The 64049-nt window shown below is 45.5% G+C and overlaps 3 protein-coding genes and 1 non-coding gene across 7 annotated transcripts; 2 read left to right on the forward strand and 2 right to left on the reverse strand.

Moving 5' to 3' along the window:
* Positions 1–20988: 20988 nt before the first annotated feature.
* On the reverse strand, positions 20989–22889 carry LOC123050041 (germin-like protein 4-1). Its single transcript, XM_044472886.1, has 2 exons — positions 22675–22889; positions 20989–21883 (listed from the first exon to the last, which is right to left on the reverse strand). Exons 1-2 carry the CDS (start codon positions 22805–22807, stop codon positions 21225–21227), a joined length of 792 nt encoding a protein of 263 aa, XP_044328821.1. The 5' UTR covers positions 22808–22889; the 3' UTR covers positions 20989–21224.
* Positions 22890–28205: 5316 nt separating this feature from the next.
* LOC123054574 (GPI mannosyltransferase 2) lies at positions 28206–33587 on the forward strand. Of its 3 annotated transcripts, none has more exons than XM_044478378.1 (10): positions 28206–28491; positions 28891–28952; positions 29497–29903; positions 30005–30110; positions 30670–30762; positions 30854–31049; positions 31701–31867; positions 32427–32680; positions 32883–33070; positions 33143–33587. In XM_044478378.1, exons 3-10 carry the CDS (start codon positions 29585–29587, stop codon positions 33314–33316), a joined length of 1497 nt encoding a protein of 498 aa, XP_044334313.1. In that variant the 5' UTR covers positions 28206–28491; positions 28891–28952; positions 29497–29584; the 3' UTR covers positions 33317–33587. The 3 variants fall into 3 exon arrangements, with proteins under 3 accessions (XP_044334313.1, XP_044334311.1, XP_044334312.1); XM_044478376.1 differs by having other exon boundaries at positions 28208–28491; positions 31689–31867; XM_044478377.1 differs by having other exon boundaries at positions 28208–28952; positions 31689–31867.
* A 1132-nt stretch (positions 33588–34719) lies between these two features.
* TRNAR-CCG (transfer RNA arginine (anticodon CCG)) lies at positions 34720–34792 on the reverse strand. The gene has a single exon. It is a non-coding gene; the product is annotated as a tRNA-Arg (tRNA).
* A 116-nt stretch (positions 34793–34908) lies between these two features.
* Positions 34909–37049, forward strand: LOC123050042 (pentatricopeptide repeat-containing protein At3g14580, mitochondrial). Of its 2 annotated transcripts, none has more exons than XM_044472888.1 (2): positions 34909–36626; positions 36708–37049. In XM_044472888.1, the coding sequence occupies exon 1, from the start codon at positions 35085–35087 to the stop codon at positions 36177–36179; it is 1095 nt and encodes a 364-aa protein (XP_044328823.1). In that variant the 5' UTR covers positions 34909–35084; the 3' UTR covers positions 36180–36626; positions 36708–37049. The 2 variants fall into 2 exon arrangements, with proteins under 2 accessions (XP_044328823.1, XP_044328822.1); XM_044472887.1 differs by having other exon boundaries at positions 36712–37049.
* Positions 37050–64049: the final 27000 nt, after the last annotated feature.

Below are 64049 nucleotides of genomic sequence, written 5' to 3' on the forward strand. Positions count from 1 at the left end.
TCAAAAAAACATTGTTCTATTCATGCCTCGCAGAGAACGTGACACGTGCAGCGAAACACCCGAAGCAAAAGATGAAACACAGGAGCAAAAGAAGAAGGAAGTTATCACCCCAAATGATCTAATTCGCCGCGGAGTCGTAACTGCTTCTTCATCGCCTCCATGACCTCCATCTCCTTGCGCGTCTCCTCCGCCATCTTCTTCATTCTGTCCATGACGCGGGATTTCTCGACGCGAGCCTTCATCATCTGTTCCACGGCCACATTACGTACCTTGACAGCAGTCGGGTGCTCGATGCGGAGCTTCGCCAACTCCTCCTTCTGTTCCATAACGAGGGCCCACAGCATCTTCATCGAGGAACTACTATTCTCATGCAGCTTGTTCCAGCCGGCGTTCTTCTCCTTCAACAGGTCGATCTCGTGGCAGAGCTTCGCCTTGTCCTCCTGAAGTCGCAGGATTTCGCCGGTCGCCTTCTTCTCCGAGGCAATGCTCTTCTTCAGCAGCATCACCAAGCCGGCGGTCAACTCCCCCTGCTGATTGAGCTCAGCGAGCATGTCGTCGAGGCTCTCCTTCAGCAACTCCATCAAGCCTTGGATGAACTCCTTCTGCTTATTGAGCTGATCGGGCATGTCGTCGAGGGATAACGACTCTAGCTCCGCCGGCTTGGCATGTTCGCCTCCGCGGCTAGGGCGCTCCTGGGAGCCATCGCCTGCCCGTGAGAGATCTTTCGAGGTCTCTGCGTGGCGGCGAGCCCTCTCTTTTTTTCTGCAGCCTTGGTTGCCGCTCCCTTGTTACGAGTAGTTCTCGACCTAGAGCTCTGCTCACCGGCCATGGCAACGACGGACAAAGAAGAAGCACTTATGAGGAGGAAAGGTAGAGTAATTTTCGGTTAGGTAGTTCCCCTTTTTATAACCTAAGTACTAGCACTAGTACTAATAGCTGCATAGTGGGAACACGTTCAGGTTTGGTACGTACTAGTAGGTGTGAGCAGGCTTTCGAATGTGATGGGAACAAGGTAAAGATTAATAGATGGTTTTGGTTTCGAGGCCCGAAATGGCTCCCAATGAGTTTAGCGGAACATAAATTTCAAGTACTACACTGCTCAAATGCGTAAATATTATGTTACTGTCAAAAATTGGCACAAAATACGAAGGAGACCAATGGAAGTACTACTAGCAACCCACGATTTAACTACTCGCATGTGCGCAGTGGAGCAATAATGTCTTTCTTCCGCCCTCACGTCCACTCAATTTGCATGCGCTGTATTAATTGACCATCAATGAAGTGAACGACTTTACACGCGTCAAATTATCACATGGGGTGGATCTTGGTACAAAATTGCGTCCGCCCGTGTACCCGTGTGTGCGTGCAAGGGAATGAGTGTGTGCATGGCGTGCGTGCACATCTTCGCTTCGTGCATGTACCGCCAGTATGGCTCAGGGAGGACGAGTACATTCTTCTGGAACCAGCAGCACGTCACTATGATCAATCCACGCAAGGAGGTCGCGACAACGCCTCCACATGTGCCACGTGGCTTCATGAACTGTAAGAGAGACACTGTGTAGCGTCCCATTGGTATTCTAATTTACGTGTTTTGCACATACTCGAAGTACTAGTAAGGTACACGTGCATTGCACGCATCAGATTTTGCAACCAAATTATGAATAAATACCACACTATAGCATGTAAGCTCTGAGTCATATATGCCTGATGTAGCCCTTCGTTTAATTCTTATAGTTCATCTCATTCAAAATCAATTAGTTTTTTTTAAAGCTAAGAACGCGGGAATAGGAAAAACATGGGATTATAGTGGAATGTCGTCTTGAATCCTACAGGATTGTACGAGTGTTTGATTGTGCATAGAAAAAACGCAGAATTCTTTCAAAGAGGTTTGAGTGGATGGGATGTTTCCTATGAAATCTAGTGCAAATGAATCATATGGAAAAATTCCTATGGTTTACAATCCTACGAATCAAACAACCAAGATAGGAAAAATTCCTAATGATTAGAATCCTCCAATATTCCTTTGAGAATCCTTTGAATCAAAGAAGCCCTTAATCTATTTTATGATTCATGGAATTGTGCGTTGTAAAGCATAAAGTAAAAACAAATAATGGCAATTCAACTAGAAAAAAAGTTTGGGCAGTTATGATACGGAAGATTCTAGAACAAAAGAGAACCACTGTTGTTTTGAGGTTTGTGCATTATGCTTAAGTTCAACCATGGAGTCTGCTAGATTGTACATGTGGCAAAATCCGGTGGGGGCTAGAAGATGGTGCGAGGGGCCGAGTGGAGGGAGACTATGAAGGAATGCACAAGTGCGAGATCGATATTTAGAGAGAGGGGGCGAACACGTGCGCTGTTGCGCGCAGTGGCGGAGCCATGAAAAATAAATGAGCTAGGGGGCAAGCATTGTAATCCTTTACGAGGAGGGTCAATTCATGAACTTAAACCATTTTTAGCAGCAATTGTCTAATGATCACATTCATATTAGCCTCGATATATAGTGATGTTAGGGGGGAGGGGGGCAGGGCCCTTACTGCCCCTATCTTCACCATTGTGCACGCGTCTGAGAGATGAAGTGGAAGGCATGGATGATGAGAGGGGGACGTTGGATATATAATTAATGTGGGTGTATTAGCTATATATGTTAATCCTATATAGAGAGGTATAGATTGATCGATGTGGACGTGGGAAAGAGGGTGAGACCTCACTGGATATATCGATTGATCGGTTTGTGTGGAAAACTATGAAAGACCTAGCTATATACACACATACATAGAGGAACATCGATCGTTGCGCATGCACGCGTGAGAGATAAAGAATGTCCGATATGATGGAGAGGGGGATGTGTGTGGGTGTGTGCCTTCATGGGAGACCGACCTGAAGAAAAAGATTGTATGCGTGCGATGGATAATGCCGACTGGTAGTGCGTGTGCATGCATGCACGAGAGAAAGTTAGTGGTACAATTATAAAGAGAAGACTACTGTGTGGGTGTAAAAGAATAGGTGAGGTCATAATCAATGTAAAGTTGAATTCAAATATTTGAATAAGAGATCTTGATGTTTGAAACCCATGCATGCATGAATATAATGGAGATCTGCGCGGTGTGGTTTGGAAACGAGCATGTTGTAATGTATACACATTGAACAAGGTCAGACTGATTTGAATTTGATATATCGATGGCAGATATCATTTGGCCACGTCGCATCCGTGCATGGACACACTATTCCAATTGGAGATGATGGGCGGCTTTCGCATCACATATCTATATCTATACCCCTATATATATATTTTATATTTTATATTTTTTTATTGTGTGCGGGTAACTTTAACTTTGAAAGATGGTCGTTGGATGAGGCGAATCCGATGGTCCAAAGATGGCAAATTTGAGCACTACTGGCCGTTGGATATCATCTAGATTCCACCAGATTTCGCCACATGTATAATCTAGAAGACTCCATGGTTGAACTTAAGCATAATGCACAAACATCAAAACACAAGCACTTCTTACTTGTTCTAGAATCTTCCGTATCAGAATTGCCCAAATGTTTTTCTACATGATTTGCCATTATTTGTTTTTACTTTATGTCTTACGACGCACAATTCCATGAATCTTAAAATAGATTAGCTTTCTTATAAAAACTAGATGATTTTGAATGAAATGAACTATAAGAATTAAACGAACATCTACATCATGCATATATGACTCAAAGCTTGCATGCTATAATGTGGTATTTATTCATAATTTGGTTGCCAAATCTCATGCGTGCAATGCACGTGTACCTTACTCTAGTCTAAATGGTGTTTGTGTGTGTGTTGTGCGTGTTGAGGTGCAAATTGTCTTTTTTTGGGTACACGTTAAGCTTGTTCTTCCGAAATTTCAAGCCGCGCCTTGTTATGCCGAAAATTCAAGCTAGCGTCTCTGTCTATCGTGCTGCGAAACTCCCGCCTCTTCAACCCGCGCCTTGTTAGCCCGAAATATTTAAGATATATCTTTGTCTCGTTATGCTCCGACAACTCCCTCCATCTCAACCCGCGCCTTGCTATTCCCAAATTACAACGCGCGCGAAAACTCCCACCTCCTGTGAAATCCTGACACGCGAAATGCCCGTGGTACCCCTGAACCGAAAGAACCGCCTCAAATCGGTGGGGGTACTTCCGTAACTTACCCCACATTTCAGACAAACGTGTCTCTAAGCCATGGTTCCCCACTGCCATCCCATCCGCCCACCCATTCTTACACCGAGGCCGCGAAAACCCGCGACGAAACCCCACACCCTGCTCCGTTCGCCACCCAGCCGGAGCCTCTTCCCTGACGACGTCGTCCACAGCAACACCTCGACGCCCCTCATCCGTTGTCGATCTCATCATCCCGCCGGTTCAGCCACCCCGTCCTCCACCTCCAAGGAGCTGCCCCGATGTTTCCGTCGTCTTTCGCACCACCTCCATTCCCACACCGACGTCTTCACCTGCACCACCGGAAGAGCATCATCATCACCATTTCCTCAGATGAAGCTGCGGCCTAATCGGTGCCACCAAAGAGGTTGTACACTAATCGCCGCATTTTCTTCTTGATTCTATCTCACGGTGCTGCCAGCGCTCGGTCCCGAGCCGACACGGCGCGGCTCCATCCACGACGGCGTCGCCGGCCACTTCCTCCACGGCGGCGACGTCCACATCAGTAGGAGCTGCTGCTGCTTTAGCTCTCGCTCGCGCTGCTGCTCTGCTCTTGCTCTCGGTCCCCTGCCTGGTCAGCTCTTGCTATTGCTCTTGCTCGCGCTGCTGCTCTCGCTCTTGCTTTTGCTTGCGATGCTGCTCCGATTTAGCTACACTTCAGTCGACTGAATCGACTTTTGGGTCAGTCGATTTTCAGGGGGTGGGGGGCTCGCCGGGGTGAAGGAAGAACCAGCCGCGGCGGGGAGGGGGGCTCGCCGAAGAGGTACCCCACTATCTATCTTAGGGTTCAGGATGGGGGCGGTGGTCGCCGGCGGTGGCGGGCGTTGGCGGGACGGTGGCGTGGGGATCGCCGGAGAAAAAGCTCGGCACGGGGCGGGGGGCTAGAGGGATGGCCGGGGCGGCGGCGGACCGGCGGTGGGGAGTGTTTTCGGGGCGGGCGGGGCGGCGCACCGCCGGCCGCGGGCGGCGGGGGGCTGCTGTTTGGCCGGTGGTGGCTGGCGGCTCAGGGGGGTGGAGGTTGAAGATGAACCGCAGGCCCTTGATTTTGTATCCAACGGCTGCAAAATCGACTGACCAGAGATGAAAAAGTCAGTCGACCGACGTGTAGCCTCACCTTGCTAGTGCATTCAGTTTCGATAGCAAAATTCAGTTTCGACAGTTAAGTTCAGTTTCGACAGTTAAGTTCAGTTTCGACAGTTAAATTCAGTTTCGACAGTTAAGTTCAGAGATGAACGGCTGATGTATTTTACATCTAGCACTTTGTGGTTATGTATTTTACATCATGTATTGGAAATGCTATTAGAATTCCACTCAGGTTAACGTTGTTCGTTGTCTCTCTTGTCCTGCTTTAGCCTCGGCGTCGTACAACTCACCGGAGCTGCTCCAACGACGAAACCCTCCATCACAGTGGAGCAGTACCTCGGGCTCCATCTCCAGACGCCTAAGATCTTCTTCCCCTCCTCCGACAGCCAAGTCAGCCAGAGCATCCTCACCGGCCAACCCAATCATGCTGAGATCGACATGGCTTCGCCAAAGAGGTTGTACACTTGTTGCATCTCTTTTTTACTCTACATGTTATATATATTGTCCACTGAGCACTCGTAGTAACGGGAAATACGATTATTTTATCCTACTATATGACAAGCAGTGAGGTACCAGGCAACTTAGCTATCCGTGATGGACTCTCTTGAACGCCATCATTATTTATCTCTGCGCGTTTGAGCTGTGCATTTGTCGATGGGCCTGGGAGTTGAGCTAGTATGGCAGTGGCCTGGGTCCAAAGTAATAGAAGTAGCACAAAAACATTTTTTAGTGTAGGATTTTCCTTGCTCAAGCCTGCCTACTAGAATCGCCAGTGCTTGAAAGGAAAAGTGAATGAAAAACATCGGAATTGGAAAGTTTCCTATGGTACTACTTTTCATGAATTTGGTGCAAAGGAATGGAGCAAAGGAAAACTGTAGGATTTGTTCCTTTAGTGTCTCCTTGAAAGAAAAACCGTAGGAATTCTAATTTCCACTTCTCCTCCTTTTCATATTCCTATTCATCAAGCACAAGACTAAGAGATAGTAGCATAATAGCATTATAACCGTACATTTTCTTGTGGTTTGACTTAATCTCACCATGCTTTTTTGCATCCTGTGATCTTCCAATTGTTGTGAATCAAACACCCAGATTGGCAGAAATCATGTGTTTTTAAATTCTCTGTTTTGCACGTGCATTCCTATCCTATTCCTGTCTATTTCCTATCCCTGCATTGTTAGAATCCTCAAATTCAAACAAGCCCTTACTCAATTACTTCTGTTACAGATATGTGTCAAAGAAAACCTTGTGTGGTTTGTCCTGCTCCTGCGGCGCTGTGTTCCACCCCAGCTCAGCTGCTCCAATGACGGAAGGGTTCACCACAACAGGGATCCGCTCTCCAGACTGTCTTTCGCCGCCTCAGATCTTCTTCCCCGCCGCCGGCAGCCACAGCAACTGCATTACCATCATCAACTGAGCACATGACCTTGAGGACTACACGGGTCCGCAAGAGAGGTCGCACTCTTCCGTGTCTGCTTATGTTATGCGTCGCTTAATATGATGACATGCTACATTATTGTCGTGTTCACCTATTAGACTCCAAGTCAGGTCAAAACGAATGCTGAAACTTGAGTTTTTAAATGGTTGTGGGGTACATATTGGGGCGGCAATCAGTACTATCTGTCCACTATCTAGTTAATCTCCGGTGTCTACTATGAGTTTCATGTTGGGTGCAAACAAACATTAAAGGAGCCATTATCTGTATTTTTTAACTAAAGCTATTATCTGCCTGCTATCATTGGTTTTGGGTCTATCCATAGTTTGCTGCCATCACTCTGGATTTGTGCATGCACTCCTTACATAATCTCACTATGTTTTATTCCTATGCATGCCAGTTATTGTACACAATGGAACTGATCCATGTAGAGCAAAAGAGACGAGCCTTGCGTGGCAATAAAATTTCATGCAGACGTCGTTCCATGGTGGGCGCAAAGGCAGCCCCCCTCCACCCATTTCGGATCGTAATCAAGAGGAAGATAACTGTTCTGAGGGGGATTCAGAAGGAGAAGACCACTCCTATTTACCCCATGAGGTCTTCGCTCTAACTTGGCATGCTGATGTTGGTAATATCATGCATATGGTGCCTTGCATTGCTTACTGTATACATTAAAGATGTCATCTGCTTAGTTTAGACATGCTTTGTGTCAATGCCATCTGTTTAGTTTCTTTATCGTATATGTGAATCATGCAATGCCATCTTGTCTAGCCAGGCATCATATATGTGAATTTTGCAATGCCACCCTGGTTAGCCAGTCATCTTATATGTGAATTATATCATGCCATCATTTTTTATTACGTGTTAAATTTGTCAACAATTTTAGTACATTCAATTACTCTTCCTGTGCATCAGCCATTCGGCACGGTCATGGAAAAATCTGGAGTGGAAACAAGGTCTTCAGAGCAGACAATGCTATCTGACGAAGCGCATGTCTTGCTGGTTACCGATAGCTCCTCAGAGGAGGATTCAGAGACAGATGACCAGTCATATCCCCCCCCCCCGAGGTGCATGCCCTAACTTGGCAGGGTTATGTTGCTCATATCGTGCGTATGGTATCTTGCATTGCTATGTCATTTGCTTAGTTTAGACATGCTTTGTGTGAATGCCACCTGTTTAGTGTCTAATTACCATATATGTGAATTATGCAATGCCATCTTGTTGCAAGACATTATATATGTGAATTATGCAATGTTATCTTGTTGCAAGGCATTATGTATGTGAATTATGCAATGCCATGCTGTTTAGGCAAGCGTCATATATGTGAATTATATCATGCCGTCCTTTTTTTGTATTTCTCATTGCTTTTGTCGACAATGTTTGTATATTCAACTGCTCTTCCTGTGCATCAGCCATTTGAATTGGTGATGGAGAAATCTGGAGTGAAAACAAGGTCTTCAGAGCAGACAATGCTACCTGCTGAAGCAGATATCTTGCTGGTTACAGATAGCTCTTCAGAGGAGGATTCAGAGGCAGATGACCAGTCCTATTATCCCCCTGAGGTGTATGCTCAAACTTGGCAGGGTTATATTACTCATATAATGCATATGTTGTATTGCAATGCTTAGTTTTTACATCATATACACAATATTGAATGCCATCTCCTTAGTTGACACATCATATATGCGATTGCCCTCTGCTCACTTCCTTAGTATATAAATCATATATTTGAATTATGTCATGCCATGATGTTTACATAGACAGCATGTATCTGAATTATGGCATGCCAACCCATTTTCTAAAGACATAATATAGTTATATCATCTCATCCTGTTTACATAGTCATCATATTTTAAATTATGTCATTCTATCCGTGAATTATATCATGCCATCATGTTTCCATCGACGGCATGTTTGTGATTTATGGCATGCCAACCACTTTAATAGACACATCGTATAGTTATATCATGTCATCCTGTTTACATAGTCATCATATTTTGAAGTATGTCATTCTATCCTGTTTAGTTAGCCATCATACATGTGAAATTGTGTCATGCTATCCTGTTTAATTAGCCATCATATATGTGAAATTATGTCCTGCTATTCTGTTTGCTTAGACAACATAAATGTGAATTATTTCATGCCCTGTTTTCTTCCCTACTATCCATTGCACCTGTCTATCTTACAATGTCTGTACATTCAATTACTTTTCTTGTTTATCAGCCATTTCAATTGGAGGGAGTGATGGCAGTATCTGTGGGAGTAAAAACACGGTCTTCAGAAAAGATCGTGCTACCTGTCGATGCAGATAGAACCACGGTTGTACTTGCCCAAGAACCAGCCCCACCACACATAACCCACACTCATGCAGATTGTACCCCTACCCAGTTGGACAGAGAACCAGCTACACCCCTTCTAACCCCAACCCCAGTAGATAGACACCCAGTTCCCATTGACACAGCACCGTCTCCACCACAGAGCACCCAAACACGAGCAGTTAGTAAGGCAACTGCAGTGCCCAAATCACGAGGACCACCACTCCGAACCCGAAGTCAACGCTTAAAGCAGAAGAAGAATTGTTCTCAGGTCAGGTTCCGTAGCTATGGTTCATACTACTTTGCTCTTGCATCACTGTATTTACTGATACCAACTAATTTCAAATTTGAAGGATGCAATTGAAACTCCAATGGCGCAACAGGTATGTTTTAAACCTGTTTCTTCAAGTGTTTGGCTGTTTGCTGTTGTAACTTGCTCTATGTTGATTTCAGTTTCAATTGAATAAACAGTTATGTTCTCATGCCATGCACATTACAAGTGTTGTTATTGCTGTGTAGTTTCCCACACTTATATTCTGTCTATGCTGCTTTGTCTTAAATAGATATGATTCGAACTGTATCTATCTTGATTTGGCAACATAAACTAGAATGATATAGACCATACAGTGACCATACTACATAGATATATGTTTGTTTCATGTTGTTATCCTGTCCACCTTACTACTGAACTGGTTTACCAAAATGAGTTTCATATACTACATTGTAAACCTGAGATGTGTTTGTTTGTTTCTCTTTTAGAACGCGGATAAATATTGGAGAAGAGTACCCTGTTATGCAATGGTAAAGGAAGTAATGCAGATAAGGTTCAAGATAGTGAGACATCCCTGTTGGTCTCCAAGAAAGCTGATAAAAACTATATTGAAGACACTGAGACAACCCCAAAGTCCTGTCTTGATGTAGTGTTCGAGTTACTGGCTACCACTGCTGGCACCAGCTCTTCGAACTCGTTGCCTGAATCAGTTCGGCTTCTTGAGTCTCAACTTCAAGTTGAAAGACATCGATCAGATGTTATGCGACAGGAAGCCGAAGGACTGAGGAAGTCCCTGCAGAATTCAGATGCATACTTTCTGGTGCAACAGCAAGCGCTGGAGGACTTAAGCGCCAAACAAGAGAAAGTTAATAAGCTTGCTAAGCATCTTGCCAGCATTATGGGTACCCAGGATATTGTTTCTTGAGCTCTTCTGAAGTGGTTTCAGTTCTGGACTTGTTTTGCTGCGGCGTTTATATGCTGCTGTGTTCCCTATATTTGCACTGGTGGCGAACTTTGATGCCCAGTGGATGTAATATGTGTAATAGCCGTGATAGCCTAGTGTAAGTTGCTTGCTTATTTATTTCCTTGTTGTCTTGTTTATTTGTTTGCTTGTAGTCAGTGCAGTTCTTTTTCTGCGGTTTGCTAGTGGCTGCAATAACCTATTTTTTAAAACTAGGCCACAATAACCATGGGCTAATATTTACTGTAGTGACACTGGGCCTCCTATGGGCCGTAGAAACAGTGGGCCTTCTACGGGCCGTAGAAACAGTGGGCCTTCTACGGGCCGTAGAAACAGTGGGCCTTCTACGGGCCGTATCATCAATGGGCCTTATACGGGCCGTATGATCAATTGGCCAAACATGGGCCAAACAGACCGCATTCTGGCTGTAAACGGGCTAGAGTTGGAATCGTCCGTTCATGGGCCGACCATAATGGGCCATCGTTAATAGGCCGTATTTGATGACGCTATGAAAACGGCCCAACGTATTAACGGACCACAAACGGGCCAATTGTAACCACGGGCTGAATTTGGCCCACAAGCAGAAAATGACAGTAACGGGCCGTAAGTAAACGAATGCTGGAAAATAGCCCAAGAATAAATGGGCTCTGAGAAGGCCGAAAGATAACATGGGCTGGAAACGGCCCAACGGAATAACGGGCCGTTAATGGGTATAAAGTGATACACTGTTCTTTACGGGCCAGTTTCACCACGGGCCGTTAATGGGTGTAAAGTGATACACTGTTCATTACGGGCCAGTTTCACCACGGGCCGTTAATAGGCCAAGAGTTACATAGGGCCTCATATGGGCCAAAAGACGTCATGGGCCATACATGCGCCAGAAGTGAAAACGGGCTGGAATCATATTGGATGGCCCAGATGACGCTACTGGGCCTAATTTGAATAGGGCGTAACGGGCCTTGGGTTAGCGGGCTGTAAATGGGCTATATGTGAACAGGCCGTTAACAGGCTTTCCATGGGCCGGCCCGCCACCTTTTGACCAAGTCAAACGGGCCGGCCTTTTCACAGGAATGGGCCTCTGTTGGGCTGTGCCACGTGTCGACGTATCATAGGCACCTTCTATCCAATGAGTGGATGACATCTGTCCCAGCGATGAGCCGACACGTGTTTCCTCCAGCCAATGATGATTTTACACGTGAAAAATCCCCATTGGTCGGGGCTGTTAACGGGTTATCGGATCCAAAACCCGACCCGATAGCTTAACGGCGTTCCGTTACGGTGGATGCCACGTGTCGGTCACCCTTGACGAAAGCACTTCTGTGACACGCGATTTATCGTCATGGAAGTGGACACTTCCGTGATGATAATTTTGGTAATGTCATGGAACACTTCTACGACAGCACAGGTATGACTATCTTGATTCTGTCATAATTTGTCATGGATGTACATGCATGACAAAAAACGCGACCTACTGTGACAAACACATATCATCACGGAAGTGTTTTTTTTTGTAGTGTTGAGGATGATCTTGTTCTTGATGATTATCATGAAGAGGAACTTGATCATCATCTTGTACTTGGTCTACGGGCATTGGTTGAGCAATAGGAGCTTGTGGTGGTATGGGTGTTGAAGTAGTTTGATGATGTGCGAAGCTTCCATCTTCTTCTTCATCATCATGAGGTTCTTGTTCCATTGGAAGAAGTGCGCCAACACCCATGGTCAAGATATCTTGAGAAGAGTCTTCTTCACCTACATCACTTAGATCAACTTGCTCCCCATGGGAGCCATTAAATTCATCAAACACCACGTCACAAGTTTCTACAACACATCCATTGGATTTGTTGTAGACTCTATAGGCGTGAGAGTTTGATCCATACCCAACAAATATGCCCTCAATGGTTTTAGATTGAAATTTTCCTAATCGTTCTCTTTTGTTGAGGATGTAACACTTGCACCCAAAAACACGAAAGTACTTGACATTTGGCTTGTTCCTAGTTAGAAGCTCATATGGAGTCTTTTCCAATATAGTGTGGAGGAAGAGCCGGTTTGATGCATGACATGCGGTGTTGACAGCCTCAGCCCAAAAACTATGTGGCGACTTGTATTCATCCAACATGGACCTTGCCATCTCCACAAGTGTGCGGTTCTTCCTTTCTGCTACACCATTTTTTTGGGGAGTGTATGGAGCTGAATATTGATGTTCAATCCCTTCATCACTAAGAAATTCTTCCAAGGTGTAGTTCTTGAACTCAGAGCCATTATCACTTCTTATTGCCAAGATTTCTTTGTCAAACTTGTGTTGTGCTTGCTTGGCAAAATCAATGAAGGTGATCTTCATCTCGTCCTTGGACTTGAGGAAGAAGACCCATGTATATCTTGAGTAATCATCAACAATGACAAGCCCATACTTTTTCCCACCAAGACTATCCCATGAAGGAGGCCCAAAAAGATCCACATGAAGGAGCTCCAGAGGCCTTGAAGTAGACACAATATTCTTGGGTGGGTGCTTTGATTGATGTTGCTTCCCAGCTATGCATGCACTACACACACGATCTTTCTCAAAAGAGACATTGGTTAGTCCAAGGATGTGATTACCCTTTAAGAGATCTTGAAGATTTCTCATGCCGACATGGGCTAGCCGGCGATGTCATAGCCACCCCTTGTCGGCCTTGGCCATTAGACAAGTTGCATGGAATGTGCTCTCTTTTGAGAAATCAACCGTGTAAAGGTTTCCATCCAACTCTCCAACAAAGGCCACTTCGAGTGTATCTCTCTTAAAGACTTTCACATCCGTTAGTCCAAATAGTGTATCATAACCAATAGAAGCCAATTGGCGAACAGAAAGCAAATGGTATTGAAGGGATTGGACAAGCATGACATTTGCAAGTGACATCTCATTTGTGATAGCCACCTTGCCCAACCCGAGTACCTGTCCTTTTGATCCTCCACCAAACATAATGCTCATAAATGGTTGAATAGCTTCCATGAAATCGTAGAGCAACTTGCTATCTCCGGTCATATGATTGGTACATCCACTGTCAATCACCCATTTTACTCCACCGGAGAAAGCAACCTACACACAATTATGACTTGGTTAGAGGCACCCATTTTGCAATGGGACCTCTCAGGTTAGTCACAAGGGTCTTAGGGACCCAAATAGCATAAAATCGGAATGCATTTCGAGAACCAACAAACTTTGCATAAACCTCTCCATCCTTAGTCTTACGAAGTACATAGGATGGAGGCATGAACTCTTTTGGCTTGTTGAGAGTGGGCATGCCCCTTGTGGCCTTCCCACTAACAACCTTACCTTTCTCCTTGTGCCCTTCTCGTACAAAAGTTTCTTTTAGAGGGGTGGTGCACTTTTGGGAGGACGTCTTCTTCTTGCTTGTGCTTGGGTCAAACCCGAGTCCCTCTTTGGCAAACACTTCATTATGTTGGCTCAATACCTCATTAAGGTTCTTTTGCCCTTGAGCACATGTCATGAGCCCTTTCTCGATTTGAGCCTTGAGAAAGCGATTCTCCTCAAGAATAGATGCTAGATCACTACTAGAGTTAGTAGTACAAGCATCAACATTGATAATAGGAGAAGAGTAAGCCTTGGCTAGAGTTTCAAGATAAGTGAGCTTGAGTGTTTCAAAGCTCTTTGTAAGAAGGGTGAGCTCTTCTTCCTTAGTCTTGAGGGACACGGATAGGAGCTCACAATCCTTAGAGAGAGAAGCATTAGACTTCACAAGCTTACTTTTATCCTTCATCAACTCTTCGCAAGTGTCAATAGCCTTTTTCAAGGAGGCAAGATCTTTAGTATGAACATCAATGTTTGACCCAATTTTTAAGCATAGTTCATCATTTCGTGCTTCCTCATATTGGACTTTCCGCTCAAGGATTTCATATTTTTCCTTTTCCTCGGTGACGAGGGTTTCGAGTTCCTTAATGGAGATAGTGTGCTTACTCACCATCTCCATAAGCATACGAAACATAGTGAGCTTCTTTCCTTTAAGAGAGCACATGAACTTATTTAGTTTAGCAAGCATAGGATCATCTATATCATCATCCTCATAACTATCCTCCGCATCAAGATACTCATCACTAGGAGTAGGAGGAGTGAAAAGAGGAGGGTTTGACCGTGGGGTTACCTTGACCTTGTCAGGAGAGTGTTGGTCCTCTCCATCTTCTACCACAGCCTTTGCCATGAGACACTTGTGAGCGTTGCCCTTTTATTCCATGTAATTGTAGGTGACAACATCACCACTCTTGTTGACTAGCCTCAATGTGTTTTGAGAATCTTGAGCAACTCCGGCAACACCACTAACATCATCCGGATCGGATTCTTCTTGAGCAACCATTGTTTTCCCATCTCTCTTCTTGAGCTTGGAGTTCAAAGGATTTGGCAACTTCTTCTTGGGAAAGGTCTTGGGAAACCTTGGCTTATCTTCTCTCTTCTCATAAGGGCACTCGTTGGAGAAGTGGTTGGTTTCTTCACAGTTGTAGCATTTTCTTACTTTCTTCTTTTGAAATCTTCCCTTGAATTTTCCCGCGCTAAATTCTTGACAAAGAGAGCCATGTCTTCATATGAAGGGCCCTCATCGGATTCAACCTCATCACCATCTTCATCATCATCATCTTCTTCTTCTTCACTTTGCTCATCTTCACATACATGCTTGGCCTTCAATGCAAGATTGATCTTTGACGATGGAGTACCATGCATGGCAAGATGTTTTGTAGCATTTGCCTTTGACTCTTCAAATAGTTGGAAAGTGGATATGATGTCATCTGTAGTCATTTCCTTGAAGGCATGGTGTTGTCTTATGTCCCATACCATTTGATGGTGATATGGTGCAAGAGCATGGAGCAACTTGTCCACAAGGAATCGCTTAGTCATGTTGAATCCATCTTGTGTCTTGTCACACTCACATGACTCAATATCAGCGGTGAGAGTCATGAGACGCTCAAGGAGTTGATTTGGAGTTTCACCTTTCTCCATACAAAAGTTTTGCAATTGCCCCTTGGCAATTTCATATTGAGCACTCCGGAGGGTGGAGGTACCAGTCTTGGATCTTATAATACTTTCCTATAGTTCCTTGGCACTTGTGATGTGTATGAAAGGTCTCCTTTGCTTTTCAACCATACCTCTCCTTATACACATGGTTGCAGTGTCATTGAGATTCTTGTCATAAATTTCTCTTGGTGTAGGATTCTTTGGATCAACCACATGGTAACCATACTCCACGATCTCCAGCATCTCATCATTTCCATATCGAAGATGATCCTGCATAGCATCTCTCCACAAGGCAAAATCGGAAGTGGCATCAAGTAAAGGAGGTTTGGCTTGAGGGTTATATTTCGGTTTCTCAACTTGGGGTCTTGCATAAAGCCAAGGAACACTGGAGTGTTCATTGCTAGGAGGTTGTTGACCAAGTGACGGAGTAGGCACAGTTGGCCTCGAAGCCGCACCACCCGAAAGTGGTGCAAGCACCGTGGACAACGTGGCTAGTCTCATTTGGACCAAGGCCTCAAGAGAAGCATCATGTTCCTCTTTTTGCTTAGCAAGAGCCCGTTCCAGATCCTCAGAAGTAAAGGACTTGACTTCAGAAGAAGCCTCACCTTTATCCTTCGGATCTACAACAAGGGGAGTCCCATCGGGGTTCATCTCGCTCTAGGGCGGTTAAGCCACAAGAATAGAGCACGAGGCTCTGATACCAATTGAAAGGATCGAGATGGACCTAGAGGGGGGTGAATAGGTACAATTACAAATTTTAATTGTTACTAAGCAATTTTAGGCAATAATGCGGAAAGTGAAAGTGAGCCTAACAATTGCAAGTATGATATTAATGAGCTAAGCAAGATAAACAAGTGACACAAATATATGAGTAAGCAAGCACAAGATGATATAAGTAAGTGCTAAGAGACAAGTAACCACAAGTAGAGAGTCAGGGTTAGGAATAACCGCAACTCCAAGAGACGAGGATGTATGCCGATGTTCACTTCCTTGGAGGGAAGCTATGTCACCGTTTAGAGAGGTGGATGTTACCACGAAGGCACACCAACGCCACGAAGTCTCACCCTATTCTCTCCTTTAGACAACACCACGAAGGAGTTTCTCAACCACTAGTGGTAGACCTTGGGGTGGTCTCCAAACCCTCACAAACTTTCCGGGGGAAATCACAATGGTCGATTCCTCGCCGGAGCACTCCTACCGCCTAGGAGTCTCCAACCTCCAAGAGTAACAAGAAGCGCCACAAAAACAAGGGGGAATCAACTTTCTCTTTGGTGAATGTGTAGATCGAGCACTTCTCCTTCGCTTCTCAAAAGATCAAGAGCTTTGGTTGGCTAAGGAGGGAGATCTCCAAGAAATCGAGGTCTAAAAATGGAGGTGAGAGAAATGGAGTCGTCAACCCCTTCGTGAGGAAGAAGAAGACTATTTATAGGTGGGGATGAAATCTGGCCGTTGGAGGCAGATTTCTGCGTAGCCCGGAAGTTCCGGCTACAGACGGAAGTTCCGGACAAGTTCCGGGCTACACAGAGAGTTTGCACCACTCAGTAGTACCTCGGAAGCTGCTGAAACAGGGGACGGGAATTCCGGTGCCCGGAAGTTCCGGCCGCCCCAGAAGTTCCGGGTGACGGAAGTTCCGGCCAGGGTCCGGTGAGGTTCCGGGCTACACAGAGAGATTGCACGAAAAGTGCAGTTTCTCTGGGTACCCCGGAAGCTTCCCGGACCCCGCCCGGACATTCCGGTCCCCGGAAGTTCCGGACGTCCCTGAAGTTCCGGCCTGAACAGAAACTTGGCACTAGGATTTTCAGATCAATGTGAGAAGGTAGGTTGATTCTCCGGATGTTTTTATGATGCACCCCCTCTTAATAGTGCGGCTGCCCTAAGGACTCAAGAAATAAGAAAACTTTAAGGTACTCTTCTTTTCTTGAGCGCACCGCTTTTCCTTTTTCCAATAAGAGAGGAAATAACCATACATGCTTCACTTTTAGCTTAATCGGGGCTGTTAACACTTAGAGCATGTGGTTAGAAACACAAATGAAGTTGTCATCAATGTCAAAAACACTTTAGTGCAATATTGCACTTTCACAAGGCACCCCAAGGTAATATTCAAGGAAAATCCAAGCAACTAAGCTTGGGGATGCCCCGGAAGGCATCCCCTCTTTCGTCTTCAACATTATCGGTAACCTCACTTGGAGCTATATTTTCATTCATCACATGATATGAGTTTTACTTGGAGCATCATTTTATTTTGTTAGGATTTGCTTTCTGTTATTTAGAATAATATTTTGCATCTTTCTTGTCAATAAAAATGCCAAGGATAGCCTTTGCCATGCTTATTTTGCAAGTCTACATGTTGCTGTTTCAAAACAGAAAGTTTATCACTGTTGCAAAAATTCCCTAGAAAATTCGGAATGTGATAAATTGCTGAATTTTTTTGCACAATAAGCTCTAATAAATTTTCTATAGTGTGGTAAATTTTCATAATTTTTGGAGTTAAAGAAGTATTGATACTCTTGCATTCTTTACAGACTGTACCGTTCTGGCAGATTGCTGTTATGTTTGCATTGTTTGCATATGTTTGCTTGTTTAATGATTCTATTTGAGGATAGGAGTATTAAATATGCAGAGGCATTTAGTATGCAACGTTGAATAATAATTTTAGTGATTTTCTACAGTAGAGAATGATAAAGTTTTTGCATTGGTTTATACTAACTTATCTCACGAGTTGTTGTTGAGTTTTGGGTGGATGAAGTTTTTAAGATTTAGGGAAACCGTGATATAAAAGGGATTAAGGAGACACAAAAGCTCAAGCTTGGGGAAGCCCAGGGCATCCCAAGAGATTATTTCAAGAAGTCTCAAGCATCTAAGCTTCGGGATGCCCCGGTGGCATCCCACCTTTCTTCTTCAACAATTATCGGTTACTATCGGTTGAGCCTAAGTTTTTGCTTCTTCACATGATGTGTGCTATTCTTAGAATGTCATTTTATTTTTGCTTTTTGCTTGATGTTTTAATAAAATACTTAGATCTGAAAGTTTTTGAATAAGACAGAGTCCTCAAATAGCTACCTATTTACTTAACTACTCGCTTGATCTTCACTTATGTCCTTTTGGAGTAGTTTGTCATTACTCTTGTGCTTCCCTTATATCCTATGAGTAAATTGTTGAATAAATTGAATATGATCAAGTTGAAATTTTATGTTCATATCATACCTCCCAGTAGCTTCACATTGGGTTTAGAAAGTGAAATCTTATGAATCTTGACAATCACAATATTGGTCATACAAGCAATTCGTGAATGATAAGTAGAAGGAAGAGAACTTTCACATGCAAATACACTATCTCAGAAATCTTTTGTGATTGTGAGCCCCCATCAAAATATTATATGCCAGAATTGTTGACGTTGGACAAGGAAAACAACGTAATGGTTTATGTTTGTTCATATTCACATAGAAGTTATATTGTCATAGATCCTTCAACATGTGGTGCTTGCCCCAATCTTTGCTAGCCAAAAATTCCGCACCAAGTAGAGATACTACTTGTGCATCCAAAAACCCTTAAACCCAAATCTTATCTTCAAGAGTCCACCATACCTACCTAAGGATTGAGCAAGATCCTTCAAGTAAGTTATCATCGGTGCGATAAGGCAATAAAAATTGCTTCTAAAAGTGTTAGATCATTTGGTGTAAGAGAAAATTGAGCGTTGTACAAACTTGTGATGGCAAAGAATAAAAGAGACATACTGCATAATAAAGGTTGCTATCATAAGGGGCAATATAACGTGACGTTCTTTTGCACTAAGGGGTTGAGCATACGAACAAATAAGCGCATGGCAACCTTTGCTTCCCTCTGCGAAGGTCCTATCTTTTACTTTTCAGTATTTACTTTTATGCAAAGAGTCAAAGTTTTTCTCTCTGTTCCTTTTTATTTTTCTCTTTTGGCAAGCATCATGTGGTGAGGAAAGATCTAGGCACATATATCCAGTTGGATATGTGTAGCATGAGTTATTATTGTTGACATCACCCTTGAGGTGAATACGTCGGGAGGCAAAACAATAAGCCCCTATCTTTCTATGTGTCTGGTTGAAACGTTTTGCTCATGTGTATGCGGTGAGTGTTAGCAATCATAGAAGACTATATGATGGTTGAGTATGTGGAGCTCTTACTTAAACTTTGTTGAATAAGTTGAATTGCAATTGCTTGGTGACTGAGAACATAGGTTGTTGAGTTTCATGAGAATTCATTGTTTGAACCTTAACATGTGAATTGGTTGCTATTTTAACATGAGAAGTTTTATAAAAAGAATTGATGTTATGATGCTAGGAAAAGTGATTGAAATTGTCATTGATGAAGCTTGTGCACTTTGCTAGCATTCACACTTTATAAATTATTTCTTTTATCATTTACCAACTCGAGGACGAGTAGGAATTAAGCTTGGGGATGCTGATACGTCTCCAACGTATCTATAATTTATGAAGTATTCATGCCATTATATTATCATTCTTGGATGTTTTACAATCATTTTATAGCAACTTTATATCTTTTTTGGGACTAACTTATTGACCCAGTGCCCAGTACGAGTTGCTGTTTTTTGCTTGTTTTTTACATCGCAGGAAATCAATATCAAACGGAGTCCAAACACCGCGAAATTTTTTGTGGATTTTTTATGGACCAGAAGACATCCAGTGGGCCAGAGCAACACCTGGGGGGTGCCCCGAGGGGGGCACAACCCACCAGGGTGCGCCTGGGGGCCCAGGCGCGCCCAGGTGGGTTGTGTCCACCTCGGTGGCCTCCCGCACCCCCTCTTTACCCTATAAATTCCCAAATATTCCGAAAACCCTCGGGGAAACCCTAGATCAGAAGTTCCGCCGCCGCAGGCCTCTGTAGCCACCGAAAACCAATCTAGACCCCGTTCGGCACCCTGCCGGAGGGGGGGAATCATCACCGGTGGCCATCTTCATCATCCCGGCGGCCACCACGATGAGGAGGGAGTAGTCCACCCTCGGGGCTGAGGGTATGTACCAGTAGCTATGTGTTTACTAACTCTCTCTTGTGTTCTTGAGATGTCACGATCTTGATGTATCGCGGACTTTGTTAATATAGTCGGATCATATGGTGTTTTCTCCTCTCCATCTTGTTGTGAATTGAGTTTTCCCTTTGAGATTTCGTTTTATTGGATTGAATACTTTTATGGATTTGAGAGCAGTTGATACATGTCTTGCATATGAATACTCGTGACAATGGGGTATCGTATTGATTCACTTGATATATGTTTTGGCACTCAACTCGCGGATTCCCGAGGTGACATTGGGGTAGTCTACGCATAGGGGTTGATGCACGTTCTTGTCTTTGTTTCTCCGGTAGAAATCTTGGGGCACTTTTTGAGGTTCCTTGTGTTGGATTGAGTATTATGAATCTAAAATTATTTGGTGTCATTTTAGTATGAACTCTTGGATAGATCGATCGAAAAGAATAGCTTCGAGGTGGTTTCGTACCCTACAAATAATTTCTTCTTATGTTCTCCGCTAGATAGGAATTTTTGAGTGATTCTTCATCGCACTTTGAGGGGTGGTTATATGATCCAAATTGTGGTGCTGATCTCCGGACTTGTGGCGTTTTTTGGGTAGCGGGAATGGAGAAGTTTGAATTTACGACGCCTCGGGGGCGGCACCTGGGGGCGTGACTGGGACCTAGATCGCTCCTAGGGCTTAAAAATTGCTGGGCGAGCGCCCGAAATATTGCCGGCCTATGCGTTGGGGGTTGAACGAGTGAAGTTGCTCTTATAACTTATTATTCCATATAGAAATTTAATAGCATTTAGCTAGTACACGGGTGCGCTTTGGGCACTGTTTATTCGACACGACCGAGGGATAGCACGTATACGCACGTACCCTTCGATCCACAAACACACCTGCTAGTACATGACTTACAACACCACACTGTTTACCACTGGCTTGTAGTTTTCTTTACCTATAGGATGGTTGTCCGTCCGTCATTTATGGCTTCTGCTTGCGCATGCCAGGATAGTAACCGCCACCGCCGCCGGTGCTGTTGCCGCCGGGGGGCATGTAGCCGCCACCGCCCATGCTGCTATTGCCGCTCATGGCTGGCGCGAACTTGGCCTGGATCCAGTCGACGGTGTCCTTCTCGGTCATGAAGGCCTTGGCGAGGATGAGGTCGCTGATGGGCGGCGTGGACCCGAAGACGGCGTTGGCGATGGTGATCACGCCGGCGTCCTGGCTGCTGAGCGCGGCAATGGCCACGGCGGGTACCTTGCCGTTGTTCACCTGGAAGTGGATGAGCCCCTGCGGGAACACGAACACGTCGCCCTCCACCAGCTGCTTGGTGAAGAGCAGGTTCTTCCCGTCCGCCTGGTTGGAAGTGACGAACCCCACCAGCAGCTGCCCCGTGATCACGGTGAGGATCTCGGAGCCGCGGGGGTGCGTGTGCGGCGGGTTCTGCCCGCCGTTGGGCCCGAAGTCGATGCGCGCCAATGAGATGCCCAACGTGTTCAGCCCCGCCAGCTGCCGCACCGTCACCGGTGTCACTGCCGAGCCCTGAGCGTTCAACTTGCCCGGCTTGTTAAGCCCGGGCAAGAAGAAGTCGTTCGCCGTCACCATCTTCATGTTCTTGCACACGAACCCATTCACAATCACTGCATGCATACACAGTTGCACATCCAAAGTTAAATTTTACCATGTTGCAGCAATTTCCAAGTCCCAAAGGTTGAATATAGTTATTCTAAGTTGATCAAGTTCTACATAAAATTTTAAAATACGTTTAGTATCTAATAATGGATGCTATTGATTTGACTAACCTAAGTGATCGAAACATGAAGTCATGAGCAATGAAACAGTTCACTTGATGTGCAAGTATGTTTTTTATATTTTGGCAACTTTTCTTATCTTTAATATTGTTTTTAGAGAACATCTTTAATATTTAATGTGTAAGAAAACTACAAAAGAGTCTGTACTTTTACATTGCTATCTGAGGAGTAGTATATGTCAAATCAAACAAATAACAGGAAACACAATAGTTTTTTATGCCTGCATATATCAACCATGTTGCAATGAAAGAAATTAAGCATGTAGCTTCCGTTCCAGAAAGGTTTTATTGGATTCATCGTTAATATGTCATTGTACTATACATATACTCCCTCCGTTCCTAAATACTTGTCTTTCTAGGCATTTCAACAAGTGACTACATACGGAGTAAAATGAGTGAATTTACACTCTAAAATATGTCTACATACATCCGTATGTGATAGTCATTTGAAATGCCTAGAAAGACAAGTATTTAGGAACGGAGGGAGTATTTGATGTTGTAGATATTACATTTCCTATATAAATACTTGGTCGAATATAGAAAATTTTGACAAAGGAAAAGCTAGAACTTTAAATAAGTTCAAAAGGAGGGAGCAAATCTTCTTCTTTGCAAAAAATATACCAGGGTTCATTAGATCAGCAACGCAGAAGTCCTGGAGCTGGGTGGGGTCAGTGGCGAGAACACGAGGCGCCGGAGAGCAGACCACGAGTACCACCACAGCAAGCAGTGCAGCCAAGGCACGGGAAGCCGCCATGGTTTTTCTTTCCTAGCTTCACTTGCAAGACCTAACAATGTCTGTCAGGGTAAGCTAGCTAGTGTTTGAGCTTGGTAATTGTGGATTGCAAGCACGTATCGGGGTGCCAATTTATACAGGCAGAAAGGTGGCCGGGGAGTAGTGGGCTAGCTGCATGCTCCATATGGTACACTAGCAACAGCTATAATCGGTCACTAATATCACCGTGTGTAGTTTGACTAGGCATCCACGATACGATACTGCTACTAACATTGCTAGCTTACGTATGATCGGCTGATTTTTTTCTCTCACAGCCCATTAACTATTTGTTTATACGGGGTAACCACGTGCCTAAATATCCATTGTGGAAACTAATGCATGCATCATTTTTGGGTGGAAGAACTTGGCAAAGATAATGGTTAGTTTGTAACATGCATCGATCGATCCACTAATAACCTGCAGAAGCTGGAGTTCCAGGACGGTACGTATGATAGTGGGGAGGGAATGCCTTGAGGTCGTGGTATGGACTTCTTTGGTAGTAGTTGTTGGCGCACTTGCAAGAGACCAGGCGATGCTGATTCTGATTAGATCGCCCTGACTATTTGGATGACAATGTTGGCCGTGATCCTTTTGAACTTGATTTCTTTCATCAAACAATGTGATAATCCAATTCTATAGACTGTATATCTTCTAGATGCAGATGCCAGGTGATCGGATGAGCAATAAAAATTGAGGAGTGTTTTTATGCTTTACAACTATTTTTAGATGAATACCAAAGCACCGGGGTTTTTTTTTACGAAAAGAAAGATAAATTTGGCCCTCTGCATCGATTGATGCAAGCAGCTTATATGTTCTTACAAAATTGGAAGAACACAAAGCTCAAAAGCTTAATATATTACTACCGCAACAGAATTAAATGTAGAATTATTACACGTTGTTAGGTCGTCACTTGCACTAATTGAATTAGCCCATGCTACCATCTTCAACTGATTGCACCCAGAGACCAATGAATGCTTTGCTACTAGTTGTTGGCGCACTTGCAAGTAACTAGACAATCTTGATTCTACCTTGATCCCCTTTCTTTGGTTTTGGACAATTTGGATGCCGTACAATGTTGGTTGTGGTCCTTTTGAGTTCCTTCATCAAAGACTTTGTGTATCTTCTAGATGTAGAGGCTGTGAGGGCAATACAACTTGGAAAGTGTTTCTATGCTTTACGACTATTTTTGGACGAGTCCCAAAGCATTTTTTTTTCTATGCATTTTAGGTTTTTTTTAATAGAGAAGCATCGTTTTTTAGCATCCATAGCACTTTTCTTGGGAAAGACACTCAAAGAGCATCTTTTTTTTTGCATGGTAATATGTGTCTCATTCATATTATAAAGATCAAAGTACAAGTCACGTAAAGACCGACATGACAAAGCTGAAAAAATAGTAGAATATCTCTGAGTTTGACACCAACGCCCGTCAGCTGCCTCCGGCACCATCATAGGAGCCACCGAAGAAAAGAATGACGGATCACCTCCTCACCCGAGCTCAACGCGGCTCCATCACTGATATGCAGCTGTGTGGACCTCCAAGGTGGCTCACCAAAAGTGAAGCCATTGCCGTTGAACGAATCAGACCGGGGCAATACCCCAGACACGCCATCGAACTCCAGATCTGGCACCCCACCACGGCTAAGACGCCGAAGGAGGAAACCATACCTGCCATCCACGAACCACGAACCCAGCACACGTTCCGTCTTCCAGATGTCGTCAATGCAGACCACTATCTGCATCCGCTCCTGGACTACCTCCCAAGCTCCACGGCGACGATGGAGCAAACGCCGTCACAACGGCGGAGCCCGAGGACACAGGTCCACCGCGAGGATGCCGCCGCCGCCACGCCATCCTTGCTTGAACAGACTGGTTTCCAAAGTCAGCCCCAACCATAGGACCGATGACCTTGTCAGGGATGGATCTGAAGAATCTTTATTCAGCGTTGTCATCGTCGCCACCACCGAAGCCAAGACGATGAACAGCCTAAAAACCTAGACTACGAGAGAGTAAAAGCGATCCACGCGCGTGGATCCGGCGACCCCCCTCACCACCGACGACCGAGGTCGCCAGCGGAGGGGAGCCGCCGGAGGACGGCGCTAGAAGATTGGCCTCCTGGCGGCGGCTAGGATTCCAGCCGCCAAGACGCGAGCATGTGAAAATAGGTTGAAGCACTCAAAGAGCATCTTAGGTCCGATAATTGTCAAGGAAAACTCACAGTACAACATAAAGACAACTGGACGTAGACGTAGAACGACCATTAAAAAGGTAAAATTACATTAAAATTTATACTAGCCTTCTTTTCTTCCGGTTGATTGCCAAGTTAGAACATGTAGTCTTTTTTCATTCTTGTTCGCTCATCTAGCTTTTATTTTGTTTTTAGAATTCGTAAGAATTTCGTACTTCGAAATAAATACGACAGATGTGCATCATCCCATACAGAAGCCGGAAACAAAAATTCCGTTTTCAAAAATAATACACCCACTAATAAGGAACTAACATTGCATGTGTTTTCTATAAGCTTTACTTAATGCACGTGACGTTGGGCACGATCGGCTGTGCCAACAAGTGACACTTTCTTACTGAAATTTTCCGTTCCTGTGTACGGATATGGAGCTATCACTAACGGAAAATAGGTCAAGGGCCATTTCGCAGTGCTTATCCTAGCTCCATCGTGCATAAGATTTTGACTTTTCGTTCCTTCTGTTCTCCAAAGTGAGTGTGGCGGCTGTCACGCTGTGTGCAGCGAGCGGGGGTGTCACGTTCCAGCAAAAATCTGTTGGATATGGAACTCCCAATCCCAACAACCCCCTCCACAATATCATGCATGCACCCGGCCAGTCTCGTGTGTTTTTGTGAGATTTTTCTTTCATGCATGCACTTATACTCCCTCTGTTTCTAAATATAAGTCTTTTTAGACATTTCAAATGGACTAGAACATACGGATGAATGTAGACATATTTTAGAGTGTAGATTCATTCATTTTGCTTCGTATATAGTCACTTGTTTTTTTAGCATCAGTACAGACATAAGCGCTCATATACACGCGCATACACTCACCCCTATGAACGCACATACACACACCCTACCCCTATGAGCACCTCCGAGAGACTGAGCCGGCATATCATCTTGAGATTTACGAAGTCACCGTAGGCGCCTCGTCTTCGATGGGAACGTCTCCTCCCACTAAAAGCGCATCGCCGGAAATCCTGAAATAAATCCAGAAATAATGCGAGCATCAGGATTTGAACCCTGATGGGTTGGGGATACCACTGTTCAGAGGTAGCTGCAGCCTAGTACTCGATCGACCACTCGAGGTCTCATACTCATGCATGTGAATTTCCGTTCCACAACGAGGTTTCTGTTATTACAGTAAGAAAAACGGAGGTTTGATCAACTACTCCCTCTGTTCACTGTTATAAGACGTTTAGACAATTCAGACAGCGTCCAAAACAGTACAGTGTCAGCTGTCCTAAACATTTTAAAAAAAGAACGGAGGGAGTACCGTTAATTTGTTTCAGGCAGTGATGGACCCATGAATTGAACTTAACCAGAACGAACATTTAAAGACTATAAAAGTTTGAAGGCATAAAAGCAAATTTATTCGACCAAAACTCAAGAAATTCAACTACAAAAACATGAGAACGCATAAAATTGTCTCCGAAGACTGGGATCGGCATAGTTTTCAATTTGCCTTTAGAGACTGGGATCCGTACTGACATGCTATATTGAATACTCCATCAACACAAGCTCGTGGAATGACCTGCAAAATTGAGTGTCGTCTTCTAATTTCTGTAGTATACAGTTTAGATTCAAACATGGTGTGGCACAAAAAAAATATAAACCAATAAAGATTAAGGAGCGAAGAAGGGTCTGCTCCTCCTGGTCATTGCCATTGTCGTGTCCGCCTTTGCAGGTTGCCGCCGCTACCGAAGTTACTACAACTTCTTCGGCCTCCTCCACTGAGTCCATCACTGGGCGGAGGGTAGGTTGAGCAACGGAGGATGGAGCGTCTAGCTGCGCGTCGGCGTGAAGGGGGGGGACGTCCAATGGGGGAGGATGCAAGGAGCAGTGGAGTGAGAGGCGCACAAATTGACATGGAGAGGAGGTGTACAACGACGGCGCTAGGCAATAGTAGTACTATCGTGGTGGCTTGATCGATCGGTCGCTCATGTGTGAATTTCCTATTGGACGCTTATTGCGACAAGTTATGGTAACCCACATGCGCTTGCCGCTGCCCGCTCGCAGGAGCGAGTTTGTGCCGCCGCCGATCGACTCCAGACTCCGGGCCTCTACAGCAACTTCTGCTGCTTGAATTTAGCTGTTGCCGCTGCCACCAGATTATAATTTTCTCGTGCATTGTCGCTCGAGGCCATCCGGGGGGCGATCTTAGCTGCTGCTCTCCATGCATATTCTTCTCCACCTCTCTAGTACTCCTAACCAGCGCATGGCGCGCCAGCTAACAAAATTGGTGCTCACGCACATGCTCTTATGGGTCGGGCCTAGCAGGAAGCTTCTCACTCACTCTTTTTTACGGTTGGGCAGGTTCAACCAGGTTGACTGTTGTCTCAAAAAGAAAGAAAAATAAGGTTGCCAGTTGACTTTCCAAATATTATTAATCCAAAAAATCATAATTTTTCTAAAAAATCATGAATTTGAAAAAAAATTCACAAAGTTTGAAAATGTTCACGAATTTGTAATAAGTTCATCCTTTTTCAGAAAATATTTCACATAATTCAAAATCCATGGATTTGAAATTTGTTAATGCTTTTCAGAAAAAGTACGTGAGATTTGGAAACAAAATTCATGAATTTGAAAATGTTAGCGTATTTGTAAAAAATTCATGAATTTCAAAATTTTCACTACTTTGATAAAAGTTCACAACTTCAAAATTTTCGGTGAAAAAGTTTGCAAAAATGAAAAGGTTCACGAATTAAAAGAAAACATAGGCTTGAAGAAAGTTCACGAAAATTTGATAAAAGATCACGAATTTGCAAAAAGTTCTTAAATTTTAAAATACTTTACGCATTTAAAAAATAAAGAAAAACTAAGTAAAACCCATGCCAGGAAAAACCGCAAGAAAAACACCCAGAAAAACCGGCGGAAAACTGTGGTAAAAAAAAACCTGCATAGGCCGGGCCATTTGCCACGTAGTGCTGCACCAGGTAGCGAAAGTGCCTATAACAAGATCTGGGCCACCGCGGATCTTTTTGTTTTTGAGCAAATGACAGGGCGGATCTACAAGGTGGGTCCAGAGGAAACGAAAGGCCCAAGAAACAACGGCTTACTCGTCCCGACCCATCTCAGTCGGCTAGCCCAACAAACAACACACCCCTAAAAAAACGCACGCAGGCACACTGGGACTGTGGGACAGACGCACCTTGCCCCTGCTCGCTCCCCTCGAAAAAAAAAACCACCTCGCCCCTGACCTCGGCCGCTTGGCTCGCGATCTCGCCGGCTCGCTGCCTGCCTCGCCGTCGCTAGACGCCTAGGAGCCGCCCCTGCCCGCTCCGCCCTCCCGGCGCTCGGCGCCACCGCGCCCCTCCCTGGCACCCCTGCAAGACGGCGCCTGCCGCCCAGTCCGCTCTCCGCCGACTCCGGCACTCGGCCGGCAGCAAGCCAGCAACCCTGCCCGGCGGCCAGCCTTTAGCCCGATTTGAGGACTTGAGGCAGGTTTTCCACTGCGGCACTTGCCATTCCCCATTTTCTGATTTAGGGTTTGCTCTTTGCTCTCTATTGCATCAATCAGATGTAAGAGTCAAGTCTATTGCGTTAACTAAACGATCAGACTTGCTATCCAGGACATGAACACATACACATAATTTTGCTATCCAGTACATGAAAACCTGATCAGTAACATAATAGTGATTTGTCTGATCGTTTGCCACTCTAACAAATTAACAATGCCACATAGTCCTCTGTGAACTTCTCAAGGTATGTATTATGAAGGTTTCTCATGGAAAATTGAGAATTTTAGTATGTCCGTAAGACCATATTGATCTATTTTTATGTGCTATTGGTAAATTAATTAGAATGTGGCATGTCATATTCGTTGTCAATTTTTTTAGGTAGACCACCCTGTTCTGAAATCCTAGACCCGCCGGTGAGGTGAGCACCGTGCCACCGACAGGTATGTCCACATTCATTCTGTTCACCTTCTGTCCTTTTTCTTATGTGTTAGATTAGGCGATGTGTATGCTGTTGATCTTGCGATAGGGAACTAGAGATTAGAAATGAGGCTGATGGATTTGTCCGAGAATGGCTTCATGGCTTGATGCTCGCTGCCTTGCTTTGCTGTTGGTGGCTTGTGAAAATAACAAGAGGATTGCTGTTGTATTTCTCGGAGGCATAGACGCATAGCTCTGTTTAGGGGCTACTATTCGTAGCTTGCTGTGTACTGTCTTCATAAATGATGCACCATGTCCCATTTCCCGTCGCTCGTTAGAGAAGATAGTTAAGACTTAAGAATAAAGCTATCTCTAGAGCAGAGTTGGGGGGTTGAAATTTATGATAAAAGATTTTGGGGGGTTGAAATCTTTGTGATTTTCTCCATATGTAATGTTTGATTCATAGTATTGAAGTTTATGATTTTATCTTCTAGAAATCATTTTTACTAAATATTATAGAAAAAAATCCATCGAGTGAAACATCTAAATCCATATGTAATGTTTTAGGAACCAGACGGGTCAGAAAATCACCAGTGAGTCAGCGATCCACCCTGCCGGTGTTCTGCTCTCACGGTGCTTTTCCCCCGCCCGACCCATGGCGCCGCCACTCGTCGCCATCGTCTGGCTCGCCACTGCCTCCCGTGTCTTGGTCCTTACTCTCTCTCTGCTCGCTCGCCTTCTCTTCCGCCCCTACGACACCTCCGCCTCCCTTCACCCGCCTTGTCTCTCCTCCCCCTCCTTCCCCCCTTCCGCCTCCTCTTCTAATTCCACTGCTACCGCCACCGCCATCTCGTCCCTAGCTGTATGGGACGGTGTCCACTTCGCTCGCTCTGCCGAGTGCGGCTACGAGTATGAGCAGTCATTCGCCTTCCTCCCCCTCCTCCCAGCCTCAATCGCTCTACTCTCCCGGTCCCGTAAGTTACTCGCCTCTACCTCAACTTCTCACCTTCTCATCGTTGAGGTGTGTGCTTGATCTGGTCTGGTGTTGGGTCATGGCCCCATTCTCCTTCTGCAGTGTTCGCGCCGCTGGTGCCGATGCTGGGGTACAGGGCCGTGCTTGTGATCTCCGGGCATGTTCTGAACAATGTGGCATTTGTTGCCGCCGCGGCCTATTTCTACAGGTGACTGACGTTCTTCAGCTACACACATGTGGTGTATTTATTTCAGTGTTGTTAGGATTTCTATGTTTAAGTATTTTTAGCGTTTAAGTGTTGTTTTAGGTTTTTGGATCAGGTCAACAGATATTCATTCTATCGGAGTCATGCTTGTGCGCATAATGGTCTACTAATGTTAGTGTGTTTAATCATCTGGATGCTTGATGTTTCAGACAGTCTTGGTATCCATCATAGTTTAATACTCCCTCCGGTCCATATTAATTGTCGCAGCTTTAGTACAACTTTAGTACAAAGTTGTACTAAAGCTGCGACAATTAATTTGGATTGGAGGGAGTAATAGAGTTTGAGTAAATTGCAATAAAAAAATCTGCCCTCAATTTTTAGTTGTAGTACATTCATTTCGAGTGCAGGACTGCCCATTTCTCGTTTATAAATATTGCCAGTTGCACAACCACCGATGATTTTTCTCATGTCTAATAAGATGTAGAGTCGCTTTGCCTAGTATTTATAATACGAGTATTTGTTCTAATGTGAAAAAAGTGACCCTTTATTGTACTTCGTGCAGATTATCTGTGCTGATCTTGAAGGACTCAGGAGCGGCTTACCGTGCATCTGTTCTTTTTTGCTTCAATCCAGCTTCTGTGTTCTACTCATCACTGTAAACTTCTTTACCTTTATGCCATGACGAATCATGTGCTAGCTATGACTGAACAGCAGCATGTTTCTGTTGTTTGTTTTTGTTTTGGCAGATATTCAGAAAGTCTTTATGCCCTTTTTTCGCTCGGAGGGCTGTTCTACCTGTTTTCCGGTGCTCGTACCGTTGCAATGATAATGCTCGCTCTATCTGGTTCAGCTAGGTCAAATGGAGCACTTAATGCTGGCTATATCTGTTTTGAGGCTTTGCTACAAGCATATGATGCTGCTATCCAGAAGAAAAGGCCCATGGTAAGCTTTCTTTGCCGGTTGCACTTCATGTTGTTGTGCACGGTGCTTACTATACTAGCTAACATGAAGAGGCCATATGGCTGAAGAGGCACCCAAAACTCGTGCGCATCCCAAATCCCATGCAATTTTTCACCAGGAAGTTTGTTTGTTTTTCCTCAAAAAGTCAAATGTAGTGATGATGTGAAATTTTGTGTGCGTGTGAAAATAAAATCCCATGCGCGCTATAGAGTAGGACAAGTACTCATACAAGAGTACAATCTTCTTAATTTTTGTAGATGCCCATATGATCAAAATTGTCCACAGAATTTTAGATGTACACATACTTTCACATGTTTAACCAATGTGATGTTTTTGTTTAATATCTTCTACATGACCTTATATGGTACTTCAACCTATGCTGATGTTTTCTTGGACTACATGAGTTGCTGTTGAGGGAATTATGCATGGTTTATAAGGTGGTAAACGACCTAAAGCGAGCACCACCCACTCTGACGTTTAAGCAGGCGCTTAAGCGCCTAAAGCGGACATATTTCTAAGGCACTCCCAGGACGCCTTATTGCTTAAGCGTCTGAAGCAGGACGCTTTATAAATAATGGAATTATGTGTACCTAACGGCATTACCTTTTTCTTTGGCCCAAGTGGGCAGTGCAGGCCCTTGTCACTGGATTTTTGCGCTCCACTTTTGTATTCCTACCATTCTTTGCCTTTCAAGCATATGGATATTTGAACATATGTGTACACGGGGACACGGATGAGCTGAGGCCATGGTGCAAAGCAAAACTGCCCCTTTTGTATAGTTTTATTCAGAGTCACTACTGGTAATTGTTTCATCTCATCTTTACCATCACCAGCTCAACAATTTATAATTTTCCCTTGAATTCTGTATTTTACCTTGGGATAGTGTTCTATTTTTCTTTGTCACAACTAGTATATCAATATGATTGTATGCTTAACAAGAGTTCTTGTGAGTTATAAGGAGCTGCCATTTCTCTTATACAGCCATGATAATTACATATTCATCTTTTGTGGAGAGTGATATGTCTGTTCTTTCGTCCTTCTGTTCTGTTGCACCAATAGTGTATGCTGTCAAGTCACAAGGATGCCATGCTTGGTAATATGGGATCTCCATGCTTAGGCTGTATGCCCCACGTATAGAAAATAGGCAAACTCCATTCTCATTTATGTCCACCAGAATTTGAAGTACTTTTGTTGTTTTGACTGGTTAAAGAATGTCCATGTATATGCATTTCTCCTTACAATTTTACATAGACTCTTGTACTAAGGGCATCTATAAGCTTGCTCTTTGACTACCATCTTCTGAAGACTTATGCTCCCATTATTCACGAGCTTTATGTTATTTTACATCTTTCTTTTCAGGGGAGTTGGTTTCTTGAGATACTTTCAAGTCAAGCAGCTGCCCAACTTTATTTTGGCTTCACCAGCACTATCTCTTGCAGTTTATTCTATAGTTCACTACACAAAATTGCTTCACCAACTCTTCCAATCAACTAGCATACACGAGCAGATAATTGCCATTGTTGACGGGAGGTTAGTTGAAGCACATGAAAGCTCAGATGTTGCCACAGTGTTGAAGAGTGAAATTTCTACCGGACTACATAACAAAAAGCAAGGTACTATTACATTCTCAACTATCAACATTTTGTCTCTATTTTGAAAGATCATTGGAAAATGATATTCCTCAACTTTCTTAACACATGCCTAGGAGTTGAGAAAATTTCAACTGTCCTGAAAAATGGAGAACTGACCTCAACCTATTCAATATAGGCTACTGGAGAACTGAAGTTTGAACATAACTCTGCAATGTTTGAACAGGGAACACTGAGGTTAAGAAGAGAAAATCTGTCGCAGCCAGCGCTGCTTCAGCAGCATCTTTAGATGGCAATACATCAACAGGCCGCATTGTGGGCGATAACAAGGATGAGTGCCCCTTGCTAGTTCTTCCTTTCATTTTACACCTGACATTCATGACATTTACCGCCTTCTTTGTGATGCACGTCCAGGTCAGTATAATGCCCGATGAAATTTATTTGTAGGTCGCTACTCAAGTCTCATCTGTTCTTTCTTCGGCCCAGGTGTCAACGCGGTTTCTGTCTGCCAGTCCCCCGATCTACTGGGCTGCTTCGCGCATTCTGGCTCCTGCAAGGGGCGGCTCTTGCAAGAGATGGGGATACTTCATCATCGTCTACTTCGTTGCTTATATTCTTCTCGGCAGTTTGCTCTTCCCCAACTTCTACCCATTCACATGAGAACAGCTGCTGTCACGCACACACGAATTGTATGAGCTTAGCCTAGAGGTTCTCCTTGGCGGAACGTTCCTGTACAGTTGGTGTATCTCTTTCCTTTTGTTCCCTGAAACCACGGCCATAGAATTGAGGAGTGCATTCTGGAGGTTTTTCTTTCTGGGAGATCTGAATCATATGCTCCGTTTCCTAGGTTGCACTTGGTCACATGCCATGTTATTTTGACACCTTGATAATACTTCCTCCGTTCTGAAATACTGAACTACATATGGATGTATACGGATGTATTTTAGAGTGTACACATCATTCATTTTGCTCCGTATGTAGCCCACATTGAAATCTCTAAAAAGTCTTATATTTAGAAACGGAGGAAGTAATAGTAATAATAATAATAATAATAATAATATCTGCATAAATGGGAATCCTATAGTGATTCGGAAAGACAAAAAAAAATACTGTTCTTCACCGATTGCCCGGGAGTGCATAGAGAAGAGTGGAGACAATTTCTCTGGATTCCTTGTGTGTTTGGGCTCGCTTCCTCAGCGTTTTGACACCAGAATTAGATTAATGCTGCAACAGCTAGGTCGATTCAGCACGGATAGAACTTGTGAGGTCATTGATGTGAAATGGGTTACCAGTTGGTTGCTGGTGGCGCACATCCTCAAGTGCAATTATGTAAATGGAAAATGGCGAGGACTCGACTCTTACCATGGAAACCAGCTGAAAAAACACTAACCTAAACTATTGACCACTGGCCACCTGAGTGGCAGCCATAAGGGAGGTGGATCCATGAGCTTGCCAGCGAAGTTTGGAGGGGATAAGTGACCTAGCAGCCGCAGTCACAAGAGAGAAAGAGAAAAACTAATCAGGGGACGTTTGAGGCTCATCTTTAGGAATAGAAACCCTTAACAAGTCAAAAATGAAGAAGTTTACAAAGGAGATCCCAAATTCATATGAAAATATGCCAAGGGAAGACTAGCAGGAGACTGGCCACAAAAGCATGAACAACCACCATCAACGCCACAAATTTTGGTAGCAGAATGAGGCGCTCCTCGTGAAGTATCTTCACAAATTTTAGAACAAACCTCCTCTTCCTTGGGTTCTTGATTCGATTTGTACAGTTTCAAAAATGATTGTGTCTATGTCATAATCTTAACTGTTTAAAGTTTCTTAAGCTTCAATCAATTCCAAAAAGAAAAGTTCGACTTCAATCAGTCTATGGCCTTGCCGACGGAGTTCGAAGGGGATGAGTGCTCTAGCCGCCGTAGTTGCAAGAGGGAAAGAGAAACCAGGAGACGTTTGAGGCTCGTCTCAGGAACATAGACCTTAACCAAATTAACAATGGAGAAGTTTACTTATGGAGACGTTTGAGGCTCGTCTCAGGAACTTCGAGGTGAGTGATAAAAAAGCGACCACGCTGGGACTCGAACCCAGAATCTCCCGCTCCGGAGGCGAGCGCCTTATCCATTAGGCCACGCGGTCATGTTGTGAGCTATGTCATACTGAAAGCTATACATACATTCCTACAAACCACACGAGTTGGGCTTTCCCTAAGAAAGAGCCCAAGGCCCGCCATGCTCCTAGTCCTTCCTGTCCGGGCACATCGCCGCCGCCCAGCGGCGCCCTCGCATCTCTTCTCCTCAGTCGCCGCCGGCCACCGAACCTCCCCCAGCGCAGTCCACCTCCTTCCTTGCTACACACACTTCCACCTCCCCGATAAGCTCTCCAACCAGCCCCGCCCCACCCCATCCGATTCCCAGCTCCCGGCGGCCGCATGTCGAGAGCCCTCGCGCGGCGCGCGGCTCCCCCATTCCTGAGGCTGCGCTCCACGGCAGGCGACGACGGCCACTGGATCGGCCGGCTGGACCACAAGGACTGGCTCGCCCCGAACGAGGTCCTCAAGATCTTCGCGAGCATCAGGGACGCCGCTCTGATAACCAGCGTGTTCAAGAAAGCCTGCGCCCGGCGAGACTACAAGCCCAGCGAGGCCCTCTACGGCCTGATGATCGACCGGCTCGCCGGCGCCAGGCGGTTCGGCGACGTGGAGGAGCTGCTGGCCCGGGCGAGGGCCGAGCGGTTCAGGTTCTCCGACGAGTTCTTCTACAGGCTCATCAAGATGTACGGCAATGTGGCCAACCACCCCGAGAAGGCCATGGAGACGCTCTACGCGATGCCCGACTACGGCTGCTGGCCTTCCACCAAGACCTTCAACTACGTGCTCCACATGCTGGTGTGCAAGCGGCAGTACGAGGTTGTTCATGAGGTGTACGCCAGCGCGCCCAGGCTGGGCGTGGAGCTCGACACCTGCTGCTTCAACATCCTTATCAAGGGGCTGTGCCAGTTTGGGAGATTCAACGAGGCCCTTTCTCTGCTGGATGAGATGCCGAAGCAGGAGTGCCGGCCTAATGTGACGACCTACTCGACGCTGATGCATTTCCTCTGCCGGAAGAGTCGGGTGGATGAGGCATTCAAGCTGCTTGAGAGAATGCGCAAGGAGGAAATCGATGCGGATACGGTTGTTTACAATATATTGGTATCTGGTCTCTGCAGACAGGGAAGGGTGACCTCTGCATATGATCTGTTCAAGTCGATGTCCTCTGAGGGCTGCCATCCTAATTCAGGGACCTATCAGGTACTGCTTGATGGCCTCGTGGCATCAAAGAAGTTTGTGGAGGCGAAGGACCTAGTTACTATGATGAGTGCTGAAAGTCTGAGACCTAGTTTCTCATCGTACAAGCTGCTGATTGATGGCCTCTGTAGTGTTAACTGCTTAGATGATGCACATCATGTCTTGAAGCAAATGGTGGACCAGGGTTTTGTTCCTCGGATGGGTACTTGGACAAAACTTCTTACATCCTTATTATGCTGAGATGTATGTTCATGCCAGTGGTTTAGTGGACCTGACAATACACTTGAGCAAAGAGATTATTTTGTTACTGGAACTAGTGGACCAACCTGCCTGCCTTTCTGCATGGACTTGCATATTGAAGTTGGATATTTTTCCTTATGGGGATTAAGGAATACTGGGTCTCACGATGACCAAGTTCTGTTTACTGATGACTCATATACTGATGTACCTGAAAACCGAGCGCTAGCTCGGTTGGCTTGAAGCTCACAGGTGTGAGCTCGCCCGCCCGCGTTCAATCCACAGGGAAGGCTCATTTTCTTCCTAACTAATGGACAGTTCAAGGAGGGACTCTTCCCCCTTTAGGCAACGTTTATATACGATGTACCTTGCTAGCCTATTATTGGTTTTGTCCCTGATTTCAACATCAGTGCAGGCTCTACATTCTCCAGTTTAAATGTGAAAATATTGGTAAGCTCATGACATTATGCTCTTCTGTTACAACTCAAATCCAACAATTTTTTGTATGTCTGACATGTGAAATATCTGAAGACAGTGTTCGTGCATTTGGAGAGGATCTTCACTTCATCCTTCTGATGATTCTACTGCTATTGAAAACCAGGCAAACAGTATGAAAGATGCATGCCATGAGGTAGTTTTTCACCTTTTATACCCTTGAAGTGCAGAACATCATGTTGCTTGTGATACAGTTATTAGTCATACATTGTTCTCAGTGAGACAGAATGTCCCTTAATAGCCTTTTCTCTTTCCTTGGTTGACTAATTGTTTAACTAGTCCTAATACTAATATAATTCTGTTCCTAGGTTCGTAATCTTCCCAACTTGTATCTTTTGGGGCCTAAGAGTAAACATTAACCCCTTGGAGTAAACATTAACCCCTTTACTCAAGTTGTATCATCCCGTAGAGTAAACATTAACCCCTTTACTCAAGTTGCCGTATATCTCGTTTGAAGATAAGAAGCTAGTCCATATAGAGATGGAATCTGCAAGTTAATTTAACATAAGTGAATAGACGTGTGTTCATGATTACAAGGGAATTGGACTGATGCCTAGGGATAAAACTGCCGGCTTAGAGTAATACGCATCATTGTGTACATCAAAGTACACCAAAACAAGTACCTGTCTTACAGTATAGTATCCGGTGCTAAAAACACAGGGCTGGCGGACTGCAGTGAGATTCGTCTAGGATGCAGAAATATAAAAGACATACTGCCGGCTAAACAGTACTTACTGAAGTACTGCCTGTTATATCTTTTAGTTTTAACTTGTCTTGTTATTAGCCTTGATGACAAATTTTACCGTCTTCATGTATCGAAAAAAGCAGAGCAATTTCACCGTCACCATCTGCATTATTTCGCACCTGAATAAATTAGCCGTAGAGCTGTGTGGATGAAGGCGATTCTTATGCCTAGTAACTGATATTTGCGCGTCCTGCTGGCATCTACGTAGCACCTTTAGAAAACACTGAAAGGGTCACTCGATGACCTCTCCTGGTGCATCATGAGTTGCTTGAGATGCTCAGACACGTTTCCCACTTGCATAAACACTATGAAAGCTGCAATTTGCAGCCCGCAAATGTAACAAATTCAGAAGAAAGCGACCCAGTTTTCTAGCTTAACATTCGCTAATTATTCGGGGGTACTAGCTAGGCACTACCAATTATCAAACACAACAAGGAAGAACCATTCCAGATTAGTTATTTGGGGTACTAGCTAGCCAGGCACCACCAATTATCAAATAGAACCACGAAGAATCATTCTAAATTACGTGTCGCCATTTTCCGGACGAACATGTGTCGAGACCTGATTGTCAATAGGAACTAAAGAAAGAGGAATTGCTGCGCAGGCAGTATATATGTAGGCAATATTTGCAGGATGGTGGCTGTCCCCACAGGTTGCAACATGCACTTGTGATGGTGTCATTTGGACCCTAATTAATCATTCGAGATTCAGCCTGGATCCAAGGAACAGCTGACATAGGCATGCCAACTAACAACTAGCAACCATCCCTGTCGCCTTCCAACCAAACTGCTTATTGCTGTGCCGAAATGTTGTGACACACACTTCTTGCAGCTAGCAAACTTAGTTGTTAGCTGAATATTTCAAAGCAGACTTAGGTACAGATGTCACCCATACTAGCTTGGTTGGAACAGTCAATGCAATCTACTAGGACAGTAATAAGGCATGCATTTACAAGTTTAAGCTTAGAACTGATATAGGAAGTGGGTTTTTCAGAATATGTCATTAATCTAACGAAAATGATTCGTCAAAAAATTTAAATAAGAAATTTCCCTCATGGCACTCTTTGTTTTTTTACATTGTGACATGCTCTTTATCATCCGAGCAAGGCTTGTCCCAATAATTCAAAAGCATACAAACTTTGAGTTTATTTCAAGTTTTCCAAACTTCTCAGTAAAACTGACTGTTTTAAACTTCCAAACCACGCGACGGGCCGTCAAACAAGACTTTTTTTAATTTCCTCACACGGCCATCTCTCTAACACCGTAGGGCACCGGTGGGCCTCAAACCCTAACCAATCATTGCCCCTGCAGACCATCATTTCAAACAATATGAAGGAACTCGACAAGGCGACCAAACTTCATGTTGATCCAATGGTGAGTAAATCGACCGAGACATAGTGAATTCTTAGGCAATTGTGAAATTTCAAATCCGTTTTATTAAAGCTAACGTAATCAATATTTGGCGTAAATGTTAAGAAATATAACCTCCGTCCCAAATTACTTGTCTTACATCCGTATCTAGACAAATCTAAGACAAATAATTTGGGACAGAGGGAGTACTACTAAGAAGGATTCCGCTTCAGCTCATCCCCTTTTAAACAATCATTTACCTCTTCGTTGAAAAGGGCGCGATAATCTTTCAAATACGGTGGAAACTCGTATATATTGTATGACAGCGTGTCTATATACGTACATTGTGTGTACCGATGTATACACGCCTGATTAATTTGTAGTGTGTCGCCGTCGGCGGAACGTACGTCCTGGAGGACGAATTTATCTTTTTCAAAATTTCGAATTAGGTGTACTGAAGCAAGACACCTATTAAGAACGATAATCAAAAAAAGGATATTCCAAATGCCCTTTGTTAATCGGATTTCTTTTAGAATACCAATGTTATGCACGGCCACGGGAGCCATACGCAGCCAAGTCTGCAGAGAAAAAATACTCCAAATTTGCAGAAAACATGTCAGCACTCCACAAGGACAGAATGCTAAAATACTCCATTTTTATGCCTGGTCCTGCTCCCTAGGTCGATCTCCTACTCATCCGCCAAACCCTAAACTACTCACTACTCACTACAAAAACAACCATAAGCAGAGAAGCAATTAACACCAAGTCAATTCGTTGCCAAGAACACAAGCAACCCACACGCCCCTTCGTTCTTGCGATCGAGGTTTCATGCGTGAAGGCCATGAATTACCATGAGCAGGAGGATCAAGGGCTCGCCGTCGTCGCCACGAACAACGACGGCTTGGACTGGCTCGAGGACTCCGTCTCCTTGCTCGCCGGGGACATCGACCTCGGCGGCAGCTACGGCTGGTGGTGTGACATCTTGCCGGCGCAGAAAGATGACATTGGGAGCGTCGTCGCGCAGACGCTGTCGCCTCCAGCGCCACCCGCGACAAGCTCGCCCCTGGCCCACCCCTCGCCGAGCATTGCGTCGCCCGCGGCGTCGGAGCCGTCGCCCAAGAAGCGCAAGTCTCCGGCGCGCGTGGTGTCCGGCTCCGGCCATAGCAGCAGCAACAACCAGCGTCGCCGAACCGAGCAGGATAGGCCGGGCGGCGGCAAGAAGGGCGGCGGAGCGGGGTCGGACCGGGACGCGAGGTGGGCGGAGCAGCTGCTGGGCCCGTGCGCCGTCGCCGTCGAGGCGCGCAACCTGTCGCGCGTGCAGCACCTCTTCTACGTGCTCGGCGAGCTCGCGGCCTTCTCCGGCGACGCCAACCACAGGCTGGCCGCGTACGGGCTGCGGGCGCTCTCGCTTCGCCTCCCTGCCGCGGTGGGCCCCGCGGCCGCCGCGGCCGTGAGGGTGCCGGCCGCCTGCGAGTCCCCGACGCCGTCGTTCGCCGGCGCGGAGCCACGGCTGTTCCGCGCGTCCCTCATCAAGTTCCACGAGGTCAGCCCGTGGTTCACGCTCCCCAACACGCTGGCGAACGCCGCCATCTCGCAGCTGGCCTCCGCGGCGCCCCGGCCGCTCCACCTCGTCGACATTGGCGTCTCGCACGGGGTGCAGTGGCCGACCTTGCTGGAGTCGCTCACGCGCATGGCCGCCGGACGAGCGCCGCCTTCCGTCCGGCTGACGGTCGTGGCCACCCCGCCGGTGCCCTTCTCGGCCTCGCCTCCCGGATATGACTTCGCGCCGCATCTCCTCCGGTACGCCAAGTCCATTAAGCTGGACCTCGAGATCGGCCGCGCCGCTTCACTAGACCCCGCGCATGGCTTGTGCACCACTCCCGACGAGGCGCTCGTGGTGTGCCTCCAGTTCCGGCTCGGCCATGTCTCCGCCGAGGAGAGGGCGGACATCATCCGCAGGGTCAAAGACCTCAAGCCGCACCTGGTGGTCCTATCAGAGCTCGACGTCGGGGGCAACGGCAGCGCGGCGGGCGAGTTCACGGCGAGGCTGGAGCTGCTGTGGCGGTTCTTGGAGTCCACGCACGCGGCGTTCAAGGGGAGGGACGGGGAGGACAGGCGGCTCCTGGAGGCCGAGGCGGGGACCGCCGTGGCGGTGGCCGCGGCCAGGGAGGCCATGGGGCGGGAGGGCTGGCGGGACCGCATGGCCGCGGCGGGGTTCGACCAGGTGGCGTTTGGGGGCGAGGCGGTGGAGTCGGCCAGGTCGCTGCTGAGGAAGTACGACAACGGGTGGGAGATGTCCACGGCGGCGGCGGCCACGGGAGGCGGCGGCGCCGTGGCGCTGCGGTGGAAAGGGCAGCCGGTGTCCTTCTGCTCGCTGTGGCGGCCGGCGTAGCAGCAGCACAGCTGGGACACCGATGGACGTCATGGTTTTGATCATTTGATGGCGACCGCACATCCCAGGATTGGTGGAGAGCGAGGTTGATACGGTCACGTGTGACGCACGCTACGGAAGCATATGCCATATGCGGCATGTCTGCAACTTTGACCGGAGAGCCGCTCGCTGGCCGCCGGAGCTGGGCGGCGGTCCGGCCGGTGGGGAGACGTACGTGCGGCGGTGTAATGTAAGCGCCTGGCGATCAGCATCTTTTGTGTGTACAAATTAATCAAGGGTTGGCGCATGATCCCTCTCCATTTTCTGATTTCTCTATGCGTCCTCTGTCAAGGAATCTTGGTATATTCCAAATGGTGATCTCATCAAGTTGGATTATCACTAACGTGTACATTAATTAGTAAGAAAACCCACATTTTTTTGGCGTGATAAGAAAAAATATGGTATATTCCAAGTGGTATATTCTGCTCTTTTTTTAAAGAAAAAACAACGCTGAGCGTATCATTCTTGGATGCGTGGCCCTGGACCATTGTAAACTATGATTGATTTGTCAACTATGCCATGGAATCTGGATGGTGATACCATCGAGGTTCATTTTCCGAACCATTATTTGATAATGAAGGTTACAAGAAGTTAAATGAAAATCATACAGGTGCAGAGCTGCTTCAGCTTGGTTATTAGACTATCTTCAACAGGCGAATCAACTTGTGATTGGATGGTCAGAAGAACAGTGGTATCCACTATCCAAAGGTTCAACTCATAAATTTGACATTGGTGTTCGTATTATTTTAGATTTTTTTCAGCCATTCCGGTGCTATGCGTTCAGTGAAAGGAGACGTTCCCGTCGACTACAAAGGTGTACTGGCCGAGTCTTTCAGTTGCTCATAGAGATAGGGTATGCATGCATGTATTCATAGGAATGATTGTATATGCGTATGTACAAACGATGTGTTCATACTGTATAAAAACTATCTTTAACGGCTAGCCTAGAAATGATCCCAACGCTAAAAAATGGGATTTTAGATGTTTTGCTTAAAAAACAACTCCAACGGCCTAAAGCTACACGGGTTGCTATATTTTTTTAGGCTACTACTCTCTCGGTCTCATATTATTTTAGGCTCAAACTAATATCTCTAAGCTAAAATATGTTTAGATGAAGGATGTAATATATAATTTTGCCATTCAATTGCAAAATATAGGTCTTCTCTAGCACTGCCTAAAAAAGACGCAACCATAGAAAGCAACCATCGCACGGTGAAGCCTCACTTCACCGCCGCCCCACTCACGTCCGCGCCGATCGATTTCGGCGCCGACTGCTACTCCTGTTACTCCGCCGTCCATTCCGAGCCCTGCCACCCAATTCCGTCGCTCGTGGCTGTCCGTTGCGACCGCCACAACCATCGCCGAGCTCACAACAGCATCGCTCCGGTCTCTTCGATTCCGCATGTGCTCCGATACCACCACCACCCAAGATAAGCCCCACCGCCGCGTGCCGAGCTCTATTAGGAGCCAGGCGATGCAAGCGCGGCGGTTGTGACGCCCGTCGAGTCGTCCGAGCTGTTAGCACTCCGGCGTCGTTGTGCCGTCGGTCTAGGCAGCACCTCCCCCCGCCTGCCCATGCCGCCTTTCCACGGCCTACGATGAGCGTCTCGGCCTCGACAACTTCTATCAGCTGAAGTCAAGCTCGGCACCTGGGCGACCGCCGGATCCGCCTCCCGGCCTTCCCGCCATCTGATCTTCATATTTTATTTGCTTTTGTAAATTTAGGCATCCAAATTTAGGCCTGCTATAAAATCAGAAAAAAAAAATTGGCTACCTAAATCTTCTCTCTCCTCACCTAATACTATTTTTATAGGTAGCCAAATTTTATGCTAGCTATTGAAGATGCTCCTAGTCACATCAAGTAGTAATGAACGTCGACTTCTGCAAAACAAAAAAATAAGTAAGGTCGACTAATACGTTCGGTATATACTAGTACTCCCACTGTTCCAAATTACTCGTCGCTGAAATGGATGTATCTAGAACTAAAATACATCTAGATACATCCATACATGCGACAAGTAATTCGGAATGGAGGGAGTATATGCTAAACATAAATCATTCATTTGACGCCATACTGGTACCGTGCAAACCACGACTGGTCAACTGCCCTGTGCCTGATTGTAGCCTAGAATCGCGTCCAGACTCTGATCAATCTAGAACTCAGACTGCATCAACATAGATTTTCAACGTTTTTTCCCTCGGCGTCTAGGATTTCTATTTCCCTTCTCCATCCCACGGCTACCGCAAACTCTCCCCTCCAAACTTTACCAGCAAGCCAATGGATTGCCTGCCGCTCCGACGGCCGGTGGCGGGGAGGGGAATCCCGGTGCCTTTGCTCCAATTAGTAGTTTAGGTTAGGATTTTTTAGTTTTCGGGTGCGGTGCTCTGTTGGATGGCAGCGCTTCTTCTCCGAGTTTGTCTTCCGGGCTTCGATCCTCCTCGAGTTCGTGTGAGAAGCGTGTATGTATATTGGACCACTTATTATAATTTTAGCCGGGCTAATCTCCTTTCCATTATAGAAATAACGGAAATACAGGCGAATGCGAGTCATACCGAACAGGGAAAGGGAAAAGGCGAGTTCAAGCATTCCAGGGAAACCCATTGTAGACGCTCGCAATTGAAACGTCCACTACAAAGTGAAAACCCTAAAGCACTATCAACACGCATCTAGAAACAACATTCAACTGACAAAGAAGGCCTATATACGCAGAAGCAACATAGCAAATGACTAACTTCAGCAACAACAAAATGACAGAACACAAAAGCATCTCGTGAGGAGGTGATTGCAGCGCCTAGGTGGTGCTCATTCCAGATCGCCTTCAACATACGCAGTCGCCAGTCGAGCAGAGCCTCATCATCTTCTTGTTGGCACTTTCTTTCAGCAGCATTGCGCCATGTTCCCGCTCCGCACGCTCCTTGCCCTTCATAAGTCTTGCCCAGTAGGTTAAATGCACACATGCTGTGAATACAATCTCGAAAGGAGATGCCATTTTCTTATATTCAAAAGTAGCTTGATTCCTGCAATTCCAGATGGACCGGCATATAGTTGTCAATCCCACAGTAAAGTATCGCTCCCCATGCGGCAAGTAAGCAAAGCACCAAGAGTAGAACTGACAAAGATTATTCGGACAAAGATCAGTACCAAGCACCGATCCAACTGTGCGCCAGGCTATCCTAGCCACCGGAGAGAGAAAGAAAAGGTGCAGGTAAGTCTCCCTGCGGTCGCAAAATGAGCAGCGAGGGTTACCAGCCCATTTTCTATGTTTCATGACATCTCTGATGAGTACAACACCCTGAAAGAGCTGCCAAAGGAAAATCTGAATTTTTAGGGGTAATTTGGCCTTCCAGATCCATCTATAATCACACTCAGCGAGATCTTTCTCTAAATAAGAGTACATAGATTTAGTCGTGTACTTGCCCTTGGGATTAAACACCCATTCAATTTTGTCTTGACCAGCAGAGGGGTCAAGGCAAGCAATGACCCTCTTGACCCCTTCAAGTTGCTGAATCAGTTCCATCTTAAGCCTACGCCTGAAGATATCCTTGTTGTCACGGTTTTGAAATTGAACAGCCGTATCATCAGGGTAGTTGGCAATACTGAATAACTCAAGATAAATATCGCACAACGGGGAATGTGTCCCAATAGGACCGCGCCAGAGTCTAGCCACATCACTAGTGTTGACAATTACCTTTCTCCTAGCCATATACATTTCTTTCACTTTGATTAAGGCTTTCCACATAGGGGAATCATTAAATTTCGCTTTAACATGAGCAACAAAACTTTTTTAGGTATTTTACTCTCACTACATCTTGCCAAAGTCCAACCCCACTATCCAGTTTCCACCACCATTTAGCCAGGAGGGAGATGTTTTGTTTGTGTAAATCTTTGACACCAAGGCCACCTTTTTTCTTAGATCGACAAACACAAGCCCATTTGACTAGAAGATAGAATTTGTTTCCTCGTACCTCCACACCAGAAGAATTTACGACGATATTTGTCTAATATTTCGATGAAAGTTTTGGAAAGAAGGAACATCAACATATAATAATATGTGATGCTGGATAGAGATGAGTTCAGGAGAATTAGTCTCCCTCCCGAGGAGGCCGAAATGCCGATCCAGGAGTCACAACTCTTGAGGTATCGAACGGCAACAAAATCCCAACACGCGTTCCTCAGAGAGGAGTAACTCACCGGTACCCCCGGATATTTCTAGGGTAATGGCCAATTTGACACCCAAAGAGCTCAGCATACTTTGAAGGACAGAATCATCCCCTCCTACGCATAGTACCTCACTCTTCAAGAAATTAATCTTGAGGCCTGACATGAGCTCAAACAGCTATAGAAGAAGTTTTAGATTGACAGCTTGATCAATATCGTCTTCTATACACAGGATCGTATCATCTGCATATTGCAGAATCGCCACGCCATTAGGGATGAGATCAGAAGCAAGACCTTTAAATAGGTTATTCCTTTGAGCATTCAAAACCATCTTGTTCAAGCATTTAGCTGCCAGATTAAACAGAAAAAGGGACATGCGATCCCCTTGACGAACCCCTTTGTGACTTTCGAAATAAGGTCCCACTGTATTATTGATTTTGACACTAACCGTGCCATTGTGAAGGATTTGATCAATCCAAGCCCACCATTTGTCACTAAAACCCCTAAGTTTGTTATATTCTAACAAAAATTCCCAATTAACCTTATCTTAGGCTTTCTCAAAGTCAACTTTCAAAACAATTCTGATGTTTTACTTGAGTATGGAGGAGGACCTCATGCAATGTTAGAGCATCTCCAGCCGCGCCCCCAACATATTGGGGAACGTGGTAATTTCAAAAATTTCCTACGCACACACAGGATCATGGTGATGCATAGCAACGAGAGGGGAGAATGTGTCCATGTACCCTCGTAGACCGAAAGCGGAAGCGTTAGCACAACGCGGTTGATGTAGTCGTACGTCTTCACGATCCGACTGATCTAAGTACCGAACGTACGGCACCTCCGAGTTCAGCACACGTTCAGCTCGATGACGTCCCGCGAACTCCAATCCAGCAGAGCTTCACGGGAGAGTTCCATCAGCACGACGGCGTGATGACGGTGATGATATTGCTACCGACGCAGGGCTTCGCCTAAGCACCGCTACGATATGACCGAGCTGGAATATGATGGAGGGGGGCACCGCACACGGCTGGAATAGATCAACAGATCAACTTGTGTGTCTAGAGGTGCCCCCCTGCCCCCGTATATAAAGAATGGAGGAGGGGAGGCCGGCCAGCCCCTAGGGCGCGCCAGAAATTTGGAGTCCTACTAGGACTCCCTAGTCATAGTAGGATTCCTCCTCCCACATGGAATAGGAAAAAGGGAAGGGAAAAGGAGAAGGAAGGGGGCGCCCCCCTTCCCTAGTCCAATTCGGACCAGACCATGGGGAGGGGTGCGGCCACCTTTTGAGGCCTTTCTCTCCTTTCCCGTATGGCCCATTAAGGCCCAATACGAATTCCCGTAACTCTCCGGTACTACGAAAAATACCCGAATCACTCGGAACCTTTCCAATGTCCGAATATAGTCGTCCAATATATCGATCTTTACGTCTCGACCATTTCAAGATTCCTCGTCATGTCCCCGATCTCATCCGGGACTCCGAACTACCTTCGGTACATCAAATCACATAACTCATAATACAAATCGTCACCGAACGTTAAGCGTGCAAACCCTACGGGTTCGTGCGTGGCCTCCTACTAGATTGATACCTTGGTTCTCAAAAACTGAGGGAAATACTTATGCTGCTTTACTGCATCACCCTTTCCTCTTTAAGGGAAAACCAACGCAGTGCTCAAGAGGTAGCAATCACCCCCAACAATATAAGGCATAGACAAGTGACTACAAAAATTAGCAAGTTCTGAAAGAAATTATTCTTTCCTCTCATCATGAGCCCCACCATAAATATTTAAAAGAGCCCAAACACATTGTTTCTCCACATCAAAGATAGTAATATGCATAATGTACTTGCCCATAGACCAGGAAACAATTTCTAATTTTTCTTTCTTAACCCCACAAAGCATACCCCCAGCCTTACCTATGGATGGGACCCTGTTCCACTCAAAGATGTTATAAGGGTCTATCTTTCTCAGAAAACTAGAAAAGAATTTCTTCTTCATAGTTTCATGTAAACATAAAAAATCAAGGGAATGATCCTTAACAAGATTAGAAAAGCAGGTAGCCATTCCTTTCTTCCCAGCCCCTCTGCAATTCCAAAAAAGTCCATTCATTTTGATAAAGGTTTTTTCCTCCCCCTCCCCCTAGTCACTCTGCTAGGAGACTTAGCAGCATTACCGGCTTTAGCAGTGGGCTCCACAACTTTTTTTGACTTCTAGTTCTGGGCCTAGACACACATGTCTGCACTTACCTGGCACTTCTTTTTTCTAGATCCCACTACAGTAAAATAAGAGATATCACTATCATGATCATCCCCCATTTCATATTGATAGGCGTATCCTCCCCTTTCCCATTAGTAATGAACAAAACATTATTAGAAGATGTATCTTTTTCTACAACGTTATTTCTAAAATTTTCAAGCTCTCTAAGGATGTCAATCTTAGAAAAATCTGCATCAGGGATCACCACCCCCATCTTACTAGCTCTAAGCATCAATTCAGGATCAGATAAAACAGCAAAAGAATTGGCAGAGGGAATTGTACCTTTCAGATCTCTTTTTTTGCCAGTAGCTTTGGCCCTCTCCTCTACCTTCTCTAGATTGGTCTGCATAGTCCTTGCACTGAACCTGAGCACATTTTCAGGCAAAAGGGGGGGTGTGGGAATCACCTCACCACAGTAATCAAGAGCATATTCTGGTGATTGCACACGGTACTCAACTATATGATCATCAACAACTCCAAATGGTCTTTCCAGCTCAGTCATCTGAATGGATTCTTTCACCTTCTCAGCATAAGTTTGTTCATCTTGCTACTTCCAGCAGCACGGGAAGTAGCAGAATTAATCACATTTTGAGCCACGGAAAACACTTCCACCATCTCATTCTGGTTTTCAGCAGCCGCGAGAACTTCTTGCTCCATGCTATGTATCAGGAGAGTGTCATGGTTAGAGCTATCAGAGTTAACAGAGATAGGGGACTCGGGAAAGAACAGTAGCACACTGTTTTCGCAAAGGATTTTTCCCTCCCAGATCATTTCTCCCAACAGAAGAGCTCCCATTGGGTCCTCCATGACACTCGTTCTGTTTTTTTTTTGCGAGGGCTCCCCCTGATTAGCAGGGGCCTTGTTCTGATGTTCCTCTCTATCAGGATCCCTGACCAACACTTGCTCCACAGAAAAGGTGAAATCATAAAAGTGATCCCCTAGGACTGACTCAGCCACTGGAGGGATTTCATCGACATCACAACACTCCAATTTGACTCTCATGGAGTCGGGACGGTGCAGAGTGGACATATCAATCTCCAGCAGAACCCCCGCAAGCGATGATACAAATGCAACATTTCTCTCGCATCTTTTGTCGGTTGGTATCCTACCAACCTTGTTCCACGCTTTCTTTAGCACCCCTTAGCACCATCATCATGGTTCCAGCGCCTAACTCTCACAATAGTGCCACATGGCTTAATTGTCATACGATCGCTATAACATGCCTTCTCAACTTCTCTAGTATTAGGATATCTCATTAAGAATACCCCAGGTTCAAGCAATTTGGCATAACATCTCCAAGTTTTACCAAGCTACAGAAAAAAGGCATCGTTCATCTGCTTAACTGTACGATTTCCTTTCAGAACAGTGATGATAACATTACAAAATCGCCCCTGGCTTGTGCAACTGAGCGGTAATCATGCACATAGAAGAACCCCTGGCCCCTAGCTTGAAATGCACACATCGGAGCGATGCAGTCACATGGTAAGAACTCAACACAAACAAATGCAAGATGCCCCGATTTACCACACCTTTCGCAGAATGCTAGAGGACAACGAACAGGTAGATGTCCCATAGATTTGCAGATGAGACGAGAGTCTCCAGATTTGGAAGGAGGCACCTGATTTTTGGTTGTGGCCCTTGATGTAGGAAGAGCAGTAGGTGTAGTAGTCGGCTTCGTGGTGGCCGCTTGGTGTGAACTGCTCCCTTCTCCCGAACCCGTGGATGTCTGATGCTTCTCCACCCACACGCCCCCTTGCTCCATCTATGCTGCTGCATTGTCACCGCCGCTGCCTCCTAGCGCGAGGTATCTGATGCATTGGAGTTGTTGGCCTTGTCATTGTCGTTGAAGCCATCCCTCCTCCATGAGAACCGATCGCTGCCGCGGTCAGATCTACCCGTGCCTCGATCGAAGCACCCTCCGCCGCGGTTGAAGCAGCCAGCACCCTGGCCCGCACGCCCGACGCCGAAGCCCGCGCGACGGTCGCCATGAAATCCCTGCCCCGCCCTGTCCGCCATGAGATTTGGGGGACGCGGAGGAGAAGCAGCGATCTCAGCAAAAGATCTGTAGTTGCCGCCAATTTTCCCCCGCCACCAGGAGAAGGAGGTAGGAGGATTGGATCTAGGGTTGCATGGTGCAGCCCACGGGCGGGAGAGAGCGACGTATAGGTCAAGAGGGGAATGGGATTTGGTTTTTGTACCCCTGCCTGGGTCGTCACGAAGCGCGTGGAGGCCAGGATCACTGTCCACGTGGGTGGCATCCGCCAATGGTGGTGCATCCCCCACCCTGTGTCCCACGCGCAAGCGGTCGTGCGAAGCGAAGTGGTGGAGCGCCCCCGCTCCATGTACCACACGGCCCGATCCATACGTTCCACCTTGCTCGTGCGTGATCACCGCGGTCACGCCACGGATCCACCACAGAGATCGTCGGGATTCTGTCACAAACCCTAGCAAAAGAGCAAGGAAGCGAAACTATGTGAGCAACATCGACGAACTCGTTCTCCCGAAGCGCACAGGCATCCTCCACCCTGCCCTCGGAGTCGAAGAGCACGAGGCGGAGGGCATCCCTGCGCAGGAGAAGCTCGCCATCGTCAAGGTTGACGGTGCGAACGGCCGCCGGGTCCGACGCGCGCTAGCAATGTCCATCCTGTGAATCAAGGATCACTTGGACTGTGCTAAACCATAACAATCAGTATGTCTGCTACTGCCATGTGCTTGTATTCAAGGACCGAATTTCCTTTTTTTAGGTAAAGGCTCGAATTTCATGATGTGGACATTTCTAGTACACAACTTTTCGCCAATCGGCGTCCTGCTGGCAAGAGACGGTCAAATCCTATTTCACGCCTTCACGTCAAATAGAAGGCCTGACGCCTACACTGATGGAAATTGGGCCAGCCCAGCCTGACCTTTCAGTTTTCCTTCCCCCAGATGGGCCAGTCCAGCCGCATGGGAGGCCATGGCCTGTATTCTTGTTTATTTTTTCTATTTTTTGTTCTCATTTTTTGCTTCAGTTTTGTATTTCTCTTTATACTTTAAAATATATATTAGTATTAAAAATCTTGAACAAGTCTTTGAAATTTCTTGAATAAGTATTAAAAAAATTTGAACCAGTATTTGAAAAATGTGGAACAAGTTTGAAAAAATGTTGAATAAGTATTGAAAATGTTACAATTATTTGAAAAAATATACATATGTATTAAAAAAATGTTCAACGAGTATTTAACAAATGTGGAACAAGTATTTCAAAATGTTGAATAAGTATTAAAATTTTGAACAAGTATTTGAAAAATATTGAATAAGCGCTCGGATAATGTTGAACATCTATACAAAAATTGTTCATCACTTATTAAAAAATGTTCTTGATATATACAAAAATGTAGAGTGAAAACAAAAACAAACATAAAAAACAAGAAATGGAGAAGGAAAAAGAAAAAATGGAGAAGAAAAAAAAGAAAAAAAGGGAGAAAAATGGGCTTGATTCGCTTCAAGTAGGACGCGCTCTACCTATAGTTCATGAAGTTGATGTTGATGAAAAAAGAGATCCCAAGATTGAGCCCTCGCGGGTGCACTATTTTTATTGTGGCCTGTTAATGTAGTCGCTCGCTGCAAGAGATCCCGTACGCTTAATGCGAGGAATAGCACTCGTGGTTTTCTTTCGCTGAGCTATTGTGCTGTTCTCATTGCTGGTTTTTCTTTCCAGTTTTTTTATTTTATCTCTTTTTAATTTTTACAATTCTATTTTTATTTTTGTTTTTTATTTTAAATACATGGTGATTTTTTAAAGACATTACATATTTTTCTACTGTCATTTATAAATATATTTTTTATCCATGAATATTTTAGGGCATTTTTAGACATCAATATTTATAAGATATACTGTGATTTTTTAATACACAATACGACACATAATGACCACTTTTATACACAGTGAGTATTTTTTAAAAATTTATGATAGTTTTTTTAATATATGGTTAACAGTTAATAAATTCATAATGAACTTTAGAAAAATTCCCATGCCTTTTATACATACTTTAGAAAATTATATAACTATTTATTTTGTTAAAAATGTATGTTTGTTTTTAAGAAAACCAGGCAAACTGAGAAAAAAAATCAGTAAAACCGAATCCGAAGTTTTTTTTAGCACAACCGAATCCGAAGTACATCGCTCGTTCTGGGTTTTGGGATAGAATGCGAACTCAGGAAATAGCGCGAGTCAAATCGGTTATCGCTCGCTCGGCCCTTAACTCTCTTTGTGCGTAGCCTCAACTATATGGCGCTTAAGGTGTTATATTGGATGATTACAAGCGACGATCATGTGTCGGCAGAGTGGTGCGTCCTGGAGCTGGGAGTGACTCTGTGGTAGTGCGCTGGTGCGTGGAAGGTGAAGGTCTTGTCAGTTTTTGCTGCTTTTGACTCATTTAGGCGGACATGAAGCATGTGATCCCGAGCACCAGTGATCCCGGATGAACAGTAAAATCCGAAAAAAATAACAAAAATTTGAAAAAAATCTGTTTTTTTGTCAAGAAACTTTGATGTTTTTTTACATGCGTGCCAATTTTCGTGATGAAATGACATTGGTGGAGGTCTCGGCAAAAAAAAAATCATGCTCTAAAAAAACTGTTTTTGGAAGCATTTTGGAGCATCGATTTTGTTTTTTTTGCCGAGACCTGCATGAATGTCATTTCTTCACGAAAATTGGCACGCATGTAGAAAAAACATCAAAATTTCTTGACAAAAAATTTCAGATTTTTTTGAACTTTTTAAATATATTTTTCGTTTGTACTGTAGCAAAGGGTGCCTGTGAGCTCGAGCTCACAATAGCACTTTCGCATTTAGGCCTTCTTTGGTTCACAGGGTAGAAAAATCATAAGAATAGGAAAGTCATAGGAAACGACACGACATGCATCTCAAATCCTATAAGTAGGAATAGGAAAAGGGATGTCCTTTGATACATATCATAGGATTTTTTCCATTAAGTCTAGGCTAATATTTATTTTCCTATGAAATGTGAAGAATAGAAAGAATTCCTCCATAGGAATAGGATTCTATTCCTACAGACCAAAGGACTCTAAAGAAATTTTTCCTATAGAAACCTTATCCTATGGAATTCCTACAAAATTCCTCCAAACAAAAGAAGGCCTTAGCCCTGACATTCATGAATATTGAATGGTGAATCTTATTTATTGAATGTTGGCACGAGAACTACCAAACCCATTGATTAGAAAATGCTGGGTACAGGATTAGTCGCTTCCTGACTGCATGAACAGCATGGTAGTCCATCATGTTAAACAAGAAACGATGAGATCCACGTCATGCTTCACAGCAAAGGTGTCGAATCTGTATCTCTGCTTGAGTCTGCGTTGTAGTGTTTGGAACAGAGAAACACTATGACCATTCAGAGACTACAGTCGCAGGGAGGTGGGCAGAACAATTTGGATCTCCCCATTACAACGTCTGTCTTGTGACAAATTTGCAAACTGCAACCCCCGATTCATCCAAATTTGTCCATGCATTCTTCGTCAGGAACTCTTAGTAGTCAGAATCACTTGATCATGGTGTAGCCGTGTCAACATTGTAGTTGCCGTTCTTGCAGGTTTGTAAGTGATACTGCAAAACTCTTCTGATACACCGCTCGGCGTATTACAGTCTAGAAAAACAAGGAGAATCACTTGCTCAGCTGATGGCATTAATTGAAAGCTGACTAATGTGTGCAGTGTACTAATTTTATGTAAACCTGCAGATTGTATGATAAATCCACAACTAAAAGATTCCGTGGGCGAGATGCATGCTAGAAGTTGCAGTGTCGGTCCTTGTTTTTTACTCTTGAGAGGGAGTGTTGTCATGTTATGTGGTGGACAATAGAGGGCAGCGTGTCCTCATCACCTGATGCGTGATGTCTAGTTGGTGATCGAGCAGCAGGACATGAGGGGTGCCGCGTCCATGTGTTGGTGACCTGCAGCTCACTCGGCTCACTTGGTGATCCCGACGAGTCAAGCTCAACTGCTCAATCTACGGTGATGGTGATGCAACAAGAGTCACCCAGGTGGTGTTTGAGTCCAGTTCGTCTAATCAAAGAGTAATATGATCGACTAAGAGTATTTACACCCGCTGCCTCAAATCCGTCTCAAACGTCCGGGTGGGAGGACCGGTCACAAAAATCGACCCATCCGGGCGCCTCAAACCGGCCTCAAACGTCCTGACTGACCGGCGTCCATCATATCCAACCCAAATATAGGGCGGGTAGGGGGTGGACCGGGCACGCGCGGGCGTGTCTGTCACATCGGATCCGACAGGCCCGACCCAACACCAACCCTGTGGCTGTCCCACAAAAAAATCCCAATCTGGCTTCTCACTCAGAACAGGTCTTGAAAATGTTGAAGTAGTGGAGCCGAGCTGCGCACCGGAGAAGTCCTCAGTGAGCAACATCCTCTTATACACAATGTCCTTTTATCCCATGCTTATTGGGGTGAGAAAGTATGTTAACTTCTTCAGAGCTTAAATTACCTGGAAGGGTGATAAAGATTAAAGAAATACCATATGATTAGGTGGGCTGATATTTGTCAACCAAAAAAACAAGGTGTCTTTGGGTATTTTTAATTTGGATCTTATGAACAAAAAGCCCTCCTAGCTAATTGGTGGTGGACATTAGGTATAAAAGAGGGGCTATGGCAATCTATTTTGCACAGAAATGGTTGTCTAAAACATAAAGCAGGGTATTCCCAAATTTGGGTTGGGCTCCTTTCTAGGTGATGGTTGAGAAACAAAATTCTTGGAAGTCTAGTGGCTGGATGATAAATCACTAAAACAACCGTACCTAGAGTATATGATCTTTGTTTTACTGAAAGTGCATCGCCTGAAATACTGAAATAAATCTAGAAATAATGCGAGCATCAGGACCTAAACCTTGATGGGCTGAGAATACCACTGTCCATCTAACCATCCAACCATAATTTGGTTCCTGATTGTTTATATTGCGGAACCTTTTGTTTCCGAAGGGTCAGCACCGACAAGTTGTGTTATCACTTATCAATTTAATTTCGAGTGAAATGAAACTGGGAACTCTGCTCCTCAATTTTTTTTAACAACTGGTACGGAGATCATAGGAGCTCTCGTCGGTACCGTTGAGTTTGACCAAAACTTCTCTCGCGTTTTCTTTTGAGCCGTAGGAGTGAAAGACGGACTGATGCGCACGGTGTGGTAAAAGGAGATCACGTGAGCCTTAATTTGACGCCAGACTTGTACCGTGTAAAGGACGACTGGTCAACTGCCCCGCGCATGATTGAAGTCTGGAATCAGACCCGGAGAATCGATCTAGAATTCAATCCCGCGGCAACGCGGCGCGATTAATTTGCCAGGAAGTAAGGCCAACTCCACCGCGCGACACTATCTTGTCCGGTGCGTTCGATTTGGGGTAAAACGAACGAATAGCGCGGCCCAACACGCGGCCTCAAACGGACAAATGTCCGGATTCCGTCCGTTTTCGACCCATCCTTGATCCAAACTTGCGCTCGGTTTGGGGTGAAACGGACGCGCGCGGACGGCCTCGACGCACGCCCTTGTCCCCCTGTGGCCCACCTGTCGAGGACACTAGCAGTCCCTCCGCTCCCAACGCTTCCACCCTCTCTCCCCGCCCCGCCCCGCCGCCGGCGCCGCCGCTATTTTCCGGCCGCCTCCTCACCGTGCAGCCCCCGGCCGTCCATACCAAACCACGTCTCGACATGGCCGTCACCACGCCCGCGCTTTCGCCGTAGTTTTGGCCGTCGATCGGAGGAGGTTTGGCCATCGCCGTCTTTGCCGGTGGCAGAGGGGACACGACCGCTGGCGACGTACCACGGCGGCCGCGGCAGATTCCGACGAGAGCTCCAGAGCGGCCAGTAGCCGGCCGGCAACCACCCCTGCTGCGTCGAGGTGATCATCGCGGCCTCTTCGCCACCACGACCACAAGGTGTTCGACATTTTGCCAACAAAGGTATGGACAGTGGAGACGAGTTTTTCTTCCATCACTTCCTTTGTTCATCGGACAATTCGTCGTCGGATGATGACGATCTTGTGGTGGCTGCACTGGTCGTTCACGACCATATTCAACGGCAGCTTCCTCGGTACAGGGGGTCAGTCCCTGGCCGTGCTCCCAACCTGAACCGCAACAGGGAGAGAGGCCACACCCTGCTCTATGCCGATTACTTTTCCAACACCCCGCTCTTCAAGCCGGATAAATTCCGTCGCCGTTTTCGAATGGCAAGGCATGTGCTCAATCGTATCCGAGAGGGGGTGGTTGCTCATGACCCATACTTCGAGTGCAAGACAGATGCCCTTGGCAAGCTTGGATTCTCCTCTTACCAGAAATGCACCGTGGCCATCCGCATGCTTGCGTATGGAATTCCAGGCGATCTGGTGGATGAGTATGTGCGTATGAGTGAGACAACATGCCTGATGTCAATGTACAAGTTTTGCCAGGCTGTGATCGAGGTGTTTGACCCAGAGTACTTGAGGCAGCCAACTGCAGCTGATACAGAGAGATGTTGGCGACCAACGCAGCTAGAGGCTTTCCAGGCATGCTTGGCAGCATAGATTGTATGCACTGGGAGTGGAAGAACTGTCCATTTGCTTGGCAGGGCCAGTACAAGGGGCATGTCAACGCGTGCACTGTCATATTAGAAGCGGTGGCTTCGCAGGATCTTTGGATATGACATTCTTTCTTCGGCATGGCAGGTTCTCACAATGATATCAACATGCTGCAGCGTTCTCCGGTCTTCGCAAGGCTTCAGAAGGCCACTCCCCATATGTCAACTTTGAGATCAACGGCCACCAGTACAACAAGGGATACTATCTAGCTGATGGTATATATCCTCAGTGGTCAACTTTTGTGAAGATAATCTCGAAACCCCAAGGTGAGAAGAGAAATAGATTTGCCCAAATGCAAGAGAGTGCTAGAAAGGATGTGAAACGTGCTTTTGGTATGCTTCAATCCCGGTGGGGTATCGTTCGAAACCCTGCACTGTCATGGGATGAAAGGAAGCTTTGGGAGGTGATGACTGCTTGTGTGATCATGCACAACATGATCGTCGAGGACGAGCGTGATGAGAGTATCTTCGACCAAGGATTTGATTATCAAGGTGAAAATATTGAGCCCCTGCACCAAGATCCGGCCACATTTGAACAATTTGTGCAATTCCACCGTGAGATGCGTGATTGGCACAGTCATTTGAATCTTCAAAATGACTTGGTTGAGCACGTGTGGGATCACATTGGCAACCAATAGACGTATTGGTTCATTTTATGTTCAGTCAAGACAATTTCGATTTGGTTGTAAAACTTTTTTATTAAGGACAATTTCAATTGGGTTGTAAAACTATTTTAATTTTCAGACAAATATTTGGACGTGCAACCTAGTTTTGATGAGAATATGGACATTTTTGACCCTGACGGACAGGATAGGCAAATGGATGCGGCCGCGCGCTGGGCGCACGGCCACCGCGTCCCAGGACACGTCCGGACACGACCCCAAATCCCTACACAAACGGACAGAATCCGGACAAAACGAACGTCCGTTTGGGGTCGTGCGGTGGAGTTGGCCTAACCAACATGCTATTTGGCTGGTGATCGTGGTGACGAATTGACGAAGATCAGTTGCTGTCAGTCATTGAAGCCGACGCATGCGGCATGGACCAGACGCAGACGGGTGCCAGCCGCTGTGTGTACTCCTGGGTTGGAGGTGCAGTTCCAGGAAATTAGGCCAAGTTCGTTCCGTCCGTTCTAGCCGTCACTGTCCCCGGCGTCCTGGACCCGAGACGCGACTCCGCACCCAACTCCAGTGCCGGTGCGTTCGTCACTGTATTTATCCTTCCTCGCAGACACGCACCACGATGTACTCCGTTCGATGGTGTTGGTACCGTTGAGTTTGACCAACCCGCTTTGTCTACTTATTAATTGCTTGCCTCGCCTGGGTCGACCCAGACCAGACGCACTAAAAATCGAGCTAGCCAGAGGTTAGACAAACACACGATCGAGCAGCTGGCCCGGGTTACAAAAATGTTAGGCGAACACACGATACGATCTGCTTGCAAGTGCATGCACAGCACAGCACATCACATCACGGTCTGCGTCTGGGCAAGAAAGATTCCCGGAAACCAGACGGTAGAGGTAGAGGTAGAGGTGGACTATTCAAATATCTAGTGCAGCTCGGAAAGGTTAGGTCCAAACTCAATCTCAATCTCAATCTCACACGCCAAAGTGTTGACCCGGCGGCCTCCTCTCTCAGTCCGGATCCGCCAATCAGCGCCTGCTCATTTTCTGCTCTAATCACCCGTATATAAACTAATCTCTACTGTTTGCTAGTAGCACTGACGTCGGATCCGTCGGAGCCGGTGCGTTGCAGATACTCTACTACAGTAGGAGCACTGCTACTTTTTATTACGATTCACAAGTATTTGTGCAGTACTGGTAGCGCTGTCCTTTTCTTGTGGGAAACAGCTCTGAGATTTGGCCGACGTTGCAGCACGCATCACACCGGCTGCGGTTGGGCTGGTGTGGTGAGGACAACGGAGCCGGCGGCGTAGAGCTCCATTCCAAACGCATGAGCAACATGGGTGGAGCTTTGACCCGCACGAATTTTGTGGCTTTCACGCGGCTAAGCTATGGAACAAACCAGCGTACGATGAGAACTAGCCACAGCTTTGCTTTAGCGGGACTGCTGGCTGCTGCCCCTTTGCGATTTCTACAACCAATCCTACGACGTGCTGCCCAAAACAACCATCTACGTAGTGTACCATGGCAGGAAGCCGGTGTAGGCGACCAGCACAGCACCCGAACCATGTGACACATCTTCACCTCTGTCGGTGTCGGCAACCTGAGAGCGTGCGCGTGTCTCGTCTACACATCCAGGTTTGTGCTTCTTTCTAGCGCACATGTTCGCTTCTTACGAGATCTGGTTCCCAGCACTACGCAGCTGCATGCCATGCTACTATTCTTTACAAATTTCATGACTAGTCAGGGTCAGCCTAAAAATGGGGTGGAGCTTTGAACACCGAGTAGTATACACCTCTACGTTCATGTGCTTTTTTTTTTCAGAATTTTTTGAAAATTCAAAATATGATTTTTGATTTTATTATATGTTTCAAAAAAGAGCTCGAGCTCAAAAAATCCGCTATCATTGTACGGCGCGCCGTATTTGATCGGAGTATACATGTTAACCACGCAATAACTATTTCAGCCCACATGATTCAAATTCGAGTCTGTCGAGGGACACCACCGTGTTCTCGGCACTTGGCTAGGAGCCCATCCACTTAATCATACAATATGTGTGGGTGTTTGCTTACAGTGTGCTTGTGATGGTGTGAAATACTGTTTTTTAAACACAAAAACTTGAATGAAGCATGATCATTCGCGAGATAGCTGGCCCTAGGGTTGCGTCTGTCCCAACACTGTCTTTCTCCTATCATTCTGTCGCCCTAACTTCCATCGCCAACACTCTACCCTTTCCGTCACAACCTTGCTTCACCGCTACCGCTTTGTCTCCTCTCGTCCTACACCCATGAAATGTCGACAACCATCTATCTTCATCAGTGCGGAGCTTAGAGCATCTCCAACAGCCGCGCCAAACTAGCGCCGCGCCGCAAAATTGCCCGTTTGCGCGCGCAACCGATATAGTTGCTCCAGCGGGCGCGCAAAAACAGCGCGCGCGGCATATGTAGTTCAGTGCGCGGGCCGAAACTCAATCGCGCGCCGCTTATTTCATGCGCCCGCTCCCGCGCGCTCGCGCGCAACTCCCACCCCCCATCCAGCCGCGCCGCCGCCGCCGACCGCGCCACCCGGCGACCGTTCCCCGGCCTATCCCAGCCCCGCGGCGGCTTCTCCGCCCCCCCTCTAGTCCCGCCGCCCCTCGCGCGCGTCCGTCCTCCGACAAACAGCGCCCGCGCGCTCGCTGCCGCTCGCCGCCCGCAAGGTGTTCGACAAAACACCTAGAAGGTATGTATTGCTCAGAAGCCATGAATTTCGTGCATATTGATTGTAGTTTTTATAGATAGTATTGAACATTGAAGATGAGTTTGTCGTATGATTCTTCCAAAGAAGAATTTGATATGGAAGAGGAGGAGGATCTTGCAATGATCCTAGCTATGCATATCAATAAAAAACCGAAGCACGGTGGTTCGGTTATGGGTCGGCAGAAAATTTGGAGGGATAGGATCGATGCCCACAACAGATTGATCAGGCATTATTTTGCGGAGAATCCCACATACCCCGAGTCGTATGAGCTCTTGGGACATCCCGTGCGAGTGCGACGGAGGGCTGAAAGGGTGGCCCGTTTTGTTGCCTCCTATCATGCCATTCGACGTCCCGCAGCGCATAATGATCTTCAGAAGGATCTCATTGAGGAGTGGTGGGCATGGAATGGACGACAAAGAGCATCATGACTTGTGCGTTCGATATTGTATTGTTGAACTATTTGTTGTGTTTATTGCACTATTTGTTGTATTGAACGATAAACTGTTTGTTTGAGTTGTAATAACGAAATTGAACTATTTATTTTGATTTATTTTTGTTTGTGTTTGATCTTTTTGCTTCTGTTTTGGAATGCATATGTTGTTTGTGCGAGAGTCGCGCGCGCTCCATTTTTGCGCACTGCTGGAGCTGCGCGCGCTGCTTTTTAGCGCGGCTGCTGGAGCCAGCGCTGCGCGCCGCACCAAACCAGGCGATGGGCGCGCGGCAAAGCAGTTTTTAGCGCGCGGCGCGTTCGGCGCCTGTTGGAGATGCTCTTAGTACAAGTCTGAGGGGGCCATAATTATTATGGAGAGATTATATTAGGAAAAAGTAAGATCTTGGCCCCTCTGGCAGTTCATAATTTTGCACCCGGGTAGTCACCATCGAGAAGGAAGTGGAGTTAGAGGGGAGTGACGCGGCTTGAACTACGTCGGTATTTTCCCAAAGAGGAAGGGATGATGCAGCACAACTACGGTAGGTATTTCCCTCAGTGATGAGACCAAGGTTATCGAACCAGTAGGAGAACCACGCAACACTATGTAAACGGTACCTGCACACAAAGAACAAATACTTACAACCCGACGTAAAAGAGGGGTTGTCAATCCCTTCCGGGTAAAAAGATAGATAAAATTGTAGTAGATTGGATGAATAGATCTCGCGGGAACGCGAGATAAAATAAATAACAAAAATTGCAGCAAGGTATTTTTGGGTTTTTGGTTTAATAGATCTGAAAATAAAAGCAAATAAAATAGATCTTGAAGGCAAAATATGATAACGAAGAGACCCGGGGGCCGTAGATTTCACTAGTGGCTTCTCTCGAGAAAAATAGCATACGGTGGGTAAACAAATTACTGTTGGGCAATTGATAGAACTTCAAATAATTATGACGATATCCAGGCAATGATCATTATATAGGCATCACGTCCAAGATTAGTAGACCGAATCCTGCCTACATCTACTACTATTACTCCACACATCGACCGCTATCCAGCATGCATCTAGTGTATTAAGTTCATGGAAAAACGGAGTAATGCAATAAGAACGATGACATGATGTAGACAAGATCTGTTCATTAGGAATAGACCCCATCTTGTTATCCTTAATAGCAATGATACATACGTGTCATGTCCCCTTCTGTCACTGGGATTAGGCACTGTAAGATCAAACCCATGACAAAGCACCTCTTCCCATGTCAAGAAAAATCGATCTACACTACTAGGGAAAAGGCTAGCAGCAGCGTGGGTTTTAGGCCTATCAGTAGTGCGGGCAGGGGCGCTACTGGTACGGGGCTACAGCTAAAGGTTAGCAGTAGCGTGGGTTAACCCACGCTACTGCTATATCGACTTAGTAGTAGCGCTTTCTCCAAACAGCGCTACTGGTAATTACTAGTAGCGCTTCTTCCAGCCCGCGCTACTACTATTATTCCGTATTTTATTTCTTTTTTATTTCATGTTGTATTCATACACCTTTATACAAGTTTTCATACAGCATCAATTTACAGATTGTTTTTACATCATAATGAGTTATTACATCACTGGGTGAAAGAACCGTGGACTAGTTTCAAGTGGATGGACATCCACTTAAAACTAATCCGCGGTTCTTTCACCCAATGATGTAATAAATATCATCATCAACATATCATTAACAACTTATCATCATAATACATCATTGTCATATAACACCTCCTCATGATAATCGTTTTCATCAATGAGACATCACATAGCAAGTTGGTCACTAGTCATAATCACAACTACTCCTCATCATCAACTCTAACACATTGTACCACATAATAAACATTGTACCTCATAGGACCTACTACATTCTCTTAGGACCTACTATATTCTCTTAGGTAAAATAGCATAAAACAAGATAACCCCTGACTCTCCATTATGGAGGATGGAGATTATCCTGTCTCCAATTCTTGCCTTCCGCACAATGTTGCTTCCAAGAACCTCCTTATGACTGTCCATACATTTTTTCCATTCTTTGATTACCATGTGTTCACCGGTTTTAGAAATCCGATATGGACAGGTGAGATTCGTACGATGACCTGCCTGTATGTTCAAAACATCAAGGTGACCATTCTGATACATCAGCTGAGGCACACAATCCTTCGGGATTTTCTGTTGAAAAACATAGTAATAACTTCGTAGTTAGCAATGTAGTTCAGTTTTAGAAATATGCAAAAGATGAACGGATGCCGTAATAGTAAAAAAATCTTACCATGGCATCTCCATGGATGTTACCGTGGTTCAACACGTGCACTAGTGGCACGTATTGACCATAATGTGGAGGAGTTTTATAATAGATATTGTAATTATCAAGTTCAGTACAAAATGCAATCAGATGATTTTTCTCCTGATAAGTTAATTCGGAGCCATCGGTGTAGTAGGTTCTGTCTACCATCTTCCGCACATTGTTTGAAGAATGAAAATAAGCTGTCAACTATTTTGAAATAAACAATATAAATTAGTTAATAACTATGTTTGAGAAACTCACATAGCGGTAGAATTGGAAGCGTATCAACAAGGACCCAAATGTCCATACTGTCTTGCTCGATGTCAGGATCACCAAGATCCATGGTGACAAGCATATCCTCATAAAAACCGTACATCTTGCAAAGTGCTTCCCAATTTGTGCAACCAAAATGGGTTACGCTCTGAGAATTGTACAGATTTACTTCAAAATCCATACCATGATGGGTCCTTAGGTGAATTTTCTTTCTTTCAAAACTTTCATGGTCTTCAAAACCCATCCTCTCCAAGACATAGCGTCTTGCATGGCATGGGATAACCTAGTCGAATTGTAAAAGATGAAAATTACACGTTGAAATAGTTGAAGTCGTGCTTAATTATGAAAAAAACACTTGTCGTCGTTGCGTACCGTTTCAACATCGAAGGTCTCCTGGAGCTTAATGCTGAAGCATCGATCTTCGTCCAGGTGAGGTCTGTCGCACTGACCTCGGTCGTCGTTGCACCAGTCGCACTCCCCCGGGAGACTTTCGTCATCCGAGTACGACATTTCCTATGTTCATAATTCAAAGATTAAACTTGTAAAATTAAATATATGTACTACAAAAACTAAATTAGATCATTATTATTCATCACGGGTTGACTATCGGTCCGCCGAGTCTTTTCTTGAAAACTCTCAGCTCACGTGGTGTATACATTCGACCGTTGGTGATGATCGCTCCTCCTTTTGTCCCCAAGTGCATTGCACCAAAATGTCTATCACACGGGAATGAAGGAGAAGCGAGCCCCACGACAACAGTCGGGATTCTTCGTCCTCTCATACATGGTGGAGACTCTCCCTCACTGATTCTTCTCTGACATTTGCGACCGTCGGTGATGGTCGTTACTCCTTCTTCCCCTAGTGCATAACAATGGTCTAGCACAAGGAGAAGAAGGAGAAACGACCCCCACGACAACAGTCGGGATTCTTCGTCTCATATATGGTGGAGCCTCGACAGACTTAAAGTCAACCTGAAATATCGTTTAATTATCTTTCTAGAAAATCCAGGCCACTCGATATTTCCTATATATTCTAGCACAAGCCATGCCAAAATTCACGGAAAATTCCGGCATGACCTTCGCTAAAAAAGGACATATCGAGCGCCTGAAATTTGCCGGAACGGAAATTAATCAACACTCTGGCAAAACATAGGCCACTCGGAGGTGTAACCTACAAACATGACCGGCCACTTGGGCAAGCACATATCCTATTTGAGCAACACAAGATATACATGTTTTTATCTACATCATATGAGCATTCAAACTTGAAGGTCATTGCATTTCAATGGTTGAAAATATGAGCAAAAACATTTCAAAATATCTTATAGAACTCATATTGACATGGAGATTTGGCTGGTCTCACCTCGAGGTCGGGGGGGGGGGTTCGGCGATGGGGACAACGGCGGGGATGATGGAGGGGCTCCTAGATTTATGCAAAAACAAAAACCCTCTAAGCTA

This window comes from Triticum aestivum, chromosome 2D (assembly GCF_018294505.1).
Source record: "Triticum aestivum cultivar Chinese Spring chromosome 2D, IWGSC CS RefSeq v2.1, whole genome shotgun sequence".
Taxonomy (NCBI): domain Eukaryota; kingdom Viridiplantae; phylum Streptophyta; class Magnoliopsida; order Poales; family Poaceae; genus Triticum; species Triticum aestivum.

Excerpts from the sequence above, each read along its gene's own strand:
- LOC123054574 (XM_044478377.1), top strand. The coding sequence starts at position 29,585 with ATGGCGCCGCCACTCGTCGCCATCGTCTGGCTCGCCACTGCCTCCCGT. Across the intron at positions 32,681-32,882 it reads ACTACATAACAAAAAGCAAG|GGAACACTGAGGTTAAGAAG; the intron begins GTACTATTACAT and ends ATGTTTGAACAG. Across the intron at positions 33,071-33,142 it reads TCTTTGTGATGCACGTCCAG|GTGTCAACGCGGTTTCTGTC; the intron begins GTCAGTATAATG and ends TCTTCGGCCCAG.
- LOC123050041 (XM_044472886.1), bottom strand. The coding sequence starts at position 22,807 with ATGGCGGCTTCCCGTGCCTTGGCTGCACTGCTTGCTGTGGTGGTACTC. Across the intron at positions 21,884-22,674 it reads TGCTGATCTAATGAACCCTG|TGATTGTGAATGGGTTCGTG; the intron begins GTATATTTTTTG and ends GTATGCATGCAG.
- LOC123050042 (XM_044472888.1), top strand. The coding sequence starts at position 35,085 with ATGTCGAGAGCCCTCGCGCGGCGCGCGGCTCCCCCATTCCTGAGGCTG.